The sequence below is a fragment of the Crotalus tigris genome, unplaced genomic scaffold (assembly GCF_016545835.1).
Source record: "Crotalus tigris isolate CLP2741 ecotype Arizona unplaced genomic scaffold, ASM1654583v1 scf7180000017847.2079705, whole genome shotgun sequence".
Classification (NCBI taxonomy): domain Eukaryota; kingdom Metazoa; phylum Chordata; class Lepidosauria; order Squamata; family Viperidae; genus Crotalus; species Crotalus tigris.
In genome coordinates this window covers 1225274-1297362 of record NW_024096670.1, presented here as the reverse complement: position 1 = coordinate 1297362, position 72089 = coordinate 1225274, and the positions used below count along the sequence as shown (strand labels likewise).

Genomic DNA, 72089 nt, shown 5'->3' with positions numbered 1-72089 from the left:
GTCCACGAGTCATAAAACAGCCAAAGTTTCCTACCCCTGGTCTAGACAAATGGCGGTCCAGTCTCTTCGTGACAACCTCTAGTGATGGACCAACCACAAATTCTGGAGGCAAGCCTTTCCACTGAGTCTTGTAAAGGTTTCTGAAACATCAGTTCATTTACTAACATCCAAGCTGAACATGAGAGAGAGCAAGAAAACACATTTTTTTTTAGCTTGTAAATAAGTGTTATTTTCCCCAAGAGCCACACAAACACACCACCCATCTTCCCACCTTGCTTCCTCCAATGTCACCATGTTACTAACACCAGATTTCAGCCACTAACGTATTTTAGCCTCCATTTTAAAATAATAAGAAACATCCAAAAGGTGTGTAGAAAATTAATTTTATGTCATTCATTTTAATGATATTTATTTTATTTTTATTTATGAAATGTCTATGCTGCCCATCTCGTTAATACAGCAACCCTGGGTAGCTTACCATATCATAAAAGTTAAAAAGTGCTAAAAATATAAAATTAGAATAAAAAGATTTAACATTAAGAACCAGAACCTGTTGAGTAGTGTACAGTACAAGATTAACACATTTAAATTTCTTTTAATCTCGGAGGTTATCTCTGTATCTTTCTTTGAAGAGTGTTATTACACAGAAATTTCATTAGAATATATTAAAGCACAATCATTGTCTTTCCTTAACATTAAATCCAATAATGAGCAAAGTCAATATATCAGTAATACTCCAACAAATTTTTAAAAAATACAAAATGAATGCCTTAAACTTAAAGCAAGATGCTTTGTTTTTTTCTCAAAATCTTTTATCACCACCTGTTTATATACAAAATACTTCATCCACAGATAATCATACCTATAAAGCTTACACCTTCAGTCCTTTTGTTTGAAAACAATGTCTTCATTGTTTTGCAATCAAAGAATCTAATCTAAGCAATAGAGTATTGCTTCAGTCATAAAAAGATGATTATCCAAGTTTCACTGGAGCAATATTTTTTCATCATCCTGATCAAATAATAGGATCGAAAATGTAATTGACTCTTTTCCACTCAGTTAATTCCTTTCAAAAAAGGCAGGGATTTTCTTTCTCTGCAAACCGACTTTCCACTAATGGTCCATGTTAAGAGAAAACTGACCATCCATGACAGAACTTGACTATATTCATTTACACACATGGACAAAGAGGGTGAAGACATGGTTGAATAAATTCAAATCGTTACATGAACAGAAAATTATTTTTTAACTATAAAGCAACAGAAAGTAAAGAAAGGTGAATTGTGGTGCACATTTGTATTAAACGGCTTCCCTCCCAGTGGTATATCTAAATTCTTCTTTATAAATGGGGAAATTTTAAATGAAATCCTTGTCCTCCCATTGAATTTTACATACGTGAGCAGGACACCAATTCTATAAATCTGACCTTCCTGAGTATGGAGGGTGATAACATTGACAGGAGACAAAGAACTGATTGCCAAAAAGTCAAGAAATCTCCAGAGGCGTTTAAGATTTTTTATCTCCATGATATCAAAATCATTTCTTTCAGACTGGGAGAAGTATGTATTTGAGAAGACTACAAACTAGGTCCCCACAAAGCCACGCAGAAGGAGTTGTTGGATGGAAGTTGTTGAAGGAGTTAAGGAATTGTTTGATGGAAAGATCTCTGACCCAAAACAAATTAAAAGGGAATGTAGGAAGTTCTGATGAAACTCGATTCAGCAACATCACTGCTATGAACAACCAAGATATAATTAAATCAAGGAGTGGCAGAAACCAGTTTGATGAGCATTGCAGAACATCAAGGCAACTTTAAAGGCTGCACCAATAGCTCCTTCGAAATATTTTACCAGTCCATCCATGACAGGCTAATACAATTGTGATGAAGTTGGTCACATCCTGGTCTTTCAAAAGATTGAAGAGCTACAGTTAAGAAAACTTTGGAGTGGTCCATTTTGTAAATAGTGTTGATTTGAATACTGCACAGCAATGGCTGAAATGAAGGGTGCAGATTTCAAATGCCCCTTCTGGAAGGTTCCAGAAATTCCTTGAGATCTTTCCTAAGGGAAGTTTGATTAAGGCAGAGCATGGTTTATTACCTGCATGGAGCATTATTGGAGAGCAACACCTAAATCTGCAGAGGGTAATTTGGTCCAGAGAATTTGTTGGTGTAGAGTCGACCAATGTGAGATTCCTTGACACTTTTTTTTACAGGTTTGGACTACCTGCATTAAAACATTTCAATTAAGAGCATGATAGTGAAAAAGATCTGGCTCTATACTCCATAAATCGCATGTATGCAAAGTGCAACAAACACATTCACATCCATAGAAGATTTCTCTCAAGCAGGCAGGGCTTTCCATGGTCCAAGAGATTTTGGCATTTCATGGAGAGCAAAGGCCTATCCAGATGAGTTGGTTCTCCAATCTCATCAGCTTCTAGAGACCCTTCATCATCTTTGCCATATGTATAGGTTGCTTTTTAATTTCTCAGCCATTTGGAATCAACTGCTATTGGCTTGTAATCTGCTGTGAATTAATGTCCCTTTTCTTGCAAGCTGTCAGACTCCTTCTAACAACGATCGGCATTAAAACACAAACCTCCTTTTCATAGCTTCATTGCTCTCCTATGCTAGGTCTTGGCAGCTGTTTTGCAGAAATGGCTCAGCTAAATAAGAACCTTTATTGCAAAATAAAACAGTGCCACATCAAAGAATTGATCACCTCCTGCCACTTCAAACCTGCAAATTCCTCATATGGCTGTGATAGGTCAGACCCACAACTTTTTCTTCTTGTTATTCTTTCATAGGCCCTCTGAGTGGCACTTGATGGCTTTTGAAGCAGAGCAGATTTTGAATGTTTACTGCAAACCCTGGTCCAAGGACGACTGGTTCTCAGTTGATCATGAACTTTTGAGCACATTCTAATGGAAAAGTCATCACCTCGTTTCCTGTGTTCTAAAAGGCAACTGTAACAGAAGAATGGATAAGCTGAGATGTAAGATGTAAGAGCCGAGGTGGCGCAGCAGTTAGAGTGCAGTACTGCAGGCCACTTTAGCTGACTGTGTTCAGCAGGTCAGCGGTTCAAATCTCACCAGCTCAAGGTTGACTCAGCCTTCCATCCTTCCGGGGTAGGTAAAATGAGGACACAGATTGTTGGGGGCAATGTAAATATATATATACATTGCTTACTGGTGTACACCGCTTAGAGAGTGCTTGCACTCAAAAGCGGTACATAAGTCTCATAAATAAATAAATAAATGGATGGAGGATAGCTAGACAGATAGACAGATGATACATGATAGATAGATGGAGATGACAGGTAGACATGACAGACAGAGATGATAGATGATAGAGATGATAAGCATAGACAGGCAGGAATTTCCACACATTAAACTTACTCTGGTTTTCTTCTACCACACAAATAATTTTTACTCCAGAATCTTGGGGAAATGGGTAGACTACCTGCCTGGATCCAGAACAATCATAACAGAAATCACATCCATTTTTCCCCCTCTCTATCATATCTGGACTCATCCCAATGTAACAGATAAAATGTAGTCTTAATAATTACAAAAAAAACCCACACAAACAATGGAAACCGAAGAGACCATTTGGAAGCAAATGTGGGTGGAAAGCACAGATTAAGCATTAATGATGCAGCCTGATTTTATAGAGTTCAGTTTAATCATCCGAGCACAATAGGAATGTATTTATATTCTGTGTCCTGTGCTTTTTTATTGTTGTAGTTTATTGCACGTTTTATTGTATTTTGTATTATTCTTTTTAATGTCATCCAAATAAGGAGCATGCCTTACTAAATTTTCATTACAGGACAAAGACAAATGAAAAGAGGATCTCTGCCAGAAGTCGCAACCAGGGAATCCAAAGCAAAGACAGCAAGGCCGAATGTCACCTTACGTGATCTAGAGTGAGCGAACGGCCATTCTGTGGAAAAATCATGGGGTCACCAATGAAAATGAAAGATCCATCCCGTACTCAGGCATCTCTGCATCCAGAGATAGGGGTTGACAACAAAAAGATGTTTTGGAAAGTTCAGAAGTCCAACTCAAGAACTCAAAGTAACATTCAAATAAAATGCCTCACCAAGAAGGTAAAATGAATTTTTGCAGCAGCAGTTTCAGATTTGATCTTGTAATAGAAGAGAAATATTGCTCAGGGTTGAAATGTGGGGGGTCTCTGAACTTGGCTGTTTTCCTGCAGACATTTCATGACCCAACTAAATAACGTCATCAGTGAGTGGCACCAAGGAGCCCACACTTGGCCTTCTGCTCAGTAAGCCTTCCAGCTTCAGCAGTGAGGGTATAAGCAACTCCTTACATGTGCAGTCTCTGGCCATCTTTCTTGACTTGGAAAAAGTTCCATCTGGAGGAACCAACTATCTTCTCTATCTGGGTGATGAGTTGAGCTTTGTCCTGGCCAAGCAAGACAGAAAGGGGGAGACCTTTGTTTGGTCAGGCCTGGTAAGCATAATCCAGCAGAGACTTTTCGTGCAGGCTTCTCTTTGTTGTCCTGTGGCATCTGAGGACTCCCTCAACCTTCTTCTCCAGCCCTTGCCAGCAAGGGTGCTTTATCAGAGAAGCCTTGAAGCTCAAATAAGCCCCAACACACGCTCTGCTGTTGTGGTTTGTGCAAGAGGAAGCTGGTGTTTTTCTTTCGACCCAGTCTTCCGTATCAACTAGTAGTTTTAAAGCCAACAATGATTGAAAACATTTTTAGAAGCTGCTGTCAGAAGGCTGAAGCCTTTTATGGAGCTTATCTGTGTTGCAGAATCCTATTAATAGCTTATAAGTGCTTCAAAATCTTCTTGCTGTTGGGAGAATTTATTATACCCATCCACTTAATTTTGGCTCTTTCCTCCACATCACAACCTCAAGATAATCAAAGGAAATTGTAGGTCTTTTCTTTCCTCTGATTTCGTAATCAAACAGTAAAGAGGCCAAAACATTTACCAGAGGTAGAACTTTTTGCAAATGATCACAAGATGGTTTTTTAAAAATGAAATTTAACTACAACCATTTTATTGTTTGTCATCCTTCACCCTTGAGGAACACAACCTGAGCTTTCCTTGAAAGTAGCAATCTAGCCATTATTTGGCAAATGCTGGTTTTTGAAAAAGAAACACACACTGAAAGCATAACAACCAAACCACTTTCAGAACTTCCCTTTTTTAGGGGGACTACAAAGCGATGTAAGCAATGTGCATTATTTTTTATTTAAAATTATTCATATATAACCCCAAAGCCAACATGTAACACAAAATAATACTTAACACTTTCAGAAGAAATGTTTTAAAATATTGTATTGATAGTCATTGTATTGCTTCGATATACTGAAAATAAATTAGGTGAAGAAACCTTAAAATAACCACAACAGATCCAATGACCTGGAACAGAGTAAGTCCTTGAAAACAATCAGCCCTTGGAGAAGATGATTCCACAGATTAGATGTGGGTTTAAAAATATCCTGGTGGCTTGTCTTTTTTGTTACTTTTTGGTTTTGTATTCTCAAAGAAACAAAACAGACCCACAACAACTTCTTAGCGATACCTTAGTTTTTTTTGTTAACTTAATAATGCTGTTCTGGGGTACATATACAGCTTCTACATTGTCATGCATTTAAACAATGAAATCAAAGAGATAAAAATAAATGTCTCTTCTATTTATCTATGTAAACTGGATAAAATCAGTTTGATTAGAAGTCTCTCACCAGCTTTTTTGGAGAAAGAGTTTTAACTGTTAGCTTATGGAAAAGTTGGGACATTGGGATGGAAGGGAGAGAGAGAGAGAGAGAGAGAGAGGGAGAGGGAGAGAGAATATAGCGTTTGTACTACAACACAACATGAACTGCACAAATAATATCTCTGCCATCCTCTGCCTTGCTGAAAACATCCTTTTCCATCAAATAAAATTTTCATTATATACTCATCAACCAGCATAGAAAAGGTGGGGTACGGTCATTAAAAAAAACATAAATGATACATCAGGGATGAAATAAAAATCTAGATATATGAATTAAAAACCAAAAATATATACATAAAAACTGAGTATCTAAAGAATCTAAAAGAAGGGATGGAGCCTGAAAAGGGTGTACAGAGCATAAGAAGAGACATCCTTGCTATAAATACAAAGTGGCCATTTTTAGCACTTGCCTTTGATGTAACACTGAAGACACAAATTTGCCCTTCAGAGTCTTTGTGTCTTTACATACTACACATGCTACATTCTTCCTGCTATATTTCTAAGCAGTCCCCAGACCTCTTTCCAGCCCTTTGAATGAAATATTCATTCCCATGCTGTGCCATGTTTCTGTGATGTATGTACTTGTAAATGCATACATAAATGAGAACTTAAAACTTCAAATCCTACAACTAGAAGCACCTCCTGAAGCCACCAAGACCAACCCATTGAAGAAGGTAAACTTAAGCACTTGTCACAGAGAGCTGCCCACCCTCCGTATGTGAATTTGCCCAGCTATGCCAAAGACACAGAAATATACCTCTTTGTGTGTTTAAGTGCGTCTGCCCTCAACTTTTCCATCTGAATAAAACCATGCTTACAGCTCTTCAAACACATTCTTAAGCTGCTAACTTCTGTATACTTTTCTGCATTGGACATTTGTGCAGAAGCAGCAGCCCTTCATCCAGAATGAAGCAGAACCCCAAAACACGAGACACCAAACTACCTTCAAGAGAAGGTTGTAACCACGATAGATAGAAAGGATGATTTCATAGCACGTGGTTATTCGTAAACTGCACTGTACCAAACGCACACCACTTCCTCAGCCAGACTGCTCGAGATTTAGCAAAGGTGCATTGGCACGTTTGCTAATCTCAGAGACCCAGTATCTGCTGTCAAAACCTCTGTTAACGAGAGAGCTTTAGCAGCCCTGAAGCTTTAACCCCTCAGACTGTTAATTTTTAACCGCAGTTGAAAGGGACCCATGGGGGACAAAAACCTTCCAGGGTGACTTACACAGACTCAGTTCCTGGAATGACGTTTCATGCTCGCTGTGTGGCCAGGTTTGTGCTGCAGCAAAGAACAAGACAAGAAAAGGGGGAATGGGGGTTCTCTGCCACCGTCCTTACGAAAATGCTATTAGCAAGCAAAGGGGATGAGAAAATGAGGCCCATTAAACATGGTTTGGCCAGGATATTGCCCAGGGCCCCCAATTTGGTGCCTTCCTTGCAACGTTGCCCAACTCCAGATGCACTCAGACCGAGCACTTAGATCACACAGGTGGGAAGGCAATTCATTTATTAAATGTATATGCTGCCCATCTCATTCTGCAAAGTAACTCTAGGTGGCATGGAAATTTAGTAAATTCTAATTCATTCTTCTAAGTTGCACAGGTAGTCCTCAACTTATAACAGTTCACTTAGTGTAGGGGTCTTCAAACTCGGCCCTTTCATGACTCGTGGACTTCAACTCCCAGAATTCCTCAGCAAGCATGCCTGGCTGAGGAATTCTGGGAGTTGAAGTCCACGAGTCATCAAAGGGCCAAGTTTGAAGACCCCTGACTTAGTGACTGTTCGAAGTTACAATGATAAAAGTGACCTATGTCAGTTTCTCAGTCACAACCGTTGCAGCATCCCCATGGTCACATGATCAAAATTTGGATGCCTGGCAACCGGCATTTATGACGGCTGCAGTGTCCCGGGGTCATGTGAACACCTTTTGCGACCTTCTGACACGCAAAGTCAATGGGGAAGCCAGATTCACTTAAGCACTGTGTTGCTAACTTAACAACTGCAATGATTCACTTTGAGGAACCGTGGCAAGAACGGCCATAAAATGGGGCAAAATTTACTTAACTGTCTCGCTTAGCAACAGAAACATTGGGCTCAATTGTGGTCTACCTATAATGGCTTGAGTCCCAACAGACCTGGAGGATGCCTGGCTGAGAATTGCTGCTCACCCCTGATGCTCAGGGCAAAACTTGGGAGCTGCTTCCAATCTGGTAGGAACTGGGAAAAACCAGAAGTTTTCCTTACTGGTGCTCCTCTCTGAGATCCACACACAGTCCTACAACTTCTATTTTCCGGGACTCCGAGCCTTGGACCTTAGCAAAAAGACAGCAACAGGGAGGAAGGAATGCTTTGAGCATCCCCCTCCGGATGCTTTTTGCTCTTTTCAAGACAACACAAACACAAACCATCTTGCAACCATGAACTTACAACAGCTGGCTGGCTTCCTATTACAGGTAGCCCTCAACTTACAAGAGTTTTTCTTTAGCGGCCATTTGAAGTTCAAACGGCGATGAGAAAAGGGACATTATCGTTTTCACACTTATGACCATCGCCGCATTCTCTGCAGGACAAAGTCAATGGGGGAAGCCAGATTTATTAAACCATTGGGTGGCTAACTTTTAACAGAGGCCATGATTTACTTAACAACTGTGGCAAGAAAGGTCATCAAATGGGGCAAAACCCGCTTAACAACTGTCTCGCTTAGCAACGGAAACGTTGGGCTCCATTGTGATCACAAGTCGACGGTTTCCGGTCTGGCGCAAACAGTTTTCCCCTTAAATTATATGACCTGTTGTCCTCTTGACTGCGAACTGCAGGTAATCCTCGGCTCACAACCACAGCTGAACCACAACTTTAAGTCAGTCTGGCTTCCCCATTGACTTTGCTTGCCAGAAGGCTGCACGACACTGCAACCGTCATAAATATGAGGCGGTGGCCAAGCGTTTGAATTTTGACCGTGTGACCACGGGGATGCCGCAAGTCGTTAAGTGCGAGAAACGGTCCTATGTCACTTTTTTTCCAGGGTTGTTGTTAACTCTGAACGGTCACTAAACAAACTAAGTCGAGGACAACCTATAAGGATCTGCTCTCAACCTCTTGGCTGCTTCTTCAATGACCCTATGAAAAATCAGGGGTGCTTCCTGACGAGATCCAAAGTTTAAGATTAGAATCATCACGAATGGTTGTAAGTTGAGGACTACTCGTCTCTCCCTGCAGCAGTACAAGGGCTGAAGAGGGTCCTGGTGCCCCAGCCTAGCTGTGGTGTAGGAACCAAAAAGGAGCAGCAGTCAAACCCTTCCCCACCCTCATGAAGAAAATATCTCCATTAAATCACCTTCCTTCGGGTTGCAGACCCCCCAGCTTCTTTGCTTCCCCGTACTGAGGCTGCTTCTTCTGCCCCGCCATGATGTCCTCTTCTCCCCAAAGGTGGGACCAGCTGAACCCCCAAAAACTTTCAGGTCAGTCTACGCTCCGTCATAGGAGAAGCGAAGGGGACAAGCGGCTTTAGCAAGGCCTGTTAGGTCCATATAGTTCTTTAGGTGGGGCCTCCATTTTGAATTCCAGTCACTCAACCAAAAATGCCCACCAAATTCCTCAGCCAGGGAGCAGAAGATGGCCCTGGCCTTCAACTTGGCTCCTTAGAAGAGAAGCAGGAGCTTCCACTCTCCAGGTTATGGCCATTGCCACAAACCAAGGTGTTGTGCAGGCCAAAATGGAGCAGGCATCTCTTTTCTGAGGTAAAATGCTAATCAAGCTTGGGAGGAACCACCTGGGAGACCCTTCGTTAAGCTGTCCAAGGTGCTGATAGGGCGGTTGGAAGGGCGCCTTGGCAACTGCTCCCGCCTCTCAGACACAGGTGAGCTCCTTAGGCAGAGAATCAAGGTCTCTGAAGGAGCCTTGCCATCTCCAGAAAAGTCCCTGAGAAGTTGCAGGCTATAAAACAGTGTTTCTCAACCTTGACAATTTTAAGGCATGTGGACTTCAACTCCCAGAATTCCACAGCCAGCATTGCTGGCTGTGGAATTCTGGGAGTTGAAGTCCACATGCCTTAAAATTGTCAAGGTTGAGAAACACTGCTATAAAAGCTTTTTTTTTTTTTTTTTGTGGTTTGATTTTCTTAACTCGTCCCTGCTGGAGTCTTGAAGGCGCTTAAGGGGGAACTGGAGTTTAGTTTAAAATTACGTATTTTTTACACGTTTTGTTATTTAAAAAAATAAAATAAAAACAAACTTGTTATTTGTTCTACACACTTTATTGTTTTTTGTTTGGCTGCTTTGTGGTTGATGTCTACTCTTTCTCTTTTTCTGTATTTCAACCTTGGAGATAAATAAAAAATATGTATTTAAAAATGCATGTTTTTTACATTTTGTTTTTTAAATCACTTTTACAAACAACTCAAGGCGGTTAATATATCCAGCGTGTCTTCCACGTCCCATTTTCTCCACAACCAACCTGTGAGGTGGAATGGGCTGAGAGACTAACTGCTCCCAAGTCACCCAGATGGCTTTCATGCCTACCTAAGGTGAGACTAGAACTCGCAATCTCCTGTTTTCTAGCCTGATGCCATTTCTCAGAGCAGCCATGTTCTTCTTATGTTTTGTTGCAGCTTTGGAAAAGGACCCTTTCAGCATTGCTTTTAGAGTCAAAAGTCATTTGAGAGTGAGAAAGGAAGGAAGGGAGGGAGGGAGGGAGGGAGGAAGGGAAAGAGAGAGAGAGAGAAAAAAAGAAAGAAAGAAAAAGAAAGAGAAAGGGAGAGGTAGGGAGGGAGGAAGGAAGGGGTAGGAAGGGAGAAAAAAGAAAGAAAAAGGAAGGAAGGAAGGAAGGAAGGAAGGAAGGAAGGAAGGAAGGAAGGAAGGAAGGAAGGAAGGAAGGAAGGAAGAAAGGAAGGAAAAAAAGGGAGAGGGACAGAGCTGGCTGGAATTTTGGCTGTGTGTAATGCAATCAGAAACAACAGATTAAGACTCATTAATCTGCAAAACACACACAAAAAAATCCACCATCTTAATTCTTCCCCCTCAGCAAAGGGGCTATCATTACCTTTCTCTTCTTAACATTGAGAAGAAATGCAGATCTTTTTCATTTTGCATTTGACTTGCTTAATCAATCTTTTAAGTTCGTTCTTTAGAGCTTGGGCCTCTTCTGATGAGAAAACCTGTTGGCATCTTCACTTAGGTTTGCTAGGTATTAGGGCCTTTTTTCCCAGGAATAGTCTTGGAGGGGAAAACTGCTATTTATTGACTTAGAAATCTAAGGTGCATTTGACAGGCAACCTTTTTTTATAGTACTATCCATGCTGACACCCTCATCTAGATTGATCTATAGCAGCCATGGGTCTTTTACTCTGCACCAGAAAAAAAAATGGGGGGGGGGGGAAGAGAGATTGTCCCAGTCACAGTTCTCCAATTAAAGAACTGGACTGCATTAGCAATTCAGAGCAGCCCTTTTGTTACCTCCATTATGCATTAACATGGGTAGTTAAAGCAAACTAGGATACCATTGCTAAGAGTTTGCTGTCTGGTTAACTGTTATCAACCACTGCATCCTGGATAAGTAACATCTGCCCAAACAGGTCCAACTCTGTTACGTGCTCCAATATGCACTCTATTCAAGAGAGTCTATTCTATTGGCTTTCAAAAGCCAATAGAATAAAAGGGAGTAGCACAGCTAAGGAAAAGGGGGGGGGGGAAATGGCGGACTGCGTTGTTTGGCAACCCCCGTGAAATGGTCATTCGACCTCAAATGGGGTCCCGACCCACAGGTTGAGAACCACTGGCCTAAAGTCTCTGGAGTATGAGAAAACTGTGTGTGTTACGCAAAAAAACAGATAATAGCAAAGTTCCTGCAGGTAGAAACTGTTGACCACCTGAAAACATAAAAATTTACCTTGATCTCAAGGTGTGTCAGCTCTCTCCAGCAGTGCCTGTGGAGAGGGATGTTCAGAGCTATAGCCCAACACTTTGACCATTAAGCTCATGGACCAGATGAGGCAGTTCTCCATTCATCAAAGCTCATCAAAGACTGCCCTTTGATCAGCAAGACAGGTTCTCTTATCACTCCAAGCTGTTTATTAAAAAAAAAACAGGATCCAGCTGCACCTTAAGAAAAGCATCCTAGCAGCAAGAAGCACTTGGTACCTGAAGCAATCATCTGGAGAAACAGCAGAGACCTCTTCGTTCGATGTTGGCTTAGACGGGCAACAGACATGCCATAATTTGGGGAACAAAGCCCATTTTTATGATTTTTAACTTAGGAGTTAAATCCCCCCCCGATGCCTAATTTATGCTCTGGAGTTTAGCCTAAGAAAGGGAAACCACCATACTGTAGCAATGGCACCATATTTTCCACACGAAGACTCGAGTAATTTCAAGATGGCAGCCATGCTGCTTTTCTCTTTTCAGGTTGAAAACATGGCAGGCAAGAATTCTCCAGCGCCAAGAAACTCTGCTCACTCCGTGTGGGTTTATGTATTGAAAGTAGCAATTTTTATTCGAGTTAAAATTATTTACAAAAACCAAAAGACATACTTCATGAAACTGGTACAAACTATTAATTCCTGCCGTTGGCTTTTTTTTTTTTGCTCCAAAGATCACAGCTGAGAAATACTGTATAAAATAAAAATAGGATTGGATTCAGAAAAAGTACTCTACGCTTCTAGTTTCCAATTGCGCTTATTTACACAGATATTTACAGTGGGAAAAAAAAAGTTTTATTTTAAAACTTTTTTTCAATTTGAAGGTTGGCCTCAAGTACCCATTGAAATGCAGAGTCCGATGAGGGGTTTAAACAAGGAAAATACACTTGCAGCTCCGTAGGGGCCATTTCCTCTGACCCTTTATCCCTCAAGACCATCTGCATCCATTCAGTGCTTGTTAATTAAAAACTGTCAACACAAAACTTTCATCATTTCCCATTCAGGTCATTTACCAGTGTAACAGAGAAGGGTGGGTCCTGATTTCCTCCAGAATTGCTTTTAATCGTCCTTCGCCATGGCACGCACACAAAAAAGCCTAACTTAAAAAGCTACATGAAATCAAACTCAAACTGGAAGCCGTTTGCTCTACAAACTAAAAATGCCAAGAAATATATATACCGTAAATGCCGGCGTATAAGACAACTTCCGCGAGCGCTGAAATCGGCGCCAAAGACGGGGGTCGTCTTATACGCCGGAAATACTGGTAGTTTCCGGCGTATAAGACGTCGTTCTAGGAATGCGGCCCGGCTATAAAGACGGGGGGCGTCTTATACGCCGGGTCATCTAATACGCCGGCATATACGGTATATATATTTATATATATATATTTTTCCAGAAAAATCCTGCATCGCAAAAAATAATTTACAAGTTCAGCTTTATTCCGTTGTTCTCCCTTGTCCTTCACCCAAGGGAAAACACACACACAGCCTCCCGCTGTCTTTTCTAAGTTACACTGGTACATTTTGGGGGTTTCCTTAAAGAGATGAGAACATTTATTTTTGATTTTTTTTTTAAAAAAAGAAGAGGATAAGCTTTTGTTTCTAATCACTTACTTCCGTACTGAAATTCCCAACAATCCGCATTATCAAAAATAGGAAGACATAGAAGGCAGCCACTGTGTGTAAAAAAATGTACAGCTTGCACTGATACAAAAGCACGTTTGTCATTTTATACACGGAGATAACAAGATCTAAAAAGCAGGTTAGAGATTTTTTTTTTTCTGTTATTTCTCCCTTCCCTCATTATACATAGAACTTAATATTTCTTATGGCTTCAAGTTTCACAAATCCAAAGTAGGATGATGCAACTACCTAAAACACAGGTAATGTGAAAAGTGTCGGTGACACACACACATGTCCCCCCCCAGAAACTTTTGCGAAGATTCAAGACCAGCTTAATAAAAAGTCATGAGCCATTCCGTCAGTCAGGACACCATTATGAGTGCAAAAGAGTCCCTAATGTTCAAACCACAACGGAATGAAACAAACAAACATAAAAAAAAAAAAGTATTTTGCAGGGATCTTCGTTCCACAAAAGTCTCAACACAATCCTTCGCTGTGAACTAGACTCTACACTGAACAAAATTTTTGCTATATTCAGCTATTTAAGGCTTTGTATTGTATGCGTTTTACCTGCTCAAAACTCAAAAATATAGAAAGATTTACCTTAACTGGAAAGATTTGACCACCGGGATGGTTTTAGCTCCGTTTCTTTGAAACAAACTGACAGCATTTAAAAGTTTTTGCTTATTCCGAAGTGTAAATTACCCTGGGTTGAACATGGTTTCACACTAACCTTTAGCAGGGCATGTTTTACTGCATTTTTAAAAAAATATAGATATAGACACCGGCCAGGAGGGGGTCTTATTCTTCCTGCATGCATCTCTCTCAGAGCTCTGACGTGTTATATGGTCTATCGGTTTACAGTACTTAGGCCACAACAATTGCAAAAAACTGAGAAGTAGTTTCCAACCACCCAATTTTCAATCAAAACAGTATAAAAAAATAAACTATCCGAGCCTCAGCCTCTTTGGATTCCAACACATTTTAAATATAGACAGTAGTTAAGATCACAAAAAAGTATTTAAAAAAATCTTTTTTTTCTGGGTTTTTTTTTTCCTTTAATCATTTTGGAATAATCTTTCAAAAAAAAAAAAAAAAAAAAAAAAACCAGGAGCAAATTAAACTCAAATCAGAGCTACGCTGCTGCCCAGAGCATTTTTTCTTTTTATTTGAATTTTCTTTTTCTTGATACCTCAGTAGCTAAAGCTGCCTTTTGCCCCTGGCTGGCATGAAAAGAACAGTGGCTCAACAGTAAACAGCAGTTGCCTTACCCGCAGCACGTTTTGTTTTTTTCCCCCTTCGAAGGTTGTCACAAAAAAAAAAAAAAAAGCCAGACAAATAAAGAGGGCGGATAAAAAAAAAAAAAAAATGCCAAATACATGGAAATACTGCGATGAGTTGCTAGAAAAAACATTTGCAAATTCGCTCGGTCCACAGATTATTTGTTTGTATTTTTTTCTTCCCCCCCCCCCATTGTTGATAAAATTGCAGATTGAAGTGGTCATGATGCTTCAGAAAAAAAAAAAAAAAAAAAAAAAAGCCAGGTGAGCGGGGAGACCAGGTAGCCTTAAAAATCCAAAGAGAAAAAAATGAGACTTGAGGAATGCTCTCGGCGCATCCCTGAGCACATCGGTCACCATCTCCTGCTTTTTCCTAAAAGAAAAAAGCAGCCCCGTCCGAGTGCCTGTGTGGCCCAACAGGAGTAACTAGCAGTGTTCCAAGTATTCAATCACTCGGGAGATTGACTTCTGGCCGGTGGTTCCAACTGCGCACTGGGTGAGACAAAAACAGGAAAAAAAAATATGTTAAGATGCGTTCTTTCTTTCGAGGGATGCTGGAACATGTCGTTTTTCTGCTGACCTGCACCAGTCTGGTTAAGGCCCCGTCGTTTTCTGAAAATAATGCTTCTTGCTCCTTACTTCCAGAAAAGCATCGTTAGGGGCCGTTTGAAAGAAACTCACCATGTTCCAGATTTCTCCAGAATAGCGGTTCTCAACCTGTGGGTCGGGACCCCATTTGGGGTCGAACGACCATTTCACGGGGGTCGCCAAACAACGCAGTCCGCCATTTTTCCCCCCTTTTCCTTAGCTGTGCTACTCCATTTTATTCTATTGGCTTTTGAAAGCCAATAGAATAGACTCTCTTGAATAGAGTCTAATTCTATTGGCTTTCAAAAGCCAATAGGAATTCTCCAGGCTGTCTCTGCCCTGCTGAGCCCGCCAAAAGTCCCATTCTGCAAACGGTGCTGCACCAGTTGAGCAGTCCTCGACTTATGACCGGTTGGGGGGTCGCAGCATTAAAAAGGTTGAGAACCACTGCTCCAGAACATCCTATTCCCCCGACAGTAGAGGTTGTGCATCCTTGTTTACATTACAGCAACACAAATTTGGAGCAGGATCAATTAGACTGGCAGTTTCCCATTTTCAAGAGGGAAAAAAAAAAAAAAACCAGTGGCTTAACAGAATTTGCTATTCGTACAGCATACTTCGTATAAAATCCTTGCCACAAGAATCCAGCCATATCTTAGGAAAAGCACCGGGGAATAAACTACCAGCATTCACAGCCATAAACAAGGGAGAATTGCTGTCTGGCTGTGCCTAATTCCCAAAGCTGAAGTTTAATATAGGTAGTCCTCAACTTACGACCCAAAATTTCTACTGCTAAGCAAGACATTCGTTAAGTGGAATTTTTGCATTTTGCAACCATTCTCGCCCCAGGGGTTAAGTGATTGGTAGCAGTGTCTAATTTAGCAGAAATGGCGAAAATCTCCACCTATTTGAAGGATCATTCACAAGAAAGATATATTAAGGTTTGGAGAAGATGGATTGATTATATTCAGAAGAAGTATGAAACTGAAAAGTATTATCTTGCTTTTGAATAGATTTAGATAATTATTAATAGTATGAATGGTATTATTATTTTTGTCTTAATTTGTTAATATTTGTTTTGAGAAGGAGTTAAAGTGTATTATGGTTTTGATTGATAGTTTAGTTGGTTTATGTTAGCTAGAGTATGTTTGTTTATTTGTTACCCTGTAATCAGCTCTGGGAAGTGGGGGAGGGGGGGAGGGGATGGGTGGGTTTATATTGTAATTTGTAAAACTTTTAATTAAAAAAAAAGTGATTGGTAGCAGTTGATAAGTTAGTAATGCAGTTGTTGAAGTGAATTTGGCTTCCCCCATTTAGTCTGACTGTCAGAAGGTCACAAAAGAGGATCACGTGACCCTGGGGACGGTTGCAACGATCGTACGTGTGAAAAAGGGTCCTAATTCATTTTTTATCCCCCAAAGCCATTGTAACTTTGAATGGTCGCTGAAAGTCGAGGACCACCTGTTTGTGGTTTGTTGGTGAACTTCTAGAAATCGCTCCCCCCCCCCACGCTGCAAAAATAATAATAATGCAAACCAGCCTACTGAAACTAATCAGGCAATAAATTACTCACAGTCACTCATGCCCTTGTCACCTCAAGACTGGATTACTGTAACGCGCTCTACATGGGGCTACCCTTGAAGGGCGTTCGGAGGCTGCAGTTGGTTCAGAACGCAGCCGCGAGAGCGATTGTGGGCGCGCCAAGGTACGCCCACGTGTCACCTATCCTCCGCGAGCTGCACTGGTTTCCTGTGGGTCTCCGGACGCAATTCAAGGTGTTGGTTATCACCTTTAAAGCCCTTCATGGCATAGGATCAGGTTACTTACAGGACCGCATTCTGCCGCACAGTTCCCAGAGACCAGTGAGGTCCCATAGATTGGGCCTCCTTCAGGTCCCGTCGGCCAGACAATGTCCGCTGGCGGGCCCTCGGGGAAGGGCCTTTTCTGTGGTGGCTCCGACCTGGTGGAATCAACTTCCCCCCGAGGTTCGAACTACTCCCACCCTGCCGGCCATTAAGAAAGCCGTCAAAACTCTCCTGTTCCGGCAGGCCTGGGGTTGATGTCCCCAGCGGGGGGGATATGATCGGACTCGCGGTATGACTGGATTATTTTATTGTTTTATGATTGTTTTAACTCTGTACGCCGCCCTGAGTCCTTTGGGATTGGGCGGCATATAAATAAGATTAAATACAAACACAAAATACAAATTAGGATCCCCAAAGATCTACTTACCGTAAGGTTCATGAAACTAAGAAATTTTTTGAGCATTTCGGTCATGATTGAGAAGTCCCCGTTGGGCAAGTATGTCCTTACAGTAGTCACGTTGATCTAAGGAAATAAAATTCTGCATTAGGACATTTCCGAGCTGATCGGAAAAATAGTTTGCGAAACGTTGACACCGAAAGAAACGCCCGTGCATTAACCCACTCCACCTCTTTCCCGACACAGGACCGATGTCCAAATATCAATCTGCGCATCTTTAATAACTGGATACAATAAAGCTTCTCAGCCATGCGTGGCTATTTTTTTTCCCCCTTTCATAAAAAGGTTGGAAGCTGTCCCTGCTCCGGGGAACAGGGAGCTGGCCCCTCTCCTTTCTACCTCCACCTGTTTTCAGGGGCGGTGAAAATAAGAAAAATAAATAAGGATATGTAAAGAGCTACAAAGCCTTTTCCAAAAGCTTTGCCATTTTAAAATTCTCTCTGGCCACGAATGATCCCAATAATACCTAAGCATCGTTCCAGCTGAGATTGCAATTGTCAGAGAAAAGCGCCGTTCAAACAGCAAAGCATTTGTTGTGTAAGAGTAATGTAGTGTCAAATATTTTATTCCCTCATTTGCTTGGGATGGCATTCCCAGCCTGCAGCAGACACAGTCATGAGCGCTGACAAGATTGGCGGGAGGGGAGGACAGTCAGTCCCCAGCCCTAAACAATGACATAAATTTGGAAACACACTGGACAATTAGGAGTGGGAAGATATAGGTCCACATGTTGAAGTTCATTTCCTGAACACTTTTTAAATTTTGGAATCCCACTGCTCAAAACTTTTAGCCCTGTTCACTGGTGACGTTGGCATTTAAGGGGCCTTGGGCAACCACAGGGTGGACAGGTTTTTGAAAGTGTAGTTCATGTGCTAAACAAAACAAAAAAAAAACCCACACACATACACACCCGCTCTCGAGTTAAACAAGGTTGATCTTGGATTGCATACCCTAGGATGGGAAATTAGCTTGGCGAGCTTCCAGCAGCCGGAGCAAACAATACAGAACACAAGGCAGGCCTCAAGTGTGTTTTGCAAACACTTTAGAAGTGCTATTAATAGCCTACCAAACATTAGATTAAAAAGCACACTGGCTGTCAGATGAATGGAGAGCACTGCATTTGTGTTGCAGGAAAAACACAACCACCACCAGCCTTGGAGAGAAACACACTTCTCTACACCTATGGAGTCCCCTGGATTGCAAGGCGATCAAACCGGTCAGTCCTAGGGGAGATCAACCCTGATTGCTCTTTAGAAGGCCAGATCCTGAAGTTGAAACTCAAATCCTTTGGCCACCTAATGAGAAGGAAGGACTCACTGGAGAAGAGCCTAATGCTGGGAAAGATGGAGGGCAAGAGAAGAATGGGACGACAGAGAAGGAGGTGGCTGGATGGAGTCCCTGAAGCAGTAGGAGTGAGCTTAAATGGACTCCAGAAGATGGTAGAGGACAGGAAGGCCTGGAGCAGGGGTGGGCAACCCAAAACACTCAAAGAGCCACTTGGACCCATTTCCCACCAAAAACAAAACACTGGGAGCCGCAAAACCCTTTTGATATCTAAAATGAAGATAACACTGTGTATATCCTTTTTTACCTTTATTATAGGTGTGTGTGTGTGTGTACACACACACACACACACACACACACATTAAAAATAAAAGTAAAAATATGACTCTTGGGAATATCCATACTATTAAAACAATGATCACCAAGAGAATGCTTTAAGAGAATAAAATTAGATACACACAAAGGTAAAAAAAGGATATATGCAGTGTTATCTTAATTTTAGATGTCAAATGGGTCTCTCTCTCTCTCTTCTCTCTCCCTCCCTCCCTCCCTATCTGCCCTTGGTCTGCCACTCCTCTTCCCCCACTCTCTTTCTTTCTCTCTCTCTCTTTCCTTTCTCTCTCTTTCTCTCTCTCTCTCTTTCTCCCCCCCCCCTCCTATCTGCTGCTCACCTGGCAAGCTTCAAGCTGTTGTCCAACAAGCTCAGGGGTAGGCAACCTTGTCTCTTTTATGACTCATGGACTTCAACTCCCAGAATTCCTGAGTCAGCCTAGCTGGGCTAGCTAGCTCTCTCCTGCCTTTCCTGCTTCCTGCAGAGACGCAGCAAAGGGAGGAGCTCCGCCCAGTAAGCTTTTCAGCTCCTCGGAGAACACTGTGAGTGCACTCTCTTTTACACATATGCACACATAAAAACACAAACACACACACACACACACAGAGAGAGAGAGAGAGAGAGAGAGAGAGAGAGAGAGAGAGAGAGAGAAGCAGGGAAGCGCACGTGCCTCTCTCTGTCTCTGTCTCTCTCTGCAAAGGCAGAGGAGGCTGGGAGCCACAGGGGAAGGCTCAAAGAGCCGCATGTGGCTCCGTAGCCGCAGGTTGCCGACCTGTGGCCTGGAGGAACGTTGCCCATGGGGTCGCGATGAGTCGGACACGACTTTGCAACTAACAACAACAATGCAATCCCAGCCCTGTTTCAGACCTACTTCCCCGCTTCAAGCAAACCCCCTCTTTCCAGCCACTTAAGGTGAACTTCCTTACGGGACTCTCCTGGCAGAGGCAGCCTAGCAGCAGTGCTGTGTAAGAGGCCACAATGCAGTCTTCCATGTGCTTTCCGGCATGTTGAAGGGCTGTAAATAAACAAGGAGGTTTTATACCAGTACGCTCGTTTTGCATGCTACACAACTTTCCTGATTTTTTCCCTCCCCCACCGCATAGAAATGCTGAGCAACCCCTAAGAGTAACAAAAGCACGGTTTCTACCCCATCAGCTCGACTCTGAACCCACTGGCTAAACTCCCGGCTTACCCGAACACAGTCTTGATCCAAAGGACAACCATTAGTCCAGTCTAAATTATAAGGTTCAAACGAAGGACGTTGGAAAAGGTAGGGGAAATCTGGCAAAACTTGGTATGAAGGAGCGAGAGAAGGAAAAGAAATAGAACTTAAAACAGGCCAGGATACTGGATACAAACAGGCAAGATGAAGCTTATTTTTATCCAACAGGACACCGTGTCGCAGCTGGAGGAGAGCTCCGTCAGTCAACGGGAGCAAAAAGCCTAAAGGCGTCTGGTAGCCCCTCTGCCAACTAATAAAATTAGCACGACTGACAAAGGCTTGTACCTCGTAGTAAAATGCGTCAAGACAGAAAAGGGGCCACCAGACTCTTTCCAGTAGTGTCAGAAGCAAGGATTTCCAGGAAAGGGACAGCAAAGGACGTAGCTCAGAGGTCCCCAACCTTTTGGGGCACCAGGGACCGGGTCCGTGGACAGAGGTTTTTCCGCAGACCGAAGGGAGGCCTGTTTTTGCGTGCTGCCTGCATCCTGTGGATGGGGCTTTGCTTGTTTGTGCGGACCGGTTGCTGGCATGCCACGGACTGGTACTGGTCCACAGACCAGGGGTTGGGGACCCCTGACCTAGCTGACACCTTAAGCGAAGAGATTTTAAAAATGAGAAAATAGCCAGGGAGTTCAACAATTGCACACTATCCTGGTTTTTTTAAGCATCTAGCCCAGATGTAGGCAACCTTGGCTCTTTTAAGACTCGTGGACTTCAACTCCCAGAATTCCTCAGCCAGCCACGCTGAGGGGAAAGGGAGAGGTTTCCAAGCTGAGCCATGCTGGCTCAGGAATTCTGGGCATTGAAGTCCACGAGTCATAAAGGAGCCAAGGTTGCCTACCTCTGGCCTAGGCCTAGACCGCATTGTGACTGGTGGACGTCAACTCCCAGAATTCCTGAGCCAGCCACGCTGAGGGGAAAGGGAGAGGTTTCCAAGCTGAGCCATGCGGGCTCAGGAATTCTGGGCGTTGAAGTCCACAAGTCATAAAGGAGCCAAGGTTGCCTACCCCTGGCCTAGGCCCTCTTGTCCAGCCACTGCCACCCACCTTTATTAAGATCCAGTTCTTCTTCTTCTTCTTCTTTCTTCTCTTTCTCCTCAGCGTTGTCTGGCTTTTCTGTGGTGACCCACTGGATCTCCCCACTGGTCTCCTGCCACTCCCCACTCTGGTCATGCTGTGCAGTGGGGGCCTCTTTAATCAGTTCGTCGGTCTGACTCTCGGCCAGCTGTGCTGCTCTCTCTCTCTCCAGGAACAACTGAGAGACCAAAACAAACATGGTTGGGTTGGGAAAACAGGCCACACTACCTTAACTCACCAGCACTGCCCAATGTCTCAGCCACCCTCTGCATTGCGGCTCCCCTTTTTACTCAACATCTCACGACACACTATATAATTCAGGCATCGCGTTAAACAGATTTGGGATTCAGCACCATGGTAACTTCAGTTCTTAGTGCAGAAAGTCCGTGCAAACACAATACCCTGATGGGGTTGAAACCTAGCATCCCACAGTTGACCATCAGTGCTGTTGTGGCAAGCCAGGCCAAGGACTTTGGGGCAAGGAGTGAAGTCAGAGCTGCTGAGAGTAGGGCTAGGGTCAGGGAAGATGCCTTAAGCCAGAGGTCCCCAACCTTTTGGGCACCAGGGACCGGTTCCATGCAGAGAGGTTTTTCTGCGGATTGGAGGGTGTGTGGTTTTGTGTACTGCCTGCATCCTGCGGATGGGGCTTTGCTTGTTGGTGCGGCCCGGTTGCTGGCATGCTACAGTCTGGCATGCTGGCAGGTTGGGGACCCCTGCCTTAAGCTACTTATCCTGTCCAGATTTGCTTCCTTTAAAAGGCAGGACAACCAAATCACTCCAGGTTTCCATTTTGTTGGTTCTGGGTCAATTTGCAAAGATTCAGCAGACCCTCTAGGACAGGGCTTTTCAACCTTTTCACCGATTGTATCACTTTTAGGATATGGCCATATTCAAGTACCACCTAGCAAGGTGCCAAAAACTTGATGACCAAATTTAAAAAAAAAAAGGAAAAAAGGGATAAAGTACAGGTAATCCTCGACATACAACAATTTGCCTAGTGACTGTTCAAAGTTGCAATGGCACTGAAGTGACTTATGACCATTTTTCACACTTATGACCGTTGCAGCATGCCCAGGGTCATGTGATTTATATTGGCAACTGATTCATATTTAGGGTCACAGTGTCCCAGGGTCATGTGATCCCTTTCTGACAAGCAAAGTCAATGGCAGGGCTGCTGTTGGCCAACTGCTAAGGCGGGACTTCCTTTAGACCCTCCCTCCCTTTCATTCCAATCTCCCTTCTTCCTCTCTTTCTTCCTGTTTCCCTCCCTCCCTCCCTCCCTCCCTCTTTCTCATTCCCATCTCCTTCCTTCTGAACGAAAATTTGAATCCCCCCCCCATATTTCCCCTCTTCCATATATTTATCAAACAAGGAAAAGCCTCCAGAGACAGGAAAGACAAGCCACTGAGGGAACTAGCTTAAAAAGGTGCATTCCCCTTTAAAAATTAGCTACGGGCTAGAAAGGAAAGTTAAGGAGCCTGCAGCAGGCACTTAAAAAAACAAAACAAATGTAGCAAGTACTGGCTGCCTTCCCCAAATGGCCCCATTCATAAGTAAATGAATCCTAGAGGCAAAATCCATCCAGGACAACAATACTTCAAAATCCCTTGCAGGGAAACTTATAGCTAACAATAGCAGAGCAATAAGAATTAGAACCCAAAATCCAACACGGGCCATCAGCCACAACAGAGATTGCCAAACACTCCTTGAGGACACCAAGCCCACACTGCACAAATCCCAGAACTTTTAAAGTCACAAAACCACATTAAGAATCTTTCCACTTTCCGTTTGTTGTTCAGCTGACCCAGAACCGTACTGCTGAGATGGCCACTTCTGAAATGGCACTTTGCTTCTGCCAATAAACTTCTCCTCTTGAGCAGCTGGCTTTTTCTTCCAACGCTTCCTTCCTTTCCGCTTCTCCCCTGCTCTCTACCTCCCTCTTTCTCATTGCCATCCTCACCTCCAGCCAATGCTGCCTTTCTTCATTCATTCTGTGTCGAGGGCGATCCCTCCCCTGCTGCATTTCTTGCCTGTTTGTCTCTGCCACCTGTGTGCGTGCCAGGCATGGATGGCTGCCACAGAAGTTGTAAATTGGCTCCCGGCTGGCCTATTTCATCTCCTCTCCTCTCTCTCCCCCCTCCTCCTTTTCCCTTCGGTGCTACGCCAGCAAAGCAGGTTATACACGTTCTTCACCTTCAGGCTGGTGCGCTGGAATTGCCTTCCTGCCTCTCACCAGCACTATTTGGCTGAGATTAGCCACGGATCCCAAAAGGGAGCTTTGCACAGAAGAGTCAGTTCCTCCGAGAAGGCGAGGCTGTTCCCACCCCCAGGAGAGGATTTAATATTTATTTGCTATGTATATGTAGGGGTGTGGGTCTATACCAGTGGTTCTCAACCTGTGGGTTGGGACCCCATTTGGGGTCGAACGACCATTTCACGGGGATCGCCAAACAACGCAGTCCGCCATTTTCCCCCCCCCCTTTTCCTTAGCTGTGCTACTCTCTTTTATTCTACTGGCTTTTGAAAGCCAATAGAATAGACTCTCTTGAATAGAGTCTAATTCTATAGGCTTTCAAAAGCCAATAGGAATTGTCCAAGCTATCTCTGCCCTGCTGAGCCCGCCAAAAGTCCCATTCTGCAAACGGTGCTGCACCAGTTGAGTAGTCCTCGACTTACGACCGGTTGAGTAGTTCTCGACTTACGACCGGTTGGGGGGGGGTCACGGCATTAAAAAGGTTGAGAACCACTGCACTAAAGATTCCCAGGCAAGTGAGATGCAAAAAGAAAGGGCGGTAAAGGAGAAGAATTAACCCTGCCTGTCTCCTCTGTTGACAGGCAGATTTCAATAACACACCCCCACCTCCCCGAATTATCACCAAACTCCCCCTATTTTGGATGCAAAAAGATGGATTCACCTGTACTAAAGCCAGAACAGCTGCTATTTGTCCAGATGAGCTTAAGCTCTCCTCGGCGTCTCCCAAGCAGAAGGAATCGAAGGAACACGAGGTTTCCATATTCACGAGGCAATGTCTGTTTCTTGCGCTGTATTCAACCAGATTAATCAAAAGACCCAAACCCTTAAGTTTAAAAGGGAAGAAAAAAGAAAAAAAAGAGGGAAGTATTACAAAACAACCACGTTATTCTTAACTTAGACATCGACTGTTTAAACCAGTGGTTCTCAACCTTTTTAATGCCGCGACCCCCAACCGGTCGTAAGTCGAGGACTACTCAACCGGTCGTTAAGTCGAGGACTACTCAGCTGGTGCAGCACCATTTGCAGAATGGGACTTTTGGCAGGCTCAGCAGGGCAGAGACAGCCTGGACAGTTCCTATTGGCTTTTGAAAGCCAATAGAATTAGACTCTATTCAAGAGAGTCTATTCTATTGGCTTTCAAAAGCCAATAGATAAAAAGGGAGTAGCACAGCTAAGGAAAAGGGGGGGGAAATGACGGACTGCGTTGTTTGGCGACCCCCGTGAAATGGTCGTTCGACCCCAATGGGGTCCCGACCCACAGGTTGAGAACCACTGGTTTAAACAGACAGGATTTTTAAGGATTTTTTTTTTTTTCTGACAAGCGGATGTACATCTCGGTAACCTTGCCCGTTCCAATTTACATTATAAATTGACAATATCGCTGCAATCGGTCCGGCTGCTTTGCAAACTATCGGGCCACGAGCCTCCAAGCGGTTTGACAGTTAATCCAGAACCGTTTCCTGCACTGAGGCCAAAAAGCTACAAAAATCTTTCGGTGCCGGATGGGACCAAGCTGAATGTTAAAAAGAAAAAGAAAAAAAGAAAGAGAAAAAGGCTGCCTTAAGGGCAGTGGTGGCGAACCTATGGCACGGGTGCCAGAGGCGGCATTCGGAGCCCTCTCTGTGGGCACACGTGCCATTGCCCCAGGCTCGCCTCTGCCCCCCACGACCCCCCTCTTCACCAGCAGCCCCCCTGGAGGAGAGTCGCCCCCGAGTGTGGCCCACACGGAGCAGGGCAGCCAAGGACATGGCTGCCAGGCAGCGTACATAAGACTGTGCCCTCACACCCCATTGTGCACAATTGATGCTGCAGGGCGCGGGCAGAGGGCGTGGCCGCAATGGCGCTGCTGGGCAATCTACGGCGGGTCCTGGAGGCAGTGAGTGGCCCTGCGGGCAGGTCGGGTGGGGGACGGGGTGGGGGCGGGGCAGGGGGTGGAGCAAGGGGCGGGGCCAGTTTGGGGGCACTCGGTCTCTAAAAGGTTCGCCATCACTGTCTTGGGGGGGGGGTCTATCGCGCAATGCAACCACAGAGACATTTTATTTATTTCCCAAATACACTTGAGCGAAGACGAGGGATTTTATGCTTACCAGAACCCGAATATCAAATCTCTGTTCTTGAGGTAGGAACTTTGGAACCTGAAGCACGCAGTTCAGAGCGGTGCCGATGAGGCCGTCTTGCTCCCCGGTCTTGGTGCTGCCCCACTCTGCCAACATTAAAAGTACAGAGAAACTGAGGAGTCTTGTTTTACAATCGGAAATGTTCCCAAGTTGTTATCCGACTCCCTCTTTTCATTTCTAGGTGGCTGTTGTGGGGAAAAAAATACGAGGAGGGGGTATTAATGCTTGTTTGCCTCCCATCAATCAGAACAGACCTGGAAGGGACCTTGGAGGTCTTCTAGTCCAACCCCCCTACTCGAGCAGGAGACCCTATACCAGGGGTGGGCCATCTTGGCTCCTTTATGACTGGTGGACTTCAACTCCCAGAATTCCTGAGCCAGCATGGCTCAGCTTGGAAACCTCTCCCTTTCCCCTCAGCATGGCTGGCTCAGGAATTCTGGGAGTTGAAGTCCACGAGTCATAAAAGAGCCAAGGTTGCCTACCCCTGGCCTAGGCCGCTTTATGACTCATGGACTTCAACTCCCAGAATTCCTGAGCCAGCATGGCTCAGCTTGGAAACCTCTCCCTTTCCCCTCAGCACGGCTGGCTCAGGAATTCTGGGAGTTGAAGTCCACAAGTCGTAAAAGAGCCAAGGTTGCCTACCCCTGCCCTAGACCAGTTCGGACAAGTGACTGTCCAGCCTTTTCTTAAAAACCTGCAGTGATGGAGCACCCACAACTTCTGGTGGCAAGCTGCTCCACTGGTTAATTGTCCTCACTGTTAGGACGTTTCTCCCTAATTCCAGGTTGCTTCTCTCCTTGGTTACTTTCCATCCATTGATTCTTGTTCTGCCCTCTGGTGCTTTGGAAAATAAGTTGACCCCCTCTTCTTTGTGGCAGCCCCTCAAATACTGCCCCCTTAGTCCTTCTTTTCTCTAGACTGGCCATACCCAATTCCTGAAACCGTTCTTCGTTAAGTTTTAGTCTCCAGGCCTTTGATCATCTTAGTTGCTCTACTGTGCACTTTTTCCGAAGTCTCAACATCTTTTTTGTAACGGGGTGACCAAAACTGGATGCAGCATTCCAGGTGTGGACTTACTAAAGCGGTACTTATACTTTATGTGAGTGATTCTATGCCTTGTTTATATAACCAAGGATTGTGTTAGCTTTTTTGGCTGCCGCCGCACACTGCTGGCTCATATTTAAATGATTGTTCACTAGGACTCCCAAGGACCCTCTCACAGTTACTGTTTTTGAGCCAGGTTTTGCCTCATCTGTACTTGTAACTTTGCTTTGTCCTTCCTAAGCGTAAAACCTTGCTATTCTCCACATTTTCTCCACCTCCTTGAGTCACTATTAAAGATGGGGTAAAAACCCAACAAATAAATGTCACCCCGTGTCCATTTCGTCCCTAAAGATGAAGAGTTTTGCTATCACAAAACATCAGTTCTTCTTCAGATCTTCTCCTTCAAGCCCACTATGCCAGGACTACAAACGAGGTTTTATTTTTGGGACAAAAACCGCTGCCATTACAAATGGGCAAAGCTGAAGGGAAGACACGGATAGGTCCAGAAGGATTAAAACAGTGGTTCTCAACCTGTGGGTCGGGACCCCATTTGGGGTTGAATGACCATTTCACAGGGGTCGCCAAACAAGGCTGTCTGCCATTTTTTTCCCCTTTTCTTTGGCCACACCCCTGGCACCCGGTGATGTATAAGTTGTTGGGGGTCACCACAACATGGGGAACTGTATTATGGGGTCGCGGCATTAGAAAGATTGAGAACCACTGGATTAAAAGGACCGTCGAGGCTAAGTCATGGGTTTCAACTGAGGGACGACCTCACATTCAACCAAGACAGGCCTTTGTCTAATTTTTGTTTTCTTCCTCTGATGCCTGAATGGCATTTGACCTGTCAATCCCCAAAGAAGCAGCTTTCATTCTTTATATCACTTTACTTAGCAGCCCCTCTCCCACATTAGTGCCATTCAAGCAATGTCCTAAGGACATTTTCTCTAGAGAGAACCCACTGTCTGCGCCACCAGCTTCCTCTTTCGATGCTCCCTTGCGTAAGTGTGTTACTTACCGTTATCGTTTGTCAAATTGAGTAAGACCCCAATGATGGCTCTCATACAGTCTTCTACTGCCTTACCCACGTGGTTCGTTACATTCTGGTGAGGCAGTGGCTTACTGTCTACAAGACAGATGGTATCTTCGGCTCGGTTGTATCTCTGGATTAGCTCCTCACAATGCTGCAATGCTCTGAAAGGTTAAAAAAAGTCGAGAAGGCACAACACAAATTATCCCTGCATCATCATCACATCCCTTAAAGAAATGTTTCCACCAATAAATCCTGATTGGAAATTGAATGTCATCTATCCTGTCGCCCTAATGTAGTGAGCAATGACAGCAATGACGGCTACACAGTCTTGGAACCCGCATTATTAGCACAGCTTCCAACATTACCTTTGAAAATGACAAGTCTTGTGTGTGTATGTAACTGTACACAGCAATTATTGGACTGATCTACAGAAATAAGCAGCGAGACAGATGAAAGAAACATCTGGAATCTTAGCTCCTTCATGCATCCAGTGCTTGCTCCAGGTTCAGCACAGCACGCACCACCGCTTAACAGGTTTTGCAGCTTAAACTTTTCTCTCTAACCACAAAGACTGAAAATCTGGGTCAATGTTTTTTCTGCAGATGATTCATTCCTGAAACTAGTTTCAGATTCAGCACATAGCACTGATGAGGTTACCTAGTTTGGGTCATAAAACGTCTTCAAGAAAACAACCAAGTTCAGAGAACACCAAGGACCCCACAGTTCAACCCTCAAGTTAGAATTATTCTCCTTTATTGGTATATGAATCAGTCTAAACATCTACGATGCAAACGGGAGGATTGCAGACAAATATAAGCAGGAGAAAGATGTAAATTATTTCCAACAGATTATTCTCATCCAAATTCATAAATTACGCTGAACAATTTATGAAAGATGAACGAGAAGACTTATCTTTGGTTACTTCTTGATGGCTCTTATTATATCCTACGTACCACTTTACAATACACAGAATCAAAAGTTGAGATTCGTTTACTAAAAAAAAAAAGGATTCTCAAAATATTAAAAAATGTTTGTGTTAAGGTCAACACATTTGTCCAAAACGTTCTGATCAAAATTATCAAAATAATTACGTCAATAAATACAAATATAATAGCACACTATCACCAAAAACTCCGCTCACTTTTCACTTTTTTCTCTGTAAATTCAGAGAGAAGCTAGTACAGGAAAGTTTCCAGGCATTAAAGCTTTCCAACTTTAAATACGCATTGAGCCGTGTTGACTAGTCTTTTAAATAGTTGTTATACCATTCAAATAAATATGATTTAGAACTTACTTAGCTGAAGAGACGATGAGCTGTGAATCCTTATATGCTATTAAATAGCTTTGATTCTCTGGATTGTGAACTGTTACCTGGGGGGAGAAAAAAATAAACTGTCAAAAGACTTAACTCTTTTTTAAGTCCTTCTTTAAATGAGCAACGCTTGCATTTTGGCAAAATTGAGCAGCCTAACTTGTAAATGGAAAGTGACCAAGTTCTCAGGATTTGAACTGCACGATAACAAATGGTGAAGATTTTTTTTTTTTTTTAATGTCCTGGAGATTTGGGATTACAAAAACAACATGGCAGTATCGAGGGAGGCAGAAACATGGGGGGGGGGTCTGCCTCTTGGGGCTATAGACGTGCTTTAAGTCAGGGGTTCCCAGCCCTTGGTCCATAGTTTGGCACCGGTCCGCATCACGCCAGGAACTGGGCCGCACAAAGAAGCAAAGCCCCATCCGTGGGATGCAGGCAGCATGTGAGACTGTGCCCTCTTTGGTCCGCGGAAAAGGGAGAGGTGATTGGGAAAATACTGGAATGTGCAGAAATGAATAGACTAACAATGACAATTAAAGATAAGGCAGAGTCAGGCTACTATGAAATCTGGGGAAGTTTTTATGATTGGCTAAAAAGAGAATACGGTTAAAAGATAGTTAAGACCAATTTAGATGGAAGAAGGAGGAGCAGATAAGGAGGGAGACCCTGGCGACCACAGTATTGAATAACTGGAGATTGTATAAATATTTATAGAAGCATATACCGAGAAGGTTAGATAAATAGAAGTATTAATGTAAGAGAAAGTTAATCTTATTGTATATAATACAGATAGGGAAATTTGGAGAGAGGAGTTGCTCGGACATTACCCCTGAATTGTATCTGAAGAGGGATGAGAGGGAAGAAAGGAGAGGAGAGAGAAAAGAGTAAAGGAGGGGAGAAGGAAGTAGGAAGATTGGAGGAGAAGAGGAGAAGGAAGGAAAGAGAAGAGGAGAGGAAGAAGAGGGAAGTAGGGAAGAGAAGAAAGGGAGAAAGAAGGTAGAGGAGGAGGAGTGTGGATACAGTGAAAGGGGAAATGGGCGAGCAACACCAAAAGTCCTGTGTATGTATTTATTTCATTTTATTAAAAGTATCTTATATATGAATGTAAAAAGAACGTATGTTAACCTCTGATAAATATCACGGTATATGTATGGGGGAGTTTGGAAAAATAAAAAATTAAAAATTTAAAAAAAAAGAAAAGAAACTGTGCCCTCGTTAGTCCACGGAAAAACCTCTCCACGGAATCGGTCCCTGGTGCCCAAAAGGTTGGCAGCCACTGCTTCAAGTCAGTATTTTACAACAGTGCCAACTTTAAGACGGGTGTACTCCAACTCCCAGAATTCCCCAGCCAGAATGCTGCAAGGGAACATGGTTGGGAAGTCCTGCTTTAAAGTGAAAAAGTAAGGACCTGGTTTTAAGGCTGTTTCAGGGATCACTGAACAGGCCAGCCTTCTAGCAGCAATTACAAAATATGACATGAACCAGAATCATTTCAAGCTGTCATCCTTCCCGTCAATGTTACTTATTATTTAGCATTTTTCAACAGACCCACTCATAAACTTTCCACTTTCTACTTTAAAGCAGGGGTTCTCCACCTGTGGGTCGGGACCTCATTTGGGGTCGAATGACCATTTCACGGGGATTGCCAAACAACACAGTCCGCCATTTTTCCCCCTTTTCCTTAGCTGTGCTACTCCCTTTTATTCTATTGGCTTTTGAAAGCCAATAGTATAGACTCTCTTGAATAGAGTCTAATTCTATTGGCTTTCAAAAGCCAGTAGGAATTGTCCAAGCTGTCTTTGCCCTGCTGAGCCCGCCAAAAGTCCCATTCTGCAAACGGTGCTGCACCAGTGGAGTAGTCCTCGACTTACGACCGGTTGAGTAGTCCTCGACTTACAACCATTTGGGGGTCGCGGCATTAAAAAGGTTGAGAACCACTGGGTTAAAGGGAGATGTTGAGATAAGGGGAATTTTGTTTATTAGATTTAAAATATTTGGAAATCAGTTGAAAAATAAGGATTCGATCTGTTTAATATTGGAAAAAATTAGATCTAAAAGGGAAAGGAAAATTAATTATCATGAATGTGTTTGATTTCTTGATTAATCCAGGCAATACATATAATGGTTTTGATTTATTAAAGGGGATATGGTATTATCAAGTAGATGATTTAATATGGTGGGAAATAGATAACTTTTAGGAAATAGGACAAGATTACAATCAAGTAGATAAAATGTGAATTTTGGGTATTATAGTTTGTTATGAAGTGAGAGAAGGGAAATCTTGGTTACCCAAAGTCTGAAAATTATGGATATCGAAAGGTTAAATTGGAATATTGATGAGAAATTAAAAATTATGTAAAAATTAATAACAGGATATGGATTGTTTATGAAGGTGAATGTAATTAAGATATGTATAAGCTAAAAAGTTATGGATAAATGTAATAATGATGTTTTGATATAATTAGAACTGTACTAGCTTGAATATGAGACAGTCAATGTTAAGGGGAAAAAGAGGAGAAATATCTGATGTTGTAACCTGAGATTTGCACTAAAGATTTTGTTATCGAACTATTGATTAACCCAGTGGTTCTTAACCTTTTTGAACGAATTGCCCCCTTGAACCAATGAGGAAGTTGTCATCGCCTGCTCCCCCAACATAACCTCTCAATCACAATATAGTTAAGAATTCTTCAATTTATGCAAACCCTTTTTTTTCTTTAAAATTGTTCATCAGGACATATCGATGCAAATAATTCATTTCCAGTCTTTTCCCCATGTCTCCCATATTCTGGCCAATGGCGTGCCACTGTATGGGTAGAGGCTGCTGCGCAACGCACATGAAAATAAGCAATGCGTCTTCACATATGTACGGCGTTCTGTACTGAAGCTAGCTGGAGGAACATTTGAAAACACAATTCAATCCACTAATAGTGAGCGATCTGATGTTTTTGTATGACAGATATACAGCGATTCACTGTACGAAAAAGTCTCAAAAATGTCCCCAAAACTTCTCGCTCCATCGCTCCCATATCGCCCCCTTTTCGTTCTTTCGCCCCCGCGTCGCCCCTTTTCATTCCATCGCCCCCCTGAAAAATGAAATCGCTCCCTGGGGGGGCAATGTCGCCCAGGTTAAGAACCACTGGATTAACCCAATCACCATGTTGCTTTTTAAATACTTCAATGGAAAATTGGAAAATTAATAAAATATTATACATATATTAAAAAAAATTTCCACTTTCCTCACTCAAGAAAGCCCTGAAACCAAAGCTCTGTCACACAGACAACTTCAGAAAGCAGAGCTAAATGTCTTCCCTCAAGCCTCAGTGAAGCAAAATGCCGATACCAATCAACAACAAGGTATCGTGTATTTGCCACTTTCTCCTTATTCTGGTTCAACGTCCGTTTTCTTTAGGATGTTTCATACTTACACTTTCCAAGACCCGTAAACATCTTTCTGCTCCCCAGAGTGACGCGACCAAATTCTCTTCATTCTCATCGCTGCTTAAATGATCCACACATTCTTTAACTGGAGAAACAAAAGACAAGCGGGATTATTACACCAGTAACACATTTTGTTAAGTTTTTTTTTTTAACTTTCCCAAAATGGCATTGTTATACGTTCCAGTTATACAACTTAAGCACTTACAGTAGGTACCTATTTAGGACAAAATAAATACCTTTATCTACAATGTGGTCAAGGCCACCCAGAAGTCGCAGCTCTTCTTTAAACCAGTCGCCTGCCCGCTTTGAAGTGAGGGAGAGGAGGGTCTCCATTGCCAAATGACCGGTCTAGAAAACACACACGTGAAATCTGAATATAAATACAGCCCAAAGGTGAAATCCTCTGACAAAATAGAGCCGCTGACAAATCTACCGTATTTTCTGGCGTATAAGACGACTTGGCGTATAAGATGACCCCCGACTTTTGAGAAGATTTTCATGGTTTAGAACAGCGGTTCTCAATGTTTGTGTGACGGCGACCCCCATCACACAAACGTCATGCGCGGGGGCCCATGCATGGCACGCATGCGTGGCGACGCCCCCATGCGCGGCGCGCATGTGTGGCCCCCGGGAGGTGCAGCGCCGCCCCCATGCGCCGCGTGCATGCGCGGCGCTGCCCCCGGAGGGGAGAAAATGGCGGATCATCGCCTTTGGCAACCCCCGAAAAATGGTCGATCGACCCCAAATGGGGTCGCGACCCATAGGTTGAGAACCGCTGGTTTAGAAAGTCATCTTATACACGGAAAATACAATATATGCGTTTCAAGGCAGATTCCCCCCTAACCCTAACTCTATCAAGGTTGCCAAAAAATATGCTGTATATAACTGTTACTACTACTACTACTACTGCTACTACTGCTACTACTGCTACTACTACTACTACTAATAATAATAATAATAATGGTGGAAGGGACCTTGAGGTCATCGAGTCCAACCCCCTGCTCAGGCAGGAAACCCTATACCGTTTTGGACTAATCGCTGTCCAGTCTCTTCTTAAAAACTTCCAGTGTTGGAGCATTCACAGCTTCTGGAGGAAGGTTGTTCATTGGTTAATTGTTCTCACTGTCAGGAAATTTCTCCTTAGTTCTAGGTTGCTTCTCTCCTTGATTAGTTTCCATCCGTTGCTTCTTGTCCTGCCTCCAGGTGCTTGACTCCCTCTTCTTTGGGGCAGCCCCTGAGATACTGGAAGGCTGCTATCATGTCCCCCCTCGTCCTTCTCTTCATTAAACTAGACAGACCCAATTCCAGCAACCGTTCCTTGTATGTTTTAGCCTTCAGACCTCTACTGCTCCTCTGTATTTTCATGCGATTAAAAAAGGTAAAATCGGTGCTCACCGTTATATTTTCGAGATCCAGGTGCTTATTATGGACAGTTTCACAGAGTCTCCGGATTTTTTCCTTGATTTTGTTCATGTCTTTTTCGTTGAACAACTTGGAGGAGGAATCCTGTTCAAGCTCCAGAAGTCTGATCATTAAATCTAAGCTGGCTCGGTCTAGATCCATGTTTAAGCGATCTCTGCTCAAGATATACATTAAAGCTGCTGTACAAAGCGATAAGTTCTTCAGCAAAAGAAAAAAAGAACAGGAAAAAGGAGTAAACCTTTGAGTAGGAGAAAGTGAGGCTAAGCTTCTGATTTCAAGATGTTTTAGAAGAGCCATATAAGGTTAACAATGATTTCAGGGTTATGGATTCACAACTCAAAATGAAACCCAAGTTTTCTTCTCTAGGGAATTTTACTATTAAATTGTTCTATTTCGCTTAAAATATCTTTCACTCAGAATGCAGCTCTATTCCCTTGAAATAAGTAACTTCTCCTTAAGTTTAGCAACAGTAGCAAAGGCAATTTCATGCATATATTTGCATGTGTGCGCATACGTGTCTACTAACTAAGATAACCTTTATTGGGGCCCGCATTAAAAATGCAAATTCTGTTGCTGCTCTCAAAAGTGTACACAACATAACATTCATATAGACGCGCTATAGACATACATATTCAAAATTTGTGGCTGGCAAAGAGTTAGTGCAGGGGTTCTCAACCTTGGCAACTTTAAGACTTGTGGACTTCAACTCCCAGAATTCCTCAGCCAGCTTCCTGCTGGCTGAGGAATTCTGGGAGTTGAAGTCCACAAGTCTTAAAGTTGCCAAGGTTGAGAACCCCTGAGTTAGTGGGAGACTAGTATAGTTATTTCAGGCTCATTTTGCCCTCATCAGCTAGTCACGCCCTTCAGACATACATATGTATAGACCTACACCCTTACATATACATAACATATAAATATTAATCACTGTCCATCTTGAATACATAATGGAAGGAGGAAGCTTTATAGGGTTCACAAGGTTGATCCTGTACGGAACAAAACTGTGAAGCCTCCTTCCAAAAGTTAACAAGGAAACTAGAGCATTTATTTGTGTACATCTTCTGCACAACGATTGTGAGATAATTGTCAAAAAAAAATAAATCTATACCAGAGATATTTATTTGTATGCTCAATTTAATGCTGTGACGTTACATCTGGAGCATGCAGCGCATGTTAAAAGTGGGCATCCAGAATGACTAGATAGAAAAGGAATACTATATTGTTGTGATTATTTGCAGAAATATTAGAAAACTTTTATACTTAATTATCGTTTACTAAAACAATAAGAACTGTTTTAACTTAAGGTCGGCCAAAGAGAATGTGATGGGGAAAAGAGGAAATTCATGTAAAGTTGTCATGTGGATGATAGACTATAGAATTTAATTGTTAGTGAATGTTTGCAAAATGTAAACCCGGACAATGAACTATCTACCGAATACTAAGGCGATTATGTTAAAAATTAATAAAAAAATAAAAAATAAAAGTGGTATCTTTTCCTCCCCTTCAAAAATTCAAAGCAAGCTGTTCAACAGCGCCATGCCCAACTTTTCTACGTCCCGTGGTCCTGAATTCAAAACACCTTGTTCTGTGACAAACTGGAAGTTTCAATCGTCTGAACATTTGAAACACTTCCAATGCACCAGCAGAGTTCGTATCGCTAGCAGGCTGATTCTTTTAAGAGACAAGCCACCATGATATAAACAGCTATGGAATGCAACTGTGCTGCCCTTGGTAAAGACAAAGTCTGACATTTTTCTTGTGGAGTAAATATTTCGATTTCCTGCTTTACTAAACAAAAAAAAATGTTTTTTAGAGATCCAAAAAGCCCCCATCCTATTTGTATCCCGAAGGACACGTTAGCAAGAGTGATAGATGACCCTTCTCTTTTTTTTTTTTTTTGTTCCTATCTGGGTTTGTTTTCTCTACGTATTTATTTCTTTCAGTGTATTAAATGTTATAAACAATTCTTCAATTGTCCAGAGTTGTTAGGAGTTGGGCAGCATATAAATTTATTACGTCATGTGTTAAAAACACAGGAAACCCCGCAAACGGCATCTTCACGATTATTTTAAGAGTGGTGGCAGCAGCAGCAGAAATGGATAAAAAGCGAAATAAAACTGTATTTTTAGTTTACGGTTCCTAATCTTTTAATACACACACAAAAAAAAACCCCATTTCCCTTAGAGCAGGGGTTCTCAACCTGTGGGTCGGGACCCCATTGGGGTCGAACGACCATTTCACGGGGGTTGCCAAACAACACAGTCCGCCATTTTTCCCCCCTTTTCCTTAGCTGTGCTACTCTCTTTTATTCTATTGGCTTTTGAAAGTCAATAGAATAGACTCTCTTGAATAGAGTCTAATTCTATTGGCTTTCAAAAGCCAATAGGAATTGTCCAGGCTGTCTCTGCCCTGCTGAGCCCCCAAAAGTCCCATTCTGCAAACGGTGTTGCACCAGTTGAGTAGTCCTCGACTTACGACCAGTTGAGTAGTCCTCAACTTACGACCGGTTGGGGTCGCGGCATCAAAACGGTTGAGAACCACTGCCTTAGAACAATGGTCAGCTGAAAACACAGTTTTGAACTGCTGCGAACGACACGAGGCAGACGTACCTGGTGGTGCTGTGAGTCATCCAGGGTCTTGAAGACCATCGCAACCATTCCATGTGCTCTCAAATGCATTCGGAAACTGGGCATGGCGCATTTGGTCGCCAGGCTAATAACACTAGAATGAATGAATGAAGCAAGATTTAATGAGAACTGAGCAAATAGAAAAGCAGAGAGGTGCCAGATCAAAGAGAACTGTTGACGCAAACGAAAAAGCAGTAATATACTACTGACCCATCAGAAAAAAAAAACTAAAAATGTACACATCTTTATTAGAGTTTGTAAGATTTTGAGCTCTCTAGGACTGTTCATCGGACAGAATGCTATGAAACCACATATATCAGTGGTGGCGAACCTATGGCACGGGTGCCAGAGGCGGCACTCAGAGCCCTCTCTGTGGGCACGCGCGCCATCGCCCCAGTCCTAGGCCTTCAGCTGTGTTTTATAAAACCTTTTCGCTTTAGGCCTCCGCCGCCATGTGCCCCCCCCCCCAAAAGGTTCAATCAGTCAATTTCAACTTCTCGCGGGAAAAAAAAGATCTTGCAAAGTTGGAATTGATTGATTGAACTTTTTAGTCCCACCCAGTCTGCCATTACCACCGCAGCCATGCCCACCCAAAGGGCCACACCCACCCAATGGGCCACACCCACCAGGCAAGATGCATAAGTGGGTTTTGGGTTGCAGTTTGGGCACTCAGTCTCTAAAAGGTTCGCCATCCCTGACATACATGAATCCTTGGGAAGGATTACGCAAAACTGGAAGGCTGCACACACCGTTGTAACATTTTGCTCCTAATAAATAAATTACTAGCTTAATCAAATGAGACCATTCTGTAAATTACTTTTTGTTGTTTTTTCTCTTTAATCATAGTTAACATGCTCTCAGTAACTTGGGAGGGGGGGGAGTAGGACACCATCATTAGTGATGTTTAGCTCTGTTTATAGCTAAAAACAGATTAATTCTGCCTTGTTACCTATGACGGGTTTAATACTGAGTCAAGCTGTATGCATTTTGTGCTTTAAAAAAAATCAGTAAAATGAGCTGCATCACAAATTGAAATCAACATTACTCAGAATTGATGCAGTCGTTTAAGGAAGGTAAAATGACTAAAAAAACACACTAATCTTTTATGAAACATGAGATGTTTCTTCGCATCGTATTTCATATAAATTTTTTTTTTTGCCACAGAAAACCTATCAGAAAATGACGTACAGCTCTCGCTTTCAGGCAAGAAAAATGAAAGTCGTTTCATTTTCAAGAACTGCTTGCTTTTTTTTTCTGCTAAACATCAGGAAGAAAAGCATTCTTCGTTCATACCATTCATTCTGCTAGCTGGATTTCATCTTCGGAATAAGAAAATAAATGCCCCAAATATTGTTAAAAACAGTGTTCAAAAAATCACTCAGTATTATGAAAGGCGAATGTGCAAATTGCTTAGTCTTTGGGTTTTCTTAGTTCGTTTCAAAATATCTTGGATTTGACGTTCCAATGCTCTTTAAAATGTTTTATCGCTAAAATACACATTGCAAGAAAAGGAAACACACAGTTTTTCTTCTATGATTTGTCTATGAAGTGTAAAAGGTAATCAACTGCACTAAAATGGTGCCAAAAAAAAAACAACTCGTTGTGGCACTTCTACAAGGAAGATCCATCAATGGCTTCTTCTCCCAGTAATTCTGACTACGCTACCCCTTGAAATTAGCAGAACCCTAGGCCAGGGGTAGGCAACCTTGGCTCTTTTATGACTCGTGGACTTCAAATCCCAGAATTCCTGAGCCAGCATTATATTATATATTTTAAGTAGTATGTTATTTCTTATGTTTCTTTACTCTTGTTTTCCTTTCTTTTTCTTTTTTCTTTTCTTTTTTCTTTTTATTGTTTTATCTATTTCTTAAGAAATGTAGAAGCGTGAGATGGCTTATATGGAAAAAATAGAGTTAAATTTGTAAATGTAAATGTAATTAATTTTTGAGAAAATCTTCACCAGTAAGAATATGTAGAATTTGGTGGGAGAAATAAACTAAAATGAGGATTGTAACAGGATCTATGATAAGGCAATAGATTGAATAGAAAAGAAATATTATACTAATATGATTATTACTTTTAGGAATATTGGGGAAAAAATTATACATTCAATTGTTATTCATCAAACCAATAAGAATTGTACTAAACTCAATGTTTGCAAAAGAGGTTACTTTGGAGAAAGAGGAAATCAACTAAAGTTAATATGTGGAATATGTTATAGAAATTAATTGTTAATGATTGTTTTGTAAATGTAATCCAGACAACACACTGTTCACCAATTATTGAGTGATTTATGTTTTTTTTTTAAAAAAAAAAAATCAATAAAATATATATGTTTTCAAAAGGAATTCTGGGAGTTGAAGTCCACGAGTCATGAAAGAGCCAAGGTGGCCTATCCCTGACCTAGGTCAAAGGCATCTTATAGGAAGTGCTGTGAAGAGAACAGCAAATCTTACCACCCAACTCCATCCTTATCACACATTCCTAAGGCCAGGATTAGCTGTAGACATTCAACCGGCCTCTTGTAGCAGGCTAGAAGTGAACCAGGCATGAGACAACAAACATAGATAGGTAGCTTTGTTCTTGGATCACATATTCCTAAAAATATGTTGGAACTTGCCATTTTCAGTTATCACGTTCTTCGGAAATGCCAACTTCTGGGAATTACTGTTCTCGTTTACCAGGACGTGGCCTGGTGGAGAACATCCAGGCTGCAGTCAACTTTGCTTAACAAAGCTTAGAAGCCATTAGCCTGCTATCCTCCTTGGCTATTTCTCCCGTGCTCAGCGTCAATTCTGTATTTTTTTTTTAATTTTTTTCATTTTTAACCCACAAAACAAAGCAAAACATAACACACATACACACACAGTATATACTCCTCCTCCCCTTTTTTAACAGCGATGACGTAACAGTAATCTTCAATTATTTACATTTTATTCTTATTCTTCTTTAGAATATTTGTCCTTATTGCCCCGTTGTTTCTTATTTACATGTTTCTTCCTTCATATTCTACTTCTTACTAAGAATAATTCCTATTATTGTTATTATACACATATTTTCACTTTTGACCTTTCCATATTTATTATTTCTAGTCTCCAACCAGTCGTACCACTTGTTCCATGCTATATAGTACTCCGTGTCTTCCTTTTCTTTTATCTCTTTTGTTAATTTGTCCATCTCAGCACAGTCCAGGATTTTTCTTATCACTTCTTCCTCTGATGGTATATTCTCATTTTTCCAGCACTGTGCATATCTCAGCATCAATTCTTACGGTCCATCAATTTCCCTTTTTCTTCTGTTCTCCCCCCCCCCCCCCCCCGATGTCGGGTAAAGCCGAGAGGCTCCCAAACAGACATCTGCAAGATCAAAAACATCTCCAAAGGGGGTTGTGTACTCAATGAGCCCATCAAATAAGGGGCTGTAAAGCAGCAAGGAAATCTTGACAATCACACATAGCATTATTGCACGCTCATCGCTGACTGGTTAAAAAGAAGACAAGGATGACAGAAGACCCCACTGGAAACGGTCATCGCTGCTTCTTTAGTGCAAGGGAGAATGTCAGCTTCAATGAAGCAAGTTCCTTATACACACACACACACAAGCCGAACTTACCTATCATGCCCACATTAACCACAGTTGATTTAACAAGCCCCAGTGTAAAAAAAGGTAAAGGCTTTTTGGATTATGATTTGGTGGAACATTCAAAAGATTTTTTAAAAGGAAGATACAAGTTTACTCCTCAATTATTCTTATGGGGTATTTTTGTGGATTCAAATGTCAAAGAAACTATTTTAATGTTGAATGTATTAACTGCAGCAAGGTTACTAGTAGGCTCGTACTGGAAGAAAGATCCATTGCCTCCTTTAGAAGAATGGATATTTAAAGTTTCTAATTTTGCAGAAATGGCAAAAATTTCTGCTTATTTGAAGGATCACACACAAGAAAGATATATATTACTGTATGGGGAAGATGGATAGATTATATTCAGAAAAAGGACGGGACTACAAAGTTTCATTTATTTTATGAGTAAATTTTATAGCAAATGTTGTAGAAGAGATTTGTTTATGATGATGTAATTTAAGGGGAGTTAAGGGCTAAGTATGATTCTTTTTTTCTTTCCTTTTCTTCCCCCCCCTTTTTTTATTGTATATTGTTAACTTTGTTATTAATAACCCTGCACTCTGCTCTGGGAAGTGAGGGGGGGAGGGTTGAGGGTGGGTGGGTGGGTGGGTGGATAAAGATAATATAGATATGGTAGTTTATGAGAGAGGTGCTGTTTGGGCAATGCCCCTATGCTGCGTTCATGTGTTTGAGAGGGATGAGAAGGGAGGAAGGTGCAGGGAGGAAGTAGGATGGTAAGAGGAGAAGGGGAGGGGAAGAGAGTAGTGAGGGGAGGAGAGAAAGAGGAGGGAAGTAGGGAAGGTATTAGAGAGGGTGGACGCAGCCTGGGGGGAATGGGCAGGCAGTACCAATGGTTAGGAATTTATTTTATCTTGTAAATTGTATTCTGTATGTTGAATAAATGGAAAATAAAAACTTTTTATTTAAAAAAAAGGGGGGGGGGCTGTAAAGCAGCAGGGAAATTTGACAATCACACATAGCATTATTGCACGCTCATCGTTGACTGGTTAAAAAGAAGACAAGGATGACAGAAGACCCCTCTGGAAATAAATGGTCATCGTCGCTTCTTTAGTGCAAGGGAGAATGTCAGCTTCACTGAAGCAAGTTCCTTATATACACACACACACACACACACACACACACACACACACGCCGAACTCACCTATCATGCCCACATTAACCACAATTGATTTAACAAGCCGCAGTGTCTAGCTTCACCCATCCAGCTAAGCCAACGGCAATCAACTGCATGATGGTTTAGTAGCAAGATTTGTCCACTGAGCCGCATCCTAATACGGTATCAGCTTATTCGCTGAAAGGACTGAAGTGTTGTGGGAGGTTTTCAGAGGCATCACTTTGTGTCAAGTCACTCACAAAACTCCACCTTATCATGAGGATAAGGTTACCCTGCAATTAGGTAGCTCTTGATAACTAGAAAGCAGAGAGGAGACCAAATAACACAAAGGGTCTTTCTCTCTGCTCCAGCGTCCACTGCTGCTGGAAACCGTTGTTTCCACTGGAGACTTGCAATGGAGATGAGTGACAATCTATATGTTGTGATTCCTCGCCAGCCAGTGGACTGGGCAGCTGAGTCTGAGGAATCAGAGGAGGAGGAGGGGTCTGGAGTGACATCAGAGGAGGAGAAAGGCTGTGAGGAGCTCCAAGACTTACAGTCGTACGAGCAGCCTGGCCCCTCTACTCGCGCTCAGGCTGAGACACAGCTGTGCTGGGAGCCTGAGTTGGACAGTGATGAATCACAGCTGGGAGATATCCAGGATGCACGAAAACGCCAGCAAGAAAAGAGAGCAGGACAGAGGAAGGCAATGGGGCGGCTCCAAAGGCAAAGGAGAAGGCATTAGGAAGCCATGCATTGGCTGCATAATAAAAGGGAAGGTGTGGGAGCTGCTGGCTGCCGAAGGCGACCGTTTGTGTTGAGGATGGAGTTTCTGTGAACTGTGTTTATTTGCTTTGGACATTGACTCAGATCTGTGAATAATAAAAGGGGACTGTTTTTTTCCTGCGGTTCCAGCCTGCTTGTTGAAAGAGGGGTTTCTCCTTGTGAGCTTAACAAGGACTCACGTGGGCTGGGACAGAACACTATATAAGATAACTGTTACTGACTTTCAATCCAATTAGGGAGACCTATTACTGCATTCAGTTTTGGTCACCACAATGTAAAAAAGATGTTGAGACTCTGGAAAGAGTGCAGAGAAGAGCAACAAAGATGATTAGGGGACTGGAGGCTAAAACATATAAGGAACGGTTGCTGGAATTGGGAATGTCTAGTTTAGTGAAGAGAAGGACAAAGGGGGACATGATAGCTGTGTTCCAATATCTCAGGGGCTGCCCCGAAGAAGAGGGAGTCAAGCTATTCTCCAAAGCGCCTGAAGGCAGGAGAAGAAGCAACGGATGGAAACTAATCAAGGAGAGAAGCAACCTAGAACTAAGGAGAAACTTCCTGACAGTTAGAACAATTAACCAGTGGAACAACCTGCCTCCAGAAGCGGTGAATGCTCCAACACTGGAAGTTTTTAAGAAGAGACTGGACAGCCATCTGTCCGAAATGGTATAGGGTTTCCTGCCTGAGCAGGGGGTTGGACTCAATGACCTCCAAGGTCCCTTCCAACTTTATTATTATTATTATAACATCTGACTTTTATCAATCTCAGTAGCTTAATAATAACAATTATTATTATTATTACTACTACTACTATTACTACTACTACTACTACTACTATTACCTATGTCTTGGGATGAAAAGACGACACACTGGGGCCTTTCTTGACATTTACAAGGTCATGACTCAACAGCTCTGGAGGGACAGCAAGCCACACCAGACAGCAGAAATACAAGGGGATGAGTTGCTATATGAAGTAGGTCAGAAAGACGGCAGATGATGCCTTTCTTGGTCTCCATGCACAATGGTGGCCTGACTCTGTCTAAGAGTCGAGTCACGTACGCCTCTTAACTGAAACATGTTTGATGTAGCATCAGTAAGACTTTTGCACAATGGCGCCAATGTAAAACTTCTCTCAGTCTCAAAGTTGCCAGTTTCAACGAATAAACAGCTTCCTTCCTCTTCTCACCTCCTGACGCCACCGTATCACGACGCAACCATCTATGGAGGTTAAGGAAAAAACTATCCAATATATATATATATATATATCTTACCTAAGGCAACGAGTGTTTAGGGGCTGATTGCTCTTCAGTCCACTTAATAAATACTCAATATCGTCTGTGAACTCTTGGTTTTCCCCAAATTCTACCACATCATTGAAGTGTTTCACATGTTGTACGACGGTGTATAACTGGAAAGCAAGCAAACAGTATGTGATCAGAGATTTAAAAGAGATTTCTCAAGTTCTCGACGGAATATATGCCTCAGATGTTTACCTTTAAAAAAAAATGGTATTGTGGAAAAAGAGAATGTGAGTTGCTCCACTTACTTCTTTGTCTTCTTTCCTACATTTCAAGGCAGTTACTATCTCCTGATAGGGCTGAGTTGGTAGAGTCACAGTTTTTATCACTTTGGGAGGTGGCGCTGGGGCCTTGAATACCCCATCGTCCTTCGGAGCTGCCTCTTTTGAAGACCTGGCCTGTTAATTACAAACAGGGATGGATGTTCAAGTACAAGGTGGGAAATATTTCCCTTTTCCACCAGACTTTAGAAAACGTAAGACCAACCCTTCAAAGACGCCAGTGCAGCATAAAGGAGATAGTGTGACGCTTTTGAACTGTTTATTCTGAAAGGTATTAGTGAGCAACTGAAACAAATGTACATTTCTTCCCGTCCAAATTTTGGTTGCCATGCTACAAAAAAAGATGTTGAGACCTTGGAAAAAGTACAGAGAAGAACAACTAAGATGATCCAAGGCCTGGAGACTAAAACATATGAAGAACGGCTGCAGGACTTGGGTTCGGCTAGTCTGAAGAAAAGAAGAAATAGGGGAGACATGATAGCAGTGTTCCAGTATTTGAGGGGCTGCCACTAAGAAGAGGGGGTCAAACTATTCTCCAAAGTATCAGAAGGCAAGAAAGAAACAATGGTTGGAAACTGACCAAAGAGAGAAGCAACCTGGAATTAAGGAGAAACTTCCTGACAGTGAGGACAATTAACCAGTGGAACAGCTTGCCTCCAGAAATCGTGGGCGCTCCATCAGTGGAGATTTTTAAGACGAGACTGGACAGTCACCTGTCTGAGATGGTATAGGTTCTCCTGCTTGAGCAGGGGGCTGGACTAGAAGATCTCTAAGCTCCCTTCCAGCTCTATTCTATTCTATTCCAAAGTAAGAAGTCATTGATGTCTCAAATTCACCATTCTATATATTTCAACTCAGAAGGAAGTCCCAGCCTCATGGTTCCAAACTTCCTAGAAAACCTGCACTGCCAATCTTTCAAAAAGAAATTATACTCTTTTTGCACTTAAATTCTTATTTTTGGCCTTCCGCTTCTCTTAAATTGAGGGGGTAAAATTAATGTTTTATTCCAGCATTATTCCACAATTTATTTATGTTTAAGACAGTGGTTCTCCACCTGTGGGTCGGGACCCCATTTGGGGTCGAACGACCATTTCACGGGGGTCGCCAAACAACGCAGTTCGCCATTTCCCCCCCCCCTTTTCCTTAGCTGTGCTACTCCCTGTTATTCTATTGGCTTTGGAAAGCCAATAGAATAGACTCTCTTAAATAGAGTCTAATTCTATTGGCTTTCAAAAGCCAATAGGAATTGTCCAGGCTGTCTCTGCCCTGCTGAGCCCGCCAAAAGTCCCATTCTGCAAACGGGGCTGCACCAGTTGAGTAGTCCTCGACTTATGACCGGTTGAGTAGTCCTCGACTTACGACCGGTTGGGGGTCGCGGCATTAAAAAGGTTGAGAACCACTGCTTTAAGATAAGGTTTCCCAATCTTAGCAATTTAGTGCTAAGCCTGGGGGAATTCTGAGCGCTGAAGCCCAAACATCTTAAAATTGCCAAGGTTGGGAAATCCTGCTTTAAGAGATATTCCAGTGTTAATCCTGAGTTATGGATTTGCTTTGGTTAGACAATTCACTGAAAAATGTTATATAGGAAAAGAGGCCACTAAGGATTTCATTTTGAAGATGTTGGTTTTATTTACCCAGATTTTCCAAAATATTACCCAGGCTCATCTTTGGCTACATTTATGTAGAATGAAAATTTAATAGAATGTTATCTATTCTCAGCTTTATTGGAAAGCTTCATTTTTATTTATCTCTAACAGAGTCTTAGAAAATGTTTTGGTCAATATATAATAAAAAGGTGATTCATTTCTGGGACAAACACATTTACGCTCTGTGGTGTTGTAGATTGGATTTTGATATCAGAGGTCGTAAATATTTTACACTACGGAAGAATTCTTTAAAAACCGGCGGCAGAATAATCTATCTGAAACTACGAGAGAACTCAGGAATAGTTTTAAATCAATGACTTGGATGGATGGGCGTTGAGCAGAATTTTTTTCTTGCTGACAGGCATTACAAAAGGGATGTATACTGATTTGCTTCGCATAGTTATGATTTTCAAATTTGGACTGGCACAAATTGGTCTGGGAAAAAACACATTAAGAAAATCATATTATCCTATCTGGTGGATGTGTCCTAATGCAAAGAAATTTTGGTTTAAGATTCATATATAGCTGGAAAAAGATGACTAAAATACAGATAGAATTTAAGCCAGAACTGTTTTTGTTAGGAATATTAGGACTTAATTATGGTAAAGAGACTGAATATTTAATGTTACATGTACTGACAAGCCTCAAGAATAGTATTTGCCCAATTCTGGAAAAATGAAAATTTACCACCGGACCAGATTATAATCACGAAAATTCTAGAATGTGCAGAAATGGATAGGCTAACTTTAGAGATTAAAGAGAAAGAAGATTCAGTTTATTTCAAAACATGGGAAACTTTTTTATCAATGGTTAGCAATGGTTAACGATAGAGTGAGAAAAGATGATGAAATTTAAGAGGATGAATGTTACTTATTAACTAAGCTTTACTTTTATGACTATTGCTATTATCGATGATTATAACTGTTTAGTATTATATCAATTACTGTCATTTAATATTTGTACCCGGATGATAGTCTGCTTGCTAAAGCGTTGAATTTTTGTTGGGAGTAGCCCCCCCTACCCTCATCCCAACCCCATTCCCTAACCCCATCCAATATCCATACTGATCTTACTTCTTCCCTACCCTTATAAAACATTTATATATAAAAAAAGAAAATCTCAAAAAAAGAGATATACTTGAAATGCATGTTATAAGTGGAAGGAAAGAGTTTAACTACTCTCTTTATTCTAAGAGACTATGTTTTTAAAAAAACTTGAAAATGCTTTTACATTTTCTGTGGGGAAGGGACTTTTCTAAGAGTAACAAATGCTCATTTACCAAAGAGAAGAAGTCTTTTCTTTTTGTTTCCTATAGGAATTACTTTGTCTTCACTTTAAAAAAAAAAAAAACCATGCCCTTATCCAAATTTTCTGCAATTTGGGGACAGGGTAGTATTCAACATGGATTACCACCCACTTATTCCTTTGGCTTTGGCTAACCTTTTCCTGCTGTTCTATTGAGAATTCTGTTCCAATGCAACCCAGCCAATCAAGAACATTATGAGTGGGTTTGTTTCATTCCAAATTTGAATCAAAGCACATTTTCTGCTCCGTGTGCCTTCCGGATTCCATTATCCCTCTTTTGCATGGCACAAGTCTGACCATTTTTGAGTGAGCGTTGTGATGTCAGAAATTCTGTTCCAGAACTTAACCACTAGAATTGGCAACCGTTGTTCGGAATATTTCTTTCTACTGGTGAATGCGCGTGACTTTAACTTTTGGATTTTTAAGAAAGGCGGTATAAAAATGTCATACTCACTGGAACGCTGGGATTTTTCAGCAGTTGTGATGCTGGAAGAACCTCAGATTCTGGCTGATTCCAATGTCTAGCATTGTACACAGCTTTTGTTGGTGACTGAAAATTAAAACAGAACATTAATGTCTGAAAGAAACCGAGTTCGTTCTTCAGAAATACCGCATGTTAAAGGTACCAGTTAAAAGGAGATTTTAATAACAGTTTTTTTTCTCAAAGTATTCCCTCTTAATTAGGGAATGCTAAGAAATATTCCCTTAAAATATTTTCTATATTTTAATTTTAAGGTGTAAAGATAATCCTCCCACGTCAAAACGGAAATCCCATTTCATTGCTTCAAATTCTGAGAATATGTCATTGGTCTTGAAGATTTTAATGAAAAAGGTATTAAGAGAGATTTTTTTCAAAATTGTTCCGAAAGAGTCAATGTTGAAAACAATTTTAAAAAGCCCCACATACCTTATAACTTTAAATCAGTGGTTCTCAACCTGTGGGTCGGGACCCCATTTGGGATCGAACAACCATTCCACGGGGGTCGCCAAACAATGCAGTCCGCCATTTTTCCCCCCTTTTCCTTAGCTGTGCTACTCCCTTTTATTCTATTGGCTTTCAAAAGCCAATAGAATAGACTCTCTTGAATAGAGTCTAATTCGATTGGCTTTCAAAAGCCAATAGGAATTGTCCAGGTTGTCTCTGCCCTGCTGAGCCCGCCAAAAGTCCCATTCTGCAAACGGTGCTGCACCAGTTGAGTAGTCCTCGACTTACGACCGGTTGAGTAGTCCTCAACTTATGACCGGTTGGGGGTCGCGGCATTAAAAAGGTTGAGAACCACTGCTTTAAATTAATGTAACAAGTGGTGACACAGTATATGAGAACCACAAAAATCATTTAGCATTCAAGCCCTTGTATTAATTAAATATGCTTTATAGTTCTCCAATTGTTAAGAAACTATACAGTATTGCATAGATTAAACAAAACTTCCAAACACCTAGCACAGGGGCGGGGACCCTTGGCTCTTTTAATGACTTGTGGACTTCAACTCACAGAATTCCTGAGCCAGCCATGGAGTTGAAGTCCACAAATCATAAAAGAGCCAAGGGTCCCCGCCCCTGACCTAGCATGTCATGTGAACTGGCCCAGGTTGCCACCATCACAGCATCCCACAGTTATATTATCTGATTTATGATCTCTTTGGCCAGCTTCCCACAAACCAAGTCAGTGGGAGAGCTGGCCGGAAGTCAAAAGTCATACTTATGTGAAGTCCTCACTTAACAACAGAAACTGGGAACTGCCAGGACTATCGGCACTAAGCAGCACAGATCACCAAAACACCATGTTTTATGACCACATTGCTTAGTGATAGAATTCCAGTCCCAATTACCATTTTCAAGTAAGGACATTTGCGACCCACTATGAACTGCAAGTAGAGTTTTTCGTGGTTATTATTGTATTTTTCATAGAAATATACGTATATCGTGGTTAAAAAGACTCAACTCTGTCTGAAAAAACCGCGTTCGAAGAGGCGACTAATTTATGAAGTTGGTTTTTAACGTTCCCACTTACCCTCTTTGGTCCGCTAAATATTTTCCGTGTATTTTCTTTAGACTTATCGCCTTGTGAATTGGTAGATTTCTTATTGCTTTCTGGAACGCTGGATGGATCGTCTGCAAACTCCATCAGCTCTACAGGAATAAAGGTTATAGGGTTAACAAATAACAAATCTCGTTTTAAAAAAAAGGAGTCTGTTTCAAAGGTGAAGAGATTAAACACAGACTAAGAGCATTTGCTTGAAAAAGGAGGGTACTAAACAAACAAACAAACAAGTGGCAGCAAAATTTACCTATTTTATCTCCAGGAAAACGTACAGCCACCTTCTTTTGACTTAAAACCACAGTAGCTTCAGGCTCTTCTATATTTTAAAAGAGGAACAGAGGACTCCGAATTACAACTACGGTTGAGTACGTAACATTCCCCACAACGATAAAAATAAAAAAGGGGAGGAAGAGTTGTGAAAGTGAGTCACGAAAAAAAGGATCCACTGAGAGAGTGGGGGTGGGAGGAGGGAAGACATGAAATTACAACCACGGAGGAAATAAACTACTCCCTCTTCTTGTTATTTTTAAAGAAAGCCGGAACCTTGCTTTCGAAGTAGCGGGTTTGGTGAGGCTAAGAGGAACTTCGCAAATCAGCCTACGGAGAAATAAAATGCTAGCTAATCGCCAATGTCCATGCCACCCACAGCAGCTCTATAAAGCAATTTTCAATTTGTAATAGTAGAAAGCATTCTGATTTGTTGTTGTTGTTAATTGCGAAGTCGTGTCCGACCCATCGCGACCCCATGGACAACGTTCCTCCAGGTCTTCCTGTCCTCTACCATCTTCTGGAGTCCATTTAAGTTCTAATTTAGCATTAGCCAAATGCTGAGTGCAGTTAACATCCAGCTTCAGTTTGGCTTCATGGACAATAAAAGCTGACCACACGAAGGAAAAACACAATAGAAGCTGTCACCATAGGCATGGCTATATATACAAGCAGCAGAACGGACATCTATCTACCCCCCAAAATCTAATGCTAAATACATTAATGCTCTTTCCTCAGCTGGTGAAAACATCAGAATATCCAGTGTAACTCTCTATAATGTATTAATCAATGAAACAACTGGACTTCTATGGAAGCAAAAGGCAATGATAAAATAACAACATAAAACTTAAAAATTAACGTTAACTCTCAAACCCCCAGTAAAAACCTCCTAATGAACTGAAAATATGTAGTCTTGTTCCATATAATAACGCTGATTTATTAATTGCTACCGTGTTTTCCCTGAAAGTAAGGCCTACCCCGAAAATAACTCCTAGCTTGATTTTGGGGGATGGGCCTAATATAAGTCCTACCCCCAAAAGAAGCCCTAGTTTGAGGGCAAGGTACACACCTAAAAGTCAAGCTAGGGCAGAGGTGGGGGTGTGGAGCTGCCCCACGCGCCCTGCACTGACTTACCTGGCAGCCAGGCCTCTCTTCGCCGGCCCACTTCTTCTGAGGCATCTTCCGCAGCCAGGCCTGCATTTCTCAGTCACAGGCCTTTCCGAAGGCTCCTGCAGCCGAGAACGGAGCTATGGATTCAATCTATAGCTCAGTTCTGTAAGGCCACTGCAGCCGAGAACCAAGCTATGGATTAAATCCATAGTTCGGTTCTGTAAGGCCACTGCAGCCGAGAACCAAGCTATGGATTAAATCCATAGTTCGGTTCTGTAAGGCCACTGCAGCCGAGAACCAAGCTATGGATTGAATCCATAGTTCGCTTCTGTAAAGCCACTGCAGCCGAGAACCAAGCTAGGGATTCAATATATAGCTCAGTTCTGTAAGGCCACTGCAGCCGAGAATCGAGCTATGTTCTGTAAGGCCACTGCAACTGAGAACCAAACTATGGATTGAATCCATAGCTCAGTTCTGTAAGGCCTCTCTGCAGCCGAGAACCAAGCTATGGATTCAATCTATAGCTCAGTTCTGCAAGGCCACTGCAGCCGAAAACCGAGCTATGTTCTATAAGGCCACTGCAGCTGAGAACCAAGCTATGGATTGAATCCATAGCTTGGTTCTGTAAGGCCTCTGCAGCCGAGAACCAAGCTACAGATTCAATCTATAGCTCAGTTCTGTAAGGCCACTGCAACCGAGAACCGAGCTATGTTTTGTAAGGCCTCTGCAGCTGAGAACCAAGCTATGGATTCAAAGCATTCTGCAGCCGAGAACCAAGCTATGGATTCAATCCATAGCTCGGTACTCAGCTTCATAGGCCTTCTGGAAAGACCTGACAGTGAAATGCAGGCCGGAATGCAACTACAGAATGAAGCTGCTCCTTCGGCCCCAGAAGAAGTGGACCGGTTGGACGAGGCTGTTGGTGCCGGAGGTGAGTAAGACATCCCCCCAAAATAAGACCTGGTGCCTCTTTTGGAGGCCAAAAAAAAAAAAAGACCCGGTCTTATTTTCGGGAAAACCTGGTACATAGGGAGGGGTTTAACTGCAAACCCTCCCCCTCAAATATAGATGAGGATTTGAAGCAGTGGTCACCAAGATGCATCGATAAGTATTTTTTTTTACTTCCCAATAGAAAATGACTCTACTTTTAACATTTAATGCATTCATATTTTTGATTATGCAGCTTTTTAAAAGGCATGTGCTTCTTCCCAGTAATCTGCCTCTTAATAGCTTCCATCCTTTTCCAAAACCCCACTTTGCACGCAGGAAATTAGAAGCAGGAACTATTCGTGTTTGCTAAAATGTTTTAACTTGAAAACAGCCTTACCAAGATAGTGTCACAGGGCTGGGATTTGAGTTCGCCCCACACTGTACCCTCTAACCCTCCTGCCGTGAATTCAGAAATATTGTTTTGAAATGGAAGGACAAATAACATTTACAGGCAAACCTTTCCATCTGGAGGTTTTAAGATTAAGAAGGGTATGTCTCTTTAAAAGCAGAAATTATGATACACATGTGCAAGTACAGCTACCTCTATTGGTATAATCACTGAAAGTTCATAACCAATAAATTAAATTAGTCAGATGAGAACTAGAATGTTATGCTAATTACTAGACCCTATTTGAAACTTCATAATTATAAATATATTTGTACCTAAAGCACGGATCCCTTACTAACAGTCCCTCCTTCCCTGTAACTAAAGAAAAAGGCCACCACTTACACAGAGACATATTTCATAAACTAATTGCAATACCAAAGTGCTATTAAGCTGAACAGCAAAGCAGTATTTCTTTTTAAAGCAATTCCTGTGTTTAATAATAGAGAAGGCAAACCAAGAAGGCAATGAGATGGCTGTTGGGGGGGGGGGAGAATCCAGCTATAACAGCAATTTGACAGTGGCACCAAGAGCCAGATATTGTACTAGATTCTTCTTCACTGGATATGTTCAAACGGATGCTGGACATTTAAAAAAAAAAGAAAGATGTAATATGCATAAAGAAGCAAAGTGGGGAACAAACATATTGGGGAGGAGATGGAAGTGAGCAAACACCAAGAGAGAATGCATGTAATATAAATTAAAACAATATAAATGAAAGCGATAAACGAACAGATTAAAGAGGAGATTATGACAAATATCAAGCATCATCGGTCTCTGGAGGGTGAAATATGTAACCAGACTATTCAAATTGCTCAAATTTAATTTAAAGCCACCAACTTCTAACAAGAGCAATGGCCAGGATTTTTTCCCACCTTTTTTCTGCTCCCAACATTAACAAGGGTTGAGCTCTAATGGGCTAAAGGGAGATGAAGGGAAATGTGATTACTAGACTTGTTGGAAACTGATTTAAAAAAAAAATAAGGGACTAATTGGACTAATAATTAGGATTTAGATTTATAAGGGAAATGGACATTAAATATTAGGAATCACTTTTGAACTATTGTTTAGCCCAGAAAATATAGATGATAGATGTGAGACAATAAAGGTTGCTCTATTAGTAAAGTGTGATGTACTAGGATGAGAAATAGAAAATGTTTATGAAATGAAATAAGAATATATTTAAGTAAGTAATGTGTGTTTTTTAGATATCATAACTTTTGTGTAGTGAAATAAAGGACATCTGGGTTACCAGAAATTTGAATATTATGGATGTTAAAGGTTACATTGGAATACTGTAATAAAAAATTACAAATTAGGTAAAATTTAGAAACAGGATAAGGATATGTATAAGCAAAAAATAGATTGATAAATGCTTTAACTGAGCTTGCTATGATTAGAAATTTACTAGTTTATCTATGTTGTATCAAATGTTAAGGGAAACAGAGAAGGCATTTTTGATAATGTAACCTGAGATAGGTACTAAAAAATTTGTTACTGAACTACTGATTACCCAGTCGCCACGTTGCTTTCTAAATACTTGGTTGTTAAATTGGAAAACTAATAAAATTTGTTATAAAAAAAAACCCAAGGGTTGAGCTGAAAGACTGCAAAGGAACAAGTCTGTTTTCCAAGACGAAGTAAACTTGTTAGTGAGGATAGACTGAATTTCTTTCAACCCATAATTCAAAAGACTAATTTTTCCCATGGCCTACTAAGGAAGCCTCACTTCGTTCCAGCCAGAAAGGTCTGTTCAGCATAGAGCAAAACATGTGGAATCGTAGTTTTGAGTACTGCAGAGAAAAAAAAGTCTTTGCTCCAAGTTACTTATTACACCCCAACCAGAGCGAGAGGGCTTATGGACACCGATGGCTATTTTTTGGGGTCTTGTCGTTATCAAAGGATGAAACACTGAAAAGCAGATTCCTAAATATTTGCAAACCTCACGCAAGATGCTGCTGATTTCTCCAATAGGGCAGCAGTTGGCAAGATGGGGAATAAGACTACCTTCGCTTCGTGGAATTAAGGTGCAACTGATTTAATATGGCAGAATATCGCTTGAAGTCTGAAGCCTCTGACAATCACTAATCTAGAATGACAGCAGCGTCAACACAAAGAGGCACGCAAGAGGATTATGCTCTGGGGCAGAACCTGTATCAGACAATTAATATAAATATTTCATAAAAGGTGGGGGGACAAGGATGCACCCATTTGACTCCCTTTCAAGTGGGAATAAATGGAGAAAGACTTTCACTTGCAGCACCTGTAGGTAATAAAAGTGTTTTTGCAGAATATAATAGAGCTGGGAGTAAAAAAAAATAATCTATTAATTCAGTTGCCCGTTTCTTTAACACTTCTCTGGAGGAACTGATAGCATCTGTTGTGAATGCCTTTAGTCGGATTCCTGCAGGAAGCATACTGGCTGGGGAATTCTGGGAATTAAAGTCCACGTATCTTTAATTTGCGAAGTTTGAGAAAACACTAGTTCAAATGAATACCTCTCATTTCTATTACTTTGTAGCACTTCCTTCCAAAGATAAGAAGCAGTTTAATGACAATACTCACTCAGATATTCTATAGTCATTTGAATGGTAAGCTCTCACAGCCAACCAAGTTTGTGTTTTAATTACTGGTTTTTACGATTGCCTTTTTAAATGTACGCTGCCCAGGGTCTCAAATCGTTATAAATACAAAGTAAATAAAATGTATGAACTGGCAACGAAGCTAAACACAATTTTCACTGAAGAAATCCAACCAATCTCAATAGCTATAAGATCATAAAACATTATTTATTCTGGCACATTACCAAGAGCTATCTGATTGCAATTAGATTCTTTCTCGTTCTTTTTAAGCTAATTTAGAGACCCAATTAAGTATCAGGGGAGTTTCTTTTGAAATATATGTGAAGAAGAGATATTGTCATTGTCATAAGAGAATTCTGTAATTTAAAAAAATATTTATTTTTAACTGAAGAATTTCTTTACTGCCTAGTTCAAATGTAAATCTCTCCTACTTTGTGACTAAATTATTTCTATCGTGGCTAAATCATCCTTTTTCTTTCTTTCTCTTTCTTTCTTTCTTTCTTTCTTTCTTTCTTTCTTTCTTTCTTTCTTTCTTTCTTTCTTATTTATTTATCTTTAAAAATTAACCAGTCTATTATTGACACAGTTCAAACATTTTTACTTAGTTTCACTTCCTTGATAAGCTGATGGAAGTTTCTTTTTCTTTTTTGTAGATAGTGCATCTTTTCAGTAGATGAAATAAATTTACAACATGTACTTCTACATTATTTCACAAGCAATTCATTGTATCACTTTAACAAATGTCCATAAATAAAGACTCTGGAATCGAATATATGTTACCTGCTATTGTTTAGACCCAATAATTACCTTTATAAAGTTTCAAGTTACTTCTCCTCTCTATCAAACATTAAGCTGTATAAAATACAGGATAGGTAAGCAAGCCTTTTGTTAGAAATTCTTCAGGTTGTTTTGGTTTTCCATTACCTGAATCACTTCAACACTTACATTGAATCCAAGGACGCTTTACTATTCCTTTTTCGTTATACCTTTTGTGTTGGAAGAGTTCTAAAATAATATAATTCTGCATATTAAAAATTAGTGTCAGTCTGTACTTTTAACATTAGGCATGTTAGAATGGAAAAGTGTTTCTAAGGATCCAGACATTCAGTTTTTCTACAAAGTTTTGATCTCCAGAGATGGATAAACACGGGCAGATGAGAATTTGCTCAGCTCTTTTTAAAGACCTCTTGATATGGCAAAGTCTCCATGTTATTTATTAGGATGTATAATTATAACTGAATTAGTGTCAAGAAGCAGAAACTTTAGAAAAATAAATAAATTAGCCTACTGGACCGTGTGAGCAAATGTCACCTTGCAAGGTTGACGCTGCTAAAGTAAATTAGATTTATATTACAATTTATCACAGTATTCAGACTCTCAAGGAGAGAAGCAACCTAGAACTAAGGAGAAACTTCCTGACAGTGAGAACAATTGACCAGTGGAACAACCTGCCTCCAGAAGCGATGAATGCTCCAACACTGGACGTTTTTAAGAAGAGACTGGGCAGCCATTGGTCCGAAATGGTATAGGGTTTCCTGCCTGAGTAGGGGGTTGGACTAGATGACCTCCAAGGTCCCTTCCAACTTTATTATTGTGGATCATTGCAAAGTCAGCCAGATGTTCAGACTGGATTTGGCGTTTTGTCTACCTATCAAGTCCTTACCCAGGACCTGGGATAGGCAGATGTGGATTATTATTATTATCATTATCGATCATCGCACAGTCAGCCAGATGTTCAGACTGGATTTGGCATTTTGTCTACCTATCGAGTCCTTACCCAGGACCTGGGATAGGCAGATGTGGATGTTTGATGGTATTACAGATATCGTCGCAGGATGGAAGCAGTTCCTAATAAGGCCGCCTTTTGCAATTGACTAATAGCGAATTTGTCAATGCCAATGGTGTTCAAGTGGTGCTCCAGTTGTTTTGGGATTGCACCCAAGGAGCCTATGACTATTGGTACTACCCTTGCTTGCTTTTGCCACAGTCTTTCTATTTCTATTTGTAGGTCTTTGTATTTTGTTATCTTCTCCAGTTCTTTCTCGTCTATTCTGCTGTCTCCAGGCACTGCCACGTCCACTATCCAGACTTTTTTGTCTTTCTTATCGACAATTGTTAAGTCTGGGGTGTTATGTTGCAGGTGCTTGTCTGTTTGAATTCTGAAGTCCCAGAGCAGTTTAATTTTATCATTTTCTATGACTTTCTCTATTTTATGATCCCACCAGTTTTTGCTTACAGGCAAATGATATTATTATTATCATCATTATTATTATTATTATTATCCTCCTCCCAATTTAATGAGGAAAATTCCATCTGTCTTCAGTAATCATTTATTCCCCTCCGGATTTTCATCAAAAGACACAGCTCAAAATTGGCTGCTTCTTCCCTTTAATGATTTAGTTCCCTCTACCTGAGCGAGCAGACCACGTCTGTTAAACGTCCCGCGGGGATGCCGACTTACCTGAATTGGAACTCGACTGGCTATCCTGAGAGTAGTAGCCCTCGTTTCCATCCGAAGTGGAATGCTGCGAAGACGCGGCGGTGGCGGCCGTTTTGCTTCTCTTCTTATTGACCTTCCGCTCCAGCAGCTGTTCCTCGTCGTCGTCCTCGCTCTCGCTTAAGTCGTCGAAACCAAAGTATTTAATTTTGTAATTGGAGCTCCCGGAGGCTCTGGACCCACCTTCGCCGCCCCCGCCTTCGTCGTTGTCGTCGAAGCCGAAAAATTCCAACTTGACGTCTTTCTTGGATTTGGTGTTGCTGGGTCGGAAGCGGGCGGCAGTCTTGGCCGTGGCCAGGTCGGCCTTCTTCCTCAGGCGGCCCGCTTCCCCCAGGTCGGCGGGCGTGGCCGTGGCGAATTCGTCCATGCGGTCCATGGTGTCTTGGATGGTGACGTTGCAAACCGATAAGCAGGACGGGTGGAGAACGGTGTAGTCTCTAGTCCTTCCCGCCCCTTTAAAACTGGTCCCGCTACTTAAAGCAACCTTCCTGACGGGATTCACACCGTCGGCGCCCGAATCGCTGTTTGCTTTGGCGAGAGGCTGGAGAGTGCCATCCAGCAGCTTATCAAAGTTTGACATTCCCTGCAGTTTTGTTTTGTTTGATCGACAGTATGTCCGACAGTTACTCGGCCTGAGAACAGCTTGCATCAGTTCCTCGTGAATGGCTTCCTTGGAGCCCTCCGTCTCTTCCTTGACCAGCCCTTCGCCCTTGTTTTTAATCTCCGAAAGGGGCTCGTCGTCAAATCCCAGCATGTATTCTCCTCTTTGGCCGTCCTCGTTCTCGTCTTCCCAATCATATAAGCCAGTTATTAGCGACTCTCTGGTGTGGGCTACGTCCGAGGGGGAGTCTCTGGGGCCAATATGGCAATCCCAAGGGTCATGCGATTCCTTGATTTCAATGTTGTACCCGGAAATTTCTGCTATTTGAGCACTCACGCTATTGTCTTCGGCGTTCTTGTAGAGGAAATGGCTGTTCTCGTTGTCCTCGGGATAACTCAGTTCAGTATCTAGAAAATAAAAACCAGTGAAAAGATATATATATATATATATATATATATATATATATATATATATATATATATATATATACATACACCTGATACTACAAATTGGAATGAGTTTAATAGCATTTTCAATACTTGTGAACTAAAGTAAGAATGTAACTATCCGAATAATATGTGCATTTTAGATACGATAATTATTCTGTAATGAAAATTAGGGAAATTTGGGTTACCGTATATTCCGGCGTGTAAGACGACTTCTGAGAGCGTTGAAACAGGCGCCGAACTCAGGGATCGTCTTATACGCCGAGTCGTCTTATACGCCGGAAATAATGGTAGTTTCCAGCATATAAGAAGGCTTTCTAGGCATGCGACTCAGCGTCGATCGTCTTATACACTGGAAATAACGTAGTTTCCGGCGTATAAGATGACTTTCTAGGCATGCGACTCGGCGTTGATCATCTTATACGCTGGAAATACCGGTAGTTTCCGGCATATAAAACGACTTTCTAGGCATGCGACTCGGCATCGATCGTCTTGCGACTCGGCGTCGAAGTCGGGGGTCGTCTTATACGCCGGGTCGCCCTATACGCTGGAATATACGGTACCCGAAGTTTAAATATTATGGTTATCAAAGGCTAAATTGAAATACGGTAATTGGAATTCGGTGAAACTCAAAAACAGGACTTGTATAAGTAAAATTATATGTATAAGTAAAATTATATTGACAAATGTATTGACTGAATGAGCTATTAACTAGAAACGTATTAATTTGAATGTGATACAATAATTAAGGGAAATAGAGAAGGAACTTTTAATGACACAACCTGAGATATGCACGAAAGATTTTGTTATTGGACAACTGATTAGCCAATCACCATGCTGCTTCCTAAACACTTGGATGTAAAATTGAAAAATTAATAAAACTTGTTATTTTAAAAAAAGGAATATATATATATATAGTTCAATGATGCAATCTTCGATCTCCGGGAAGAGTATACTCCAGTTATTTATTGTTAAAACCACATTTAAAACAATAAAAACAGTTATATACAAAAATTAAAACAACTTAGCTTTCGCTGGTCCTCTGCCAGCGTCCTCAGAGTGGGGCTTAGGGGGTGGGAAGTTCTTTTGTGTGTATATATGTGTATATATATATATATATATATACACACACACACACACACACACACACACACAATACACACACACACACACACACACCTGATACTACAAATTGAAATGAGTTTAATAGCATTTTCATCAACACATTATAAAAGCGGATGTTTTCAGTAAATAACAGCTTCCCTATTTTGGCAAGTTTGACTTAAATGCTAAGCATCTGGTTTAGAGCGTTTTCTGTAAACAAGATACGGCGTGAAGGACGCCGTCACATCAAGGAAGACAAACACTTCTGCCCAAGCAAGAGGGAAATTTCAGGAAAAAATACCTCCATAAAATGATATTTTTTGTATGAGAGCCAGCAAGGGTTCGTGTTGCACTGGGAACAGAGGCCAGTCAATCACCCTCTCTCAGCTCAGCCTACCACGCAGGATAGTGTTTGTGGGAGACTGTGACACTGTTCTTAGATACCAGCAGTGTTCCAATATCTCAGGGGCTGCCCCAAAGAAGAGGGAGTCAAGCTATTCTCCAAAGCGCCTGAAGGCAGGACAAGAAGCAACGGATGGAAACTAACCAAGGAGAGAAGCAACCTAGAAGTAAGGAGAAACTTCCTGACAGTGAGTATAATCATTCAGAGGAACAGCTCCCCTCCAGAATTTGGGGTGCTTCCTCACTGGAGCCTTTTAAGAAGAAAATACCATTTGTCCAGAATGGTACAGGGTCTTCAGCTTGAGCAGGGGGTAGACTAAAAGACCTCCAAGGTCCATTCCAACTCTGGTATTCTGTTATACAAGTACATACCAAATAAAAGTACTGCTATTGGCAATGTACCTTTGTCAGCCATTTTAGATCTTACTGAAAGCAACACAGGCAGTCCAAGATTTACGACTGACACTGATCCCGGAATTACGGTCGTAAAGTTGTGGCTGGTTGTTAAGCAGGTCACCCTGGGATCGTGACCAATTTTACAACCTGAGTGACTGGCCCAAGTCAGCCAGACAGCTTTCATGTCTACGGGGGCACTAGAATTCACGTCTCCTGGTTCCTAGTCTGGCGCCTTAACCACTAGACCAGTGGTTCTCAACCTGTGGGTCGGGACCCCATTTGGGGTCGAACGACCTTTTCACGGGGGTCGCCAAACAATGCAGTCCGCCATTTTTTTCCCCCTTTTCCTTAGCTGTGCTACTCCCTTTTATTCTATTGGCTTTTGAAAGCCAATAGAATAGACTCTCTTGAATAGTCCAGGCTGTCTCTGCCCTGCTGAGCCCGCCAAAAGTCCCATTCTGCAAACGGTGCTGCACCAGTTGAGTAGTCCTCGACTTACGACCAGTTGAGTAGTCCTCGACTTACGACCGGTTGGGGGTCGCGGCATTAAAAAGGTTGAGAACCACTGCACTAGACCAAACGGGTTCTCATATACTGTGATATATTGGAATCAAAGAGCTATTTTATCCATTTGCTTATTTCTAAGATGAATTAACTACTGTATAGCTAAAGCCGCTTTCAGGGTGATGCACCATAAAACCACAAATTAATTAAGGGAGGTGACACATTGGGAAATAAATTAGAACCAGAAGAAAAGGGGGGGGAGACTACTGAATGAGCAGAAATATCATCTATTCATATACATACAGCTGACTGTGTCGTTTTTTGGAGAGCCAATAGCGGCATACATTTTTTCTTCCTTTTCACAAGGTTTCCTTTTGAATGATAGGGAAACTTAAGAATGATATGTGAGTCATTTCAAGAGTGGTTAAAACCTGAAGCAACTCTACTTGTATAAATATTAGCTTGGAAATCATTTGCAAATTAGAATTGCTAGCCCAGGGGTGGGCAACCCAAAACACTCAAAGAGCCACTTGGACCTGTTTTCCCACCGAAAACAAAACACTGGGAGCCGCAAAACCCTTTTGGTATCTAAAATGAAGCTAACACTGCATATATCCTTTTTTACCTTTATTATAGGTTGTGTGTGTGTATGTGTATACACACACACCTATACATACACACACACACACATCATAAAGATAAAAAAGGATATATGCAGTGTTAGCTTCATTTTAGATGTCAAAAGAGTCTCTCTCTCTTTCTCTCTCATGGGGGTGCTGATGGCAGAAAGCTCGCCCACTTCATCGCCCTCCCTCCCCGAACCTCCGGCACTCCACCTGCCGCTTTCTTTGGCCTGGCCGCCCCCACCTGGCCACCCTTCCTGCTGCCACCCAGCATGGACACCTTGTGGCTACAGGGGCTGGCCTGGCACAGGAACGGCACGCGCCCTGCCTGCCCGGGTACCATACCTGGTCAGCCACCACGCTCTCGCCACTGTGTTGCTTCTCCACCCCATGCACAGGCCCTGCCCCACCCGCGTGTGCTCGCGGCCCACTGGTACCAGCCAAAAGCCCTCCCCAAAAGTAAATCCTAGTGCTTACTTCAGAGCCCCTCCAAAAAGTAAGACTGTGTCTTACTTTCGCGGAAACACGGTATCATTCATTCATTCATTTATTTATTTATACATACATACACACATACTTGTTTTCTGAGGTTTTCGTGGGTGTTTGTATGTAGGTCTTTGGTTATTCGGGTTTTCTCACGCATAAAATTGGAAGTGTCTTGGCGACGTTTCGACGAAGTCCCATTCGTCATCTTCAGGCTGGTGTTTTCAGCTTCGTGCTTCGAGGAGCACGAAGCTGAAAACACCAGCCTGAAGATGACGAATGGGACTTCGTCGAAACGTCACCAAGACACTTCCAATTTTACGCGGGAGAAAACCCGAACAACCAAAGACCTACATACACACATACATACATACATACATACGCTAAATTTTTGGGAGACTGGGATAGCTATTTCGAGCTAATTAGCTCAAAAAGATTTCTTCCTCCCGTATTTGGGCCGACAGGGTGTATCAAAAAAACACTCAAGACATACATACATTCCATTTCTATAGCCACCCATCTCAGGCGATGACTCTGGGTGGCTTGCAACTCAAAAAACACGTTACAGTTAAAATACCAGAAATGTTTTTACAATATTAGCTGCGTTCGCCATTGTAATCTCCATCTCCCAAATTTGAAAATTCTTGCTAAAGTTCTTAATTCCATTTGGAGGGGGGGGGGAGGGGCTTAAATTACAGTAAATCCTTTGATATCTTTTGCAAACTTGAGTTACTTCTCTTCTCATTTATAACTCCGAATCACTGATGAGAAGGTATAAATATTGGGCCCAGTTTCCTAACATTTGTCTTGATTCACCTCGGTTTTGGAAGAAACTAAAGGCAATTTCGGCACTACAAACTAACTTATTTACATGTTGCACTGATAAGGCTAATCTTTGTATCAGAAGAGAAACATTAAGGAAACACCTCCCCAACTACAACTCAAGACCACGTGCACCAAAGCACTATCAAAAAAGACAGAAGGCGTAATAAAAGTCATGTTGAGGCTTTTGAACATTAGATATCTCCAGACAAGAGCAGAAAACCTGAGCTTCATGGAAAAAAAATTTTTTTAAGAGGAGTATCTGCCAGGGATAGATAAAATGATGTATCTGGCAACAGTGGCCATCAATAGAGGACAGCATTGCAAATTATAACAGCTGCATCATACGCACGGTAGTAGAATTTGCACATCGCCCTAAACCACAGTTTAGTGCAGCTTAGATAAGCCACAAATCCCCTATTGTCCATTTTCTTCAGCAGTTTTTGCTTCTTCCTTTTCTGATTAAATTACAGGCCATTATTTTGTTAGATGTTAGCTACGGTTCATCCTAAAAGCATTAATAATTTTTCAACTTGTTTGGATTAACAAGCTAAATAACTGTATTGTTAATGTGTTAATCGTTTTATCAGTACAGACACTGACCATAATTTAAGCTTTTAATCTCCCAGCCACACAGAAGAGAGAGGCAGCCAAGCATTAAGTTCACTGTGGCTCATTTGGGTGGCAACAAACTATGGTCCAATCTGACAGACAGATACCTGCAATCTGATGCTCAAGCAAAATGCCTTTAAAACTCTTACAAAAAGTGCGGTAGAGAAAATCCAATAAAGAAAAAAAAATAAAAAAATTAGCACTCCCAACAGCATTACGTCTGCTAGCTGATGTGCAATTTGATGAGGACACAAATTTTGTTTTAAAATGACTCCGTTTCTAGGACCTAGAAAGAAACCAAAACAATTTCTTCACTTGTAGCTGTGAAATACCAAACCTGAACTTTGCTTAATTTTATAAATATAGGTATATGCTACTATAATTTGACTATATGTGCAGGCACATGCCTGGTGAATGAAGAGTTGTTATTTTACTAAGGATTTCAGGAATCCACATGACTATTACTCTGTGGGATTTCACCTGAGTAAGTAAACACCATATGTTTTTCTTTCAATTCTTAAGCAGGTGGATTTCACTAATGAATAGTATTATTACCCTATGATTTTCACTCGGAAGCTTGAGTTCTATTAAAACCTTCAATTTTGCATCCATTTTTAAGGCTCAGTATTTTCAGAAATACCCCCCCACACACACACACAAATGTTTGTCCGTGTGTGTATACATGGATAGACACAGAGTTCTACAATAACATTTCATATGTAATTTAAAACAGTTGGACATTATAGCAAGAGAACAAAACATGCCTCTTTTTTTTCTACTTATTTCTGCATTAACTTACTTTTATTCACAGGTGATATTTACATGTTTTAGCACTTGTTACATTCCTATTCTACCACATGGGTAGAAAAGTACTCACTTTCAAGACAGAGCAGAAGGCCATTACAATTACATTTCTATTCTACTTCCAATAGGCACAGTTCTTTTTAAGACAACGCCTTCAGTTATTAACACACTACTTAAACAGAGATAGTAAGTAAGTGAATTTTAACTATTCCAAAAACTGAAAAGTTGAAAGCCATTAAGTGGTAATCAGGTACACCCTACAGTTTTACAAAGACAGCTTAAGGTTACCAAAAAGCTTTGGATTTGTTGAAAATGTCATATACCGTAAATGTCAATAGTTAGAGGAGTTGTTAGCATACGAATGCAATGAAGTTTGAGGAAGGTATTTGTAGATGCAAACTGCCCCAGTAAACAGAATAGGAAGTGGATTAAAGCATTATAAAAAAGATAGCACTTCTGGTGACTTCCTGAAATGAATTACCCAACAGGAGACTTGGATCCAAATAGATCTATAGCAATATCATTGTTTCAAAGAAATCACCACCACCACCACCACCACCACCACCCCCTATGCAAATCATTGTTAAGTGATGGTTCCAAAAACAGGCCCTGTGCCAGAGATTGTAGGTTTTAATGGCTTGGATTAGCAAAATGTCTGGGAAAAGAATAACAATAGGTAGCTAAAATACCATTTAAAGGTACTGTGGCTACCGTTGTTCCGTATGTATTATTCAAAGAAATCTTCCTTTAGGACAGCTATTCTCAACCTTTCTAATGCCGTGACCCCATAATACAGTTCCCCATGTTGTGGTGACCCCCAAGTGGGTGTGGCCACCAATAAGAGGGAGTAGGACAGCTAAGGAAAAAGGGAAAAAATGGCGGACAGCATGGTTTGGCGACCCCCGTGAAATGGTCGTTCGACCCCAAATGGGGTCCCGACCCACAGGTTGAGAACCACTGCTTTAGGAGATTTTTTTTTTTTAAATGCCCATTTCAGACCAATGAACCTGCAATGTTCCTCTATACCAGTGTTTCTCAACCTTGACAATTTTAAGGCGTGTGGACTTCAACTCCCAGAATTCCACAGCCAGCATTGCTGGCTGTGGAATTCTGGGAGTTGAAGTCCACACGCCTTAAAATTGTCAAGGTTGAGAAACACTGCTCTATACAAACTAATACAACAGACTTGTGTGTAAGTATACAAACCTTGTTGTTCCAGGAAGTAAAAAATGTCAGAGATGCCTATAACATTTTGTTTCTCATCCAGACCCTGCCAATCCAGCCATTTTGGTACCTTTTCTAGTTCCTCCTTCTCACCAAAAGCCAGCTTGGCGTCATCCAGAGGAGAAACAGAACACTCTTGACATTCGCTAGAATACTTTGTTCCCAGAGTAGTTTTGTAACATCCCTTCACTAACGAATGGCATTCTTCAGTATACATTTTAAATGACAGATCCAAGTTCAGTGCCGGAAGCACAAGCATTTTAAACAGTACAAGATGTTTCACGCTGGAAGATCTTGCTGATTCTGTAATACTGCTATGATAGGGAATAGATTGTGTTGAGCATGTGGCCTTTTATATGATTTTTTTTTTAATTTGTATTCACTTAAGGATTAAAGGGAGGTTGATACTGATGCTTCTTTTTTTTTTTTTTTACAATTTTTACATTTGGTTGTTTAGAAAACAGATCAGGGAGGCTAATTTGCCAAACATTGCAAAGGTTCTCATCTGCTGATAGTAAACTTCAGAATATGAGACGTGTCTCAAACTGCCTTCTTTCCCACTACCATTGCCAAGCACAGGCCAAATGAACGATTCAAATCAGAAAACTAGCATTCAGCAAAGACAATGACTAGCTTCTATTAGCTAGCTTGCCACACCGGCTTAACGGTCAACGTTGGGCACCAACTACACGACGCAAAGCGTACGTGAAGTATTAATACCACTCTTCAATGCCTTGGTAAGGCCACACTTGGAATACTGCATCCAGTTTTGGTCACCACGATGTAAAAAGGATGTTGAGACTCTAGAAAGAGTACAGAGAAGAGCAACAAAGATGATTAGGGGACTGGAGGCTAAAACATATAAGGAACGGCTGCTGGAATTGGCTATGTCTAGTTTAACGAAGAGAAGGACGAGGGGGGACATGATAGCAGTATTCCAATATCTCAGGGGCTGCCATAAAGAAGAAACTATTTTCCAAAGCACCTGAAGGCAGAAACAAGAAGCAACGGGTGGAAACTAATCAAGGAGAGAAGCAACCTAGAACTAAGGAGAAACTTCCTGACAGTGAGAACAATTAATCAGTGGAACAGCCTGCCTCCAGAAGCAGTAAATGCTCCAACACTGGAAGTTTTTAAGAAGAGACTGGACAGCCATTTGTCCGAAATTGTGTAGGGTTTCCTGCCTGAGCAGGGGGTTGGACTAGATGACCTCCAAGGTCCCTTCCAACTTTACTACTACTACTACTACTACTACTACTATTATTATTATTATTATTATTACCTGAAGCTAGAGGGTTAGCACTGCTGCTTCTGAAGTCTTCTGCCATGTTTCTGGTCGAATTCTTCTCTTTCAAGTCGTGCGTGGCATTATCAAAAGACACACCTTTGCTGGCCAAAGCGTCTTCACCAAGCGAGGGAGGAAATCGGCTATTAGACTCAAGAACAGAAGGGAAATCTGCAGGCTGGGAAACTTCGACTGACTCCAGCTGAGCGGATCCTTTTGCTTGGGACACGTTCTTGGAAGAAACTGGCAACGATTCTTCATCACTGTCAAATCCAAACGGATCTTCTATTGCTTCCTCTTCGACTTTGGGTTTCTTAGGGATCTCGGAAATATCTGGCTTAAGGTGGGGTCTCTTCTGGCCTAGCTTGGCCATGAAGGTAGTTTCTCCCCATTTCGTACTAAGAGTGGTCCGTTTGTTTGAAAACACCTCGTCAAATTTCGAATTGCCATTACCACCTTTCCTGCTATAGGTCTTCCCGAATCTGGATGTCATTTTGACGCCTGTTTCATATTCTCTGTGGAAAGGGGGGAAAAAAATTGCTTTAAAAGACAATTCTGATTTTCCTTAAAGGAACATTTGCAGAGTTCACATTTTAAAATGGTGAACAAAATCCCTGGCATTTTGAAGCCCCGTTGTTTTTGTTTTTTTTTTAAAAAAAAAACCACTCAAGAGGCGATGAAACCAAACCCAAAATAAAGGCACGGTGGGGTTCTTTACACGTTGCCTGCCCAAACAGAAAACGCCAAATGGTGTTGTGAAGACGTTTGCTTTTCCCCCAAATTGTACGGCATGTGGTATCAGGAAAATATTGCAAATGGGTTTTTTGTCAACCTAAAACCATTTTATCTGTGGCTGAAAACTCTAACCGCTCCCTATGTATAAATCAATATTGCAAGACGAAGAGAAGAAAACAGCTGAAGATGAAAGGAACTGCTCCACATTTTAATGTCTTACAGGTGCAAGTTTTTTATAGTGAATATAAGCTAATGCCATCTGTCAAATGTCATCAACCTTGATACAAAGATTAAAAAAAAATGTCCTCCCTGTCCCCAAACATTGTGGGTGTTAATAAGGAACCTGAGAGTGTTACATAAAGTAAATGACTTCTTCATCCAGCGTATTTTCACAGATAAAAGTAGACAATTCTCATGTCCTACAAAATGAATTAATTCGGCCCATATAGCTAATGTATACTTGAACTTGCAATGTGATCCCAGCGAAGTTTAAGTGGTAAACAAATCCTGTGAATACAGCCTGTATTTTTTTAATACATTCTCACACACAAAAACACTCCAAGTCATTTCCAAAGTATGGTCTAGACCAGAGGTTCCCAACTGGAGATACTCGCACTCCCTGCGGGTGTAAAAAAAATGGGTTTTCAAAATTATAGTGTATGTACATAATTCGTTGCCATCACTCTGAACTTTTGCAAGGGCTGTGAGAATATATCCGAAGCGTTCTAGGGGTGAGGGGTATAGAAAAGGTTGGGAACCGCTGGTCTAGACAATACAGTTATGACTGATTATTGCCAGACTACGAAGAGAATTACACTTTTTTTTTTAACCAGTCTCAACTGAAAAAATTGGCTGTGTATAAAACCCATCCTAAGAATACTCTGAGACCGGTATTTGTCTAAAGAGCACAAACATTAACAAGCTTAACCTAAAGGCATATTTAGATACTTGAATGTTAACTAGATTAGAGTATTTACAATACAGAAGATCCAGTTAGACCACTGGCTTTCTACTTGAAAACGCACCTCCAGTACTTGTTCATTGCACAGCTTTTCTGAATCAAATACTCCAGGTGCATTAAAATACATTGAAGCTTTCTAGATATCAAGGTAGTGGAAACGCAGTGATCTGGAGATGTTTTGCACAAAACAAAATGCTAACAGAACTGACAGGTCTCAGGTAATCTGTGCTTGTATAAGGAACTAACTTTGGCATAAAGGAACACTGGTGGCATTCATCAAAGTATTTTAGTGATGGCTGACAAATGATTTTTCTCACCAAGGAAGTCTACTGTTGGGAGACAAGTTCAAGGGAAGAGAAGAAAAAAAAAAACCAAGAGCGAATCAGAAATTGCTGCCGCAGCCAAGGAATCTACGTACTTTATATGAACTATAAAATGTGGATTAACAACTGGCATTTACATTTCGAAACTAAAAAGCGGGGACAGCTCTGACTCTTTTACCTTTTCCTTCTTCCCAATAAGCTTCGATCATACAATCCGGTCCTGCCCCTGATTGAGATCCAGCGGGCAACTCCAGCGGCTTTTCTTCACCGAATCTAATTCCCTCCAATCCAATCCTGCCCCTGACTGAGATCCAGTTTACCTAGTCCTTCTTCCCAAAAAGACTGGATCCTGTCCCTGACTGAGATCCAGTTTGCAGCTCCAGTGGCTTTCCCTCATTATATCTAATTCTCTCATTCCCCACCCTCCCAGTTTTACATTGGCACCAATAATTTTCAAGAAACCCGAAATCTACCAGGGCAAAATTTCAGTCGGCCTCTGCAGACTTAGCATTAAGGGGGGGGGGGGCAGAGAAGACGAGGGAGAGACAGAGAACACCTTATTATCTTCCTTTTCTCTCCCTACAATTATGTCTAATTAGGCTAGGAAGTTTCACGCTCCCAAGGAGCTCAGCCGGAGCCACAAATTAGACAGGTCTTGTCTGAAATGACTCCCTTACCCACCATTGGGAGAAGCTGGGAGTTAGTTCCTTCCTTCCTTCTCTCCTTCCCTTCCTTCCTTCCCCTTCTCTCCTTCCTTCCCCCTTCCTTCCTCTTCTCTCGCTCCTTCCCTCCTTCCTCTCTTCCCTTCCTTCCTTCCTTCTCTTTCCTTCCTTCTTTCCTTCCCCTTCTCGCTTTCCTTCCTCCTTCCTTCCTTCCCTTCATTCCTTCCCCTTCTCTCCTTCCTTCCCCTTCTCTCCTCCTTCCCCCTTCCTTCCTCTTCTCTCCCTCCTTCCCTTCTTCCTCTCTTCCCTTCCTTCCTTCTATCCTTCCCTTCTCTTTCCTTCCTTCTTTCCTTCCCCTTCTCGCCTTCCTTCCTCCTTCCTTCCTTCCCCTTCTCTCCTTCCTTCCTTCCCCCTTCCTTCCTCTTCTCTCCTTCCTTCCCCCTTCTTCCTCTCTTCCCTTCCTTCTTCTCTTTCCTTCCCCTTCTCGCCTTCCTTCCTCCTTCCTTCCTTCCCCTTCTCTCCTTCCTTCCCCTTCTCTCCTTCCTCCCCCTTCTTCCTCTCTTCCCTCCCTCCCTCCCTTCCTTTCTTACCTACCTACCTACTGTTTTCCTTCGCCATGGATATCCTCGGCCAGGCATCGAACCACCACCACACAACGCTGCAAAGAAAGTTTGTCTACGCAAAGCGTTGAACGACTCCCAGCATTAATCTGGCCCAAAGCAAAGCCACGCAAGGCGCATCCGGGATCTTTTTCTTTCTTTTTTTTTTAAAGAGGGGTGGGACAGAGAAAGAGGTGGCTAACGGGGGCCTCGAAAGCCCCCGCCCCCACCCCTTTTTCTCAGCTGCCCTCCATCCGCCCTCCCCCGCCCAGCCCCTCCCCGCCCCCTCAGGAGAAGGGCCCAGATCGAGGGCGGCCCTTCCTTCCCCATCCAGACCGGGCCGCCGGGAGAGAACCACGATGGGCGCGGGGGCAGAGGGGGGATTCTTTGGGGAGAGGAGACCACCAGGAAATGCCCGCCTCGGGGGCCGATCCGGGCCCGGGCCGGCAGCCCCCCCCAACCCCCACCCAGCCATTTCCGCCCCCGGCGCCTGCGTGGCTTCCGGCCAAAAGCCGCCCGGCCGAGAAGCGGCGTCGGGCAGGCCGCGCGGATCCCTTCCCTTGAGGCCGGCGAGGCCGAGGCCTGAGAGAAGGCCGGGCCGCCTGCTTACCTCAGGAGGCCCGGGAGGAGCGGCGGGCAGGGCCGCCTCAGCTGCCGCCGCCGCCGGGCCCGAGCGACCCTCCGCGGCCGGCCTAGGGCGGGAGGACGCGGCGCCGCCGCCTCCGCCGCCCCCTGCGCCGCCGCTTCCTGCGCGCCGGGGGGAGGACGACGACTACGACGATGGCGGCGGCGCTGCGAGCAAGGCCCTGGACCATCGCGCCGCCATTTGCCCCCGCTGCTTCCGTCACGGAGCGCCGCCCCCGCGGCCCGGACGCCGCCAATCCGCGCGCGCCTTACTCAGCCCGCCCGCCGCGCCTGCGCGACGCCTCGCGGCGGGGCGCGGCCCAGCCGCCAACGCGCATGTCCGCCCCGAGGGCTGCTAGGAAATGTAGGCGGAGGGCAAGCGGCTGTGCTGACTCAGCTCCCGGGGGAGGCTGGGAAGGCTGAGCAGGACGGGTTTCTCTTCCCGCCACGCTTGGTGGGGGGGGGGGGCTCTCGTTTTTGGAAGCAGCTTTGGCTTCCGGGAGTGGCCCCCCTGCCACCAGGATCTCCTCGTGGTGTCCCATCCAAGCCATAACTAATCAAGGAGAGAAGCAGCCTAGAACTAAGGAGAAACTTCCTGACAGTGAGAACAATTAACCAGTGGAACAACCTGCCTCCAGAAGCGGTGAATGCTCCAACACTGGAAGTTTTTAAGAAGAGACTGGACGGCCATTGGTCTGAAATGGTGAAGAGTTTCCTGCCTGAGCAGGGGGTTGGACTAGATGACCTCCAAGGTCCCTTCCAACTTTATTATTATTATTATTAGCGGTGAAAGTCCAGCCCTCTTTCAGGCATTTGCCATCACCTCCAAAAGTCTACCAGGATGGCGTTGTGATTGCTAGTGCTAGCAATTCGATTTTTTGTGGCCGCTCATGTCATTTTAAACTAGACTAAGTTTTAAAAAGATGAATAGCGTAAAACAATTATTTAAAAAGGCGTCTGGAGTGCCACGAAGCTCCTGGGATGAATTTGCACATCAGTTTTTGGTTGCGGACATGCAAATCCTTGTTGGCAAATAAATTCAATAAACAAATTGGTTTGATCGAGGCTGGCATTGGAAAAACAACGGTGCTGCCTTAATTGATTATATATATCAGAAAAGAAAGGAGGGGAGGACAGAACAGAGCAGAGGAGACTGTTGGATTTTTTTTTTACACGGAACCAAACCACTTGCACGTATTCCGACGACAGACTTAGCAAGTTTGGGGGATTTTTCAGCTCCTTGATTTGCTTTGATGGTAATATTGGAGGAGAGGTGGTTAATCTCTGAAAAACAAAAATCAGCTATCTGGATGCATCTTCTAACTAACATCTAAGGCATAAGCTTTTATAAGCTCACAAAAACTTAATGCCTTTTAAGAAAAAGTGTTAGTGGGGGGAAAAAAAGACTTTCTAAAAAAAGATAAAAGCCCCTTGCTTGCTCCAGGCTTACTTCCACCTCCAGATTGTTGCCTCAAGAGATGGGTACAGATCCAGATGGTATCTGGAGCTCTCGAAGGACCGTGGATCCTAGTTCCTTTAGAGCAGTGGTTCTCAACCTGTGGGTCGAGACCCCATTTGGGGTCAAACGACCATTTCACGGGGGTCGCCAAACAACGCAGTCCGCCATTTTTTTCCCCTTTTCCTTAGCTGTGCTACTCCCTTTTATTCTATTGGCTTTTGAAAGCCAATAGAAGAGAGTCTCTTGAATAGAGTCTAATTCTATTGGCTTTCAAAAGCCAATAGGAATTGTCCAGGCTGTCTCTGCCCTGCTGAGCCCGCCAAAAGTCCCCTTCTGCAAACGGTGCTGCACCAGTTGAGTAGTCTTCGACTTACGACCAGTTGAGTAGTCCTCGACTTACGACCGGTTGGGGGTCGCGGCATTAAAAAGGTTGAGAACTACTGATCCAAAGCAAATTGCTCCTTTGTACAGATTTATTTTTCCTGTGCATTGGAATCTTTTGTTCCACCCTATTAATAAGTTACACCGAGGAACTGTTTTGTTTTTGAAAGTGGCTTTATATCTCCATAAAAAACAACAACTAATTAAAAGGCGGTGTATTGAGCGGACCATTGATGAAGCAGAAATAAAGTCTGCTCATGTGCTGCTAATAAGGAGACTTCTACAAATGCAAAAAATGTAGCTTGAACAATGACAGAAATACTTTGCATCTGTGTGGCACACGTCAAATGTTTGAACTGCAACTGTTTGTACATCAGACCTGGAAAATAGGTCAGCGCTATTACCTCTCTAACTGTTGTTAGTGCTACACCTAGGTACGGGTCATCTAGCGAGTTTATTTCTGAGCTGAGGTTGGAATGGATGCTGTGAAGCCAAACTAATAAAAGGCAGAGTGTTCTCACT

The 72089-nt window shown here is 42.3% G+C and overlaps 1 protein-coding gene across 3 annotated transcripts; it reads right to left on the bottom strand.

Annotated features, from left to right (window-relative positions):
- Positions 1–12227: 12227 nt before the first annotated feature.
- On the bottom strand, positions 12228–69969 carry WAPL (WAPL cohesin release factor). 3 transcript variants are annotated; one of them, XM_039343403.1, is made up of 20 exons: positions 69714–69969; positions 65821–66338; positions 56482–57525; positions 48934–49002; positions 48657–48775; positions 47100–47195; positions 43662–43811; positions 43387–43523; positions 36577–36688; positions 33944–34168; positions 32785–32896; positions 32536–32633; positions 29087–29163; positions 27778–27953; positions 25686–25801; positions 24260–24421; positions 21315–21522; positions 19973–20061; positions 17402–17497; positions 12228–15073 (listed from the first exon to the last, which is right to left on the bottom strand). In XM_039343403.1, exons 2-20 carry the CDS (start codon positions 66314–66316, stop codon positions 15008–15010), a joined length of 3648 nt encoding a protein of 1215 aa, XP_039199337.1. In that variant the 5' UTR covers positions 66317–66338; positions 69714–69969; the 3' UTR covers positions 12228–15007. The 3 variants fall into 3 exon arrangements, with proteins under 3 accessions (XP_039199337.1, XP_039199335.1, XP_039199336.1); XM_039343401.1 differs by lacking the exon at positions 69714–69969 and adding an exon at positions 69103–69311; XM_039343402.1 differs by lacking the exons at positions 48934–49002; positions 69714–69969 and adding an exon at positions 69103–69311.
- Between the last annotated feature and the right edge of the window lie 2120 nt (positions 69970–72089).

Excerpts from the sequence above, each read along its gene's own strand:
- WAPL (XM_039343401.1), bottom strand. The coding sequence starts at position 69,122 with ATGGCGAAGGAAAACAGTAG. Across the intron at positions 49,003-56,481 it reads CCAGTCGAGTTCCAATTCAG|AAGAGCCTGAAGCTACTGTG; the intron begins GTAAGTCGGCAT and ends TTTAAAATATAG. Across the intron at positions 29,164-32,535 it reads GTTTACGGGTCTTGGAAAGT|GTAACAGTTCACAATCCAGA; the intron begins GTAAGTATGAAA and ends TTCTCCCCCCAG.